The sequence below is a fragment of the Rissa tridactyla genome, chromosome 4, assembly GCF_028500815.1.
Source record: "Rissa tridactyla isolate bRisTri1 chromosome 4, bRisTri1.patW.cur.20221130, whole genome shotgun sequence".
NCBI lineage: Eukaryota > Metazoa > Chordata > Aves > Charadriiformes > Laridae > Rissa > Rissa tridactyla.
Genome location: NC_071469.1, coordinates 85426454 through 85498542, shown reverse-complemented (window position 1 = coordinate 85498542; position 72089 = coordinate 85426454).

Genomic DNA, 72089 nt, shown 5'->3' with positions numbered 1-72089 from the left:
GTGTACATATTAAGCATAACAACTGGCATAATTAACATTTAATGCAGAGGAAAATCCTTGCTGTCACTGCACAAGAAGGGCTGTATGTTTTTGTCTTAGGCTGTGATCAGTCTTCACCAGTACAACAGAAACCTCTTTACTATTCCAACCCAGCATTGTAGAATACTCATGATAATGTGATAATTTTACTGAAAGCTAGGGGGTGGGAGCAGAAACCCAAGCTTATTGTAGTATTTTCTGATCCAGAAGGCCTTTTTCTAAAGGTTACAGATAGAGCTAGGAAAGACATTTGATAGCAACTTTCTTGAAAACTGTAGCTTCAATGTATCAGAAATTTTCTATGTATTTGTGTCAGTTTCAATAAATTGTCTCCGTAAAAAGCTCTGAAAAAAAAAAATCTAAATACAAGATAGCAAAAAAAAAATCCTTTTTTATTAGCTTCAAGTTTGAAACAGATTGAAAACTAAATAAAATTAAAAAAATATTTAAAAATCAGATGCCCTAAACAGTTAGTTCAGCTAAATGTCCAACATGTTGATTCTTTTTTTTCCAGCTTACCATTGAACTGAAGGAAAAAGAATCAGGTATTTGCACAGTTAATTATTTTAGATAGTTTTAAATTTATACTAGAAGTCAAGGGAATTTTTCCAGCAGAATCCTTGATAACAGGAAAGGATGAAGCCACTAACCATGGAAGAAAACAAGCACAGAAAAAATAGAATGTATTACTTTTATATCTGTCTTTACATACCACAGGTGCTTTGTCTGGTCTAGTTCTAACATTTTAAGTCCCAGTAACTGGCGATAGTTTGAGTCCTCAGGTAGGGACTTAATGCTTTCTGTAAGACTATGCATATTTCTATCAAAGAAATAAAAAGGTATTTGGATGGATAAACTTTATTTTCACTACAGAATTAATAAGACGTGAACACTTCCATTTATATCACATTAAAGCTCTGGAAAGTGTACTCATTTGAAGCTACAAATTTGGAGCAGAATTCAGAATGAGAGATTCCCTGGATACGATGGGTAGCAGTACCAGGCCCTTAACTGGGGAGGGGGTATTTTCTTTCTTGTATGTGACTCTAGTTCTTCTGTAGATGTTTGAGTAAAATCAGATTGCTTTCATCAGCATTGCTTACAGATTTAAAGATTTTTGGCCTAGGCCGAACAGCAAGCTTGATCTAAGATATTTTTTTAGAGTGTTTCAAAATTCTCAGAACCTCAACTTTTAGATAGAAACTTAAAAGTGCCAAATGCCTGCCCAGTAAATATCTGAATTAAGCATTTAAGAATTAAGTCATCAAAAAATTACTGTGAAAAACTTACTTTTTATATGTTGCTTCCCAGCGTTTACCTAACGGCGCCACAGAGTCTCCAACTGCATGTACTGCCTCTGCTTATGGGATGTAGTTTTTTCATATATGAGTAAAACGCAATCTAAAAGTTGCAGGCACGCTTTTATCAAAATGTCATTGGTCTCATCTCTGAAAGTGATGCTCTCACTAAATGAAGCTATGCAGGTAACTTAAAATTCATCTCCAGAGATCAACAGTAAAAATACAGTTCCGTTGCTCTCTTGCACTCTGTTGAGAAGATAGGGTTCCCTAGCAGATATTCAATACCTTTTTTCCATAGTGGACAATAAGAGATATTTAAAAGTCAAGCCTATCTAAGCTGCTTAGGATAGGTTACACATGATATTTTTATGCTCTGTGTTGGCACGTTGGATAAGTCTGGTAAAAGTTATCTACAGAAGATACAGGGCTACGGTAAGAAATAAGCTTGAAGTAGTTGTCTTATTTTGGCTTCTAAAATAGAATAATTGGATTCATATAAGCTCTCTTAATGCAATGGTATAGTTTTAAATACTGCTATATATTACATATTTTTACAGTTGCTAAATCAAAAAAAAACAAGTCACATCACTGAAATTTGAGCAACAGAAGCGAGTCATAACTGATTTTCTATTTTTATGAAAGGGAGTAAGGGGGAAAAAGAGATCATTTGGACTTATTGAAATCAATACAGCGTATCTGTTGATACTAAAGATTAGGGCCAATAGAGCATTACCTCAAACATCTGGATTTTTGAGAATTTTATGGACTAAAAATAAATAATATTAAGCCTCTGAGGAAATTCATAGGCAATTAGGGGGATGACTTGATGCCAGAAAAATGAGAGAGTTCAGCTGAGGGTGAAATGTCTCTCTTTAATTCCCTTCTTTCTCCTGACTTTTGGCAGGTGAAATGTTTCATTGTTTAAAAACTGAAATAGGCAGAAACAATAGCTCCAGTATTATTTTCTTTAGCTAAATGTATATTATATTTCCAAACTATGCATAGCTTTTTGAGTCCTTCTAGTTGTCTGAATTTTGAGTAATTCTTATGATAAGATATAAAGTCAAGCTTTTTCAGCAGTTTTGGGTGCTTTTTTGGATTTTACTCCAGATGCACAGGGAGTCTGAAAGATGGTTTCATCAGTGCACTACACCTATTTGTAGTGTATCCTTTTGGTGCTGGGAGAATCCATGGCCTGAGTCAGCTACAGGTGTAGAGGTTCCTACTTTAAGGCTTTAATTTCAATTTTCATTGCTGATAAACCACTGCCATCCCCTCCTCTCTTTCAAGTAAAGCTGAGTGCCTGTAACCCTTCCCGGAGATAACAGCCTGTGAGGCGGGAGTGCAGGTTATCTATGGAAGCACACAGAAGACTGCAGTGCTGGCGGGATCCTCTAATGGATAAAGCTGGAAGGTTTCAGCCCCCCAGATGTCAGCCGTCACCTCACACTAGCGCTCAGTGCACTTCCAAAGTAAGTAAGTTGGGAAGAAAAAGGAGAATTGTCGCACCATATGTTTTTGGAACTGAATCAAAAGAAAAATATCAACTATAATAGGAAAAAAAAACAATGCTTTTTTTTGTTTTTGGAACTTAAGCAAAAGAAAAATATCAACTATAATAAGAAAAAAAAACAATGCTTTTTTTTTCCTAAGAAAAACAGTACAGTGTCTCAAAAATATGTAAGTGGTTGACGCGTTCCTGTGCCACCTGCTCTAAGAGGACCCTGCTCTGGCAGGGGGATTGGACTAGATGATCTCCAGAGGTCCCTTCCAACCCTATGATTCTGTGCTTCTATAAGTAAAAGTTTCTCCATAATTTGTTTTAAACACTTCTGTAGCAACAACTTCAGTGAAAATTGACAGCAATTCACTAATTGTCTTTACTTTCGCTTTCTTTCTTGCCTGGAAATGCAGGCCAAATTTTTTTATGAGTTTGCTGTTCAGAGTTATCCATTAAACAGTAAGTTCACCTGCTTAGCATTAGATGCGAATGGTAACAGTGTGATTTAACTGAAGGAAGTCAGCTGCCCTGTCTTAGCAGCGGAATTCTTAGTTTGATTCTTACATGGGCCTTCTCATTAAATTCATTAATCTTCAATAATGTCTCTGCAAAAGAGACAGATAATCCTTAATGAAAGGTTTTTTTCTTAGGATCAGTTAGTCTAAAGGTATTGAGCTTCCATTAAAAGAAAGTATCTGTTTTGAATTACTGTTATCTCCTGAGAAGGCTGATTTGATTTCCTTTTTTTGTTTCCCAAGCTAAATTTCACCTTTGCTTGCTCTTTGCTCCAAACATACACAAGATGTTAGTTCAGCTGCTTCTTCATATACAGGCCTAATCTCTTCAGTTTGCTACAATATTCACTTTACCAAGCTGGATTAAAACAAGTATGTGAAAAAAGAACCAAAAGAAGAATCCTTTTGACTCCTATGCAAAAGCACAGACAGGATGCTATGTGTTAAATCTGCACTGAAATCGAAGTCTTTTAATACATTTCACATAATTATATTTCTACCCTATAGCTTTTCAGCTTATTCTCCTGAATTAGTAGGCTAATATTCTAAGTATGAACAACACATTAATATTTGTTACTGTACAAAAGACAAATGCCCTGAATATTATAAAAAGCTATTAATCAACAAGTATGGGTGAGAACATAAAAAAGATTTCTTTTAACCCACTTGTGATAGTTCTGTACAGGATCAAGATGGAAACGCAGACAGCAAGTTATTTAGATAACTGGACTGTTGTTGCTCAAATATAAGTGCTAATGTTGCAGTTGCCTGATGGAATGATGATCAAGGCAATCAGTTCCTGTCGGTAAAATTCGGCTTAACGTTTACCATGGGAAATCCATTAAATTGCTCTAGATGGTACAACTGAACGTAATGTTCACAAAATTATTCTTAAAATTACTGGATATGATCCTGTTTTCACTGTAAGGAATGGAAATACCCTAAAGATTTCAGTAAGATAGAATTTACTCATTCCAGAACCAGGCATATCTTTTGATTAGTTGTCAATCTGCCTAAACTGGAGTTAAATAAGATTTAGGGTGAAAAAAATACATAAAGAAGTACGGGAACATGACTCTGTAAAGTTGCTGTAGCTCTGATTGAGTGTAAATATAATAATTTTATTTTTTTCTATTGAACCCTTAAGAGTTTTGGCTGGATAAACAAATACTGATTTAGCAGTTGCAAGGGAATTCAAATCCTGGATCTCAGTCACAATTTCCCCTTTATTTTATATCCATGCATCTATTACTGATAGACAATGGAAAGGATGAAGCTTGGGCTGGAGTAGGAATACCTGCTCTGAATGAATTGAAACTCTCTGCTAAAGCAAAGTTTCATGAAAGAAGTACCAATTTGTTGAGCCTATTGCTTTTAGAATATACAGGATATGACAAACTTCTACCAAACCACTGCAGATTTCCAAAGCAATTCTATTAAGCTACAACTATAAAAACAAAAACAAGTGTGCAAATCTATGCCTACCTGTACATCAAAGGGTCTGTTTGCTTCCACGACTCACTCTCATTAAGCTCTGTCTATAACTCTTCCTGACAGTGTCTCATTGTTCTGCTTGAGGCACATCCATATTGGCTAAATTACTTCTCTCTAGACTGGATGAAAACTAAGCACTAATGGAAATTATGGTGCAACTTCCTTAAGATTTGTTAGTTTCAAGTATTTTCAGTAGTAGTTTAAATTAATCGGTTTGATGTTTTTCCATGAACTGAACTATGACTTTTGGAGGTGGGTGGCAGCAGCAAAGCAGCCGTTAAGAACCAGAGCCCCCAGCTGAGAGGCAGCATTGATGATGAGACCTCCTCTTCCATTTCTGTGCAAAGCCAAGCAGGCCATTTTTGACACAAGTGGACTAAACTAACCTTCCAACTTTAACTTGAGAGAGACTAGAAGTGCCGACAAAGATACTTTTATACGAGGAGAGATTTTAAAGCTTTTCTCAGCTTTCCCATCTCCCTGCCAAGATGCAGGGCTGGGTGTTCTAGCCATTTCAAGACATAGCTGCAGAGTTTCACTAACCATCTTGAATGGTAGTTTAAGCTCACAGGCTGGACCATATCCAGAGACAAACTACAAATGATTACATAGATTCAAGGTGGATGAAACTATCAATACTCTCAACACATGCAAACAGAAAATATTAGAGGATTAAAGGCATGTTTGGTTACTATCCAAAAGATTTGTTCAATTGTATGTTCAGTTTAGGAAATCATCTTAGTTGTAAATGAAACAAAGAAATACAAACTATTCTGAGAAACTACTAACTGCCAATGAAAGAGATTCTTTCCATAGAAAGACAGTCTTTCAGCATTGAATCGAGTAGTTTATTAATTCTCCTTAATTTCAAAGTCAGTGCATGTTTCTATGTATTATTGCATTTCTCATCTCTCTACTAAATTTCAGTGTGACCTTTAATGTTCACATTGTGACTCTGTTGTAGTCATCTATACAGAATTAAATAAAATTCTTACCAAGAAGCAGCAGCCTTGCCTGCTTAGGAGACAGAACAGTTCTTGGCAAACAGCTAGTCCATGGCTAAATTCCATCCTCAAAATCCTATTATCTTAAAATTACTCTTTAAATGTAAATGAAGGCTTACAAGGCAGAAATGCGTTTCACTTTTGTGTTTGCCTGAAAGCAAATAATATAGTACAGCCTACTAAAAAGCCGGCATATTCATTACATATAAATGTTTCAAACATGGAGCAATAAAACCTCCGTCTAAAATTAGAAATAAATGGAGATTTTAACTTCAATTATATAGAATGTTTTGCCAACTTCTGAAAGAAATTTAGCAGAAATTCTTATGGATATGGAAAGGAAGAGATTTAAATATAAATTGATTCTAGGTAACTATTTAAAGGAATGATACAGCTGACAAATCATATGCTTCTTGGTATATAATTACATAAAACACTCCAGTCAAAGACTGAGGACAGTTTAAGAAGTTTAATTCTAAGTGTTCAAAGTTGAATAGTTGTGAAAAAATTAAAATCCAAGGTTTTGGGTATAAATTTTAAAGACTCTTGATACAAGGGTAGCAGCTGTCTGAGTTCGGCAGTAAATGTACTTCCATTTTCAGCCTGAATACTGTCTAGCATTAAATACTGGTCGAGAGTTCAACCCCAGTTTCTGCATAGCATTAGGCATAGGACCAGACGTACGTGTGGATCGAGAAAGGCTGGATTCCATCTGCCTGAAGACCAGCCTGGCACAGTCACTGTAAGCCACTCTGGAGCATGAAGGCTCTGCCTGAGGTCGCTCCGTCTGCCTTGCTCAGGCTCAAACTTGCCGGTCTGAGAAACTCAACCTTCTGAACAAGTTGCACAAGGTAAATCACAGCTTGGATGTGTTTGCTGGCATTTTGGTCCATTTGTGGTTTGTATTAACGTTCTGGCTTTGCACTGGGACAGAGCTCTCACGCAGGCAGCTGTACCTGAGACATACTGTGGATGTACAGAGAATGCCGCGGTTGTGAAGAGGTGAGAAATTCTGTGTACACCTAAAGCACAAATGAATATGAAGCAACAGGAGGCGAGTTATTTTTTCCAATAGTAATAAAAGCTCTTGCAGGAAAATGCTTAATATAAAGCAGTCAATAAAAATATATTCCTAATTTCTTTATTGAAGAACATCACAGTAATGATCACAGTAATTTCTTTTTCTGTACCATAATTACTTTTTTAAATTAAATGTTCCTACATGATGATTAAGTTTGATCAGAAGTAACTTTTCCTATTTCAGCCTTTTGGAACGAGAAGGCCACCTGTAATTTTTTGCTGTTTTGTAAGACTAGAAGCACATGATGTGAGTTTAATTTTTATCAGGCTATGGGTAACCTCTCCTTTGTACGTCAAAACGATTGAGTGAAGAAACCTGTCATAGAAAACCTGTTTCTGCTTCTCTGTTCATGTGAATTTAAAGTGTATCTGAAAGTGGAGGGAAAATGAAGAATCTATCATTCCTAACGTTCAAGTTGAGTGCCTGATGCTAAAACTCATGTGGATCATAATTTTTCTTATCTTTAACCAGATATTTACTGATTTTGGCAATCAAATCAGAAGAATATGATTATTTTTTTTTACTCTTGTTCTTGTCCTTTAATGACTGTTACAATGTATTATCTGAACAAGCCAATGAGGAGGAATAGAAAAATGGAGAGTGATCAGAGAAGCTAAAATGAGTTCTCTGTAACTAAATGACAGTAATTTACAAGAAGCAATTACTTATATCTGCAAAACAGCTTCACCATGAGTAGTGCTTGTACACAAGAGAACATAATTTGACAGTTCAGACATGGAATAGTGTCCTTTTTAATAATTTTTTTAACTATGAAAGGAAAGCACTTGTATATGGCTACTGTTTGCCCTAGAGTATTGCTGTAGTTGGTGGTCTGAAGAAATCAGACAAGATAAAAAAAGTGAATGTTACTATTTAGAACTTGCAGATGGTTTTCCATTGTCTGAGAAAGCTGGTCAAGTGAGGGTAAACCCACATCATTAAGAAACACCTGGAGAAAAAGCATAATATTTCAGTTGCCACTTGTGAGTAAAGGCAGATACACTCCCTGTTCCACAGTCCTCTGCTCCTTCTCTCTGCCCATGAGACCCAGACAATATGCTAGAAAACAATCTCAATTTCAAATAAATACCCAAGGAAAGGAAATATCTATCAAAGTGTCCTGTAAAGCCTCCACAAAGGTTACCTTTAAGATGATTACATTATGCCCACGGCTGTAGAGATGCAACAACTTGGTGTCAGAATGCATTGAAATCACTTTGTACCATACACAGTGCAGAAAATGCTTCACAAACACATCCCTGAAAGTGTAAGAGACACTGTCATAAAAACTTACTTGAAAGATGCGTTCGATGTAAAACTTTTGACCAGCAACATCTGGACTCGTTGTCAGTCATATCCCTTTATACTTCTAACACCCTGTGGGCTTGTGTATTCTTTTAAGTGAAGGCATGATATGAATGGAAGATCTGTGCATCTAGTTCTTCCAGTGCTTTTCCCATTTCATGAGCTAATTTGCTTAATTCTTTCCTTAACAGACAGTGAAACAAACCCTTTCCTCTCCTATAACTAAAATGTCTCAGCTTGACTCCAGCAAAGTAAATCAAAATAGTCAGCCGTTTACTGGACTATATTCAACATGTTTTGATTAAAGTTAAAAGATGGAGTTTATTATAACAGTAAATAACTTAAAAATAGTTCTAAAAGTATTCATTTATTATATCACAATTGGAGCAGCAGCAAGGAAGTGTGGATCATTTTGCAAGAGGGAAGAGAAAATACATGTTTATCTGTAAGGTGGTACAAAATCTTTGAATGCAAGAGGCTTAGAAAGTGCATAGTACTCAGTAAGTGGGAATACTAAATCTGATAGTTTTGCTTTACCATACATGAAATAAATCAACAAAAGAAAAAATGTTATCAAATAGTGATAAGTGAACCACATGTTCAGCTAGTTCCAAAAATAGAAGTTAATACTGTTGATTCGGAATATCTCATTTCCTTCAACATGATGATATCATTGAGTTCAGCTAGAAAGGAAAGTTTGCATAGCATGATGGTGTACTAAATAAGTCTATTGGAGCCAGATGTGTGGACAAAAAGCAGATGCATCCCAACTTTTGTTGTATCTAGCACATTTTTATTCACTTCTTATATCGTGAAAAAAACACATTGAAACTTAGACCCACTCATATCTCGACCCTGTACCAGCAGCTGTGGCAAGGAGGGTGTGCAGCCAAGCACCACTTTGAGAAAGAGTGTCCCATGGCTGCAGAGGTGGAAATTGTGCAGAGCTGCCACCTTGGACTTGCCCCCTTCCTCCCTAAGGGGGCAACCAGGGGACCAGGGCTTGACTCATTTTTCTGCCACCTTGGACTTGCCCTCCTCCTCCCTAACAGGGCAGCAGAGGGACAGGGACATGGGCATTCTTCTGCCAAGCAGCGGTGTTGCCCAGGCTCTGGTGTGCACAATGTTTTCAGCGGGAGGGAAACACTCCTCCATTCTGGGAGGAAAAGGGAATTGAAGGAAGCAGCTTGGTAACAGTGGAAGATGCTCTTGTTAGTGCAGAAGAGTAAGTCCTGACCTGACTTCACTCCCTGTCAGAGGCTTATAATGCTCCTATCAGCCACATCACCAAATGTGCGACGTAGCCTTAGCCCTTCAGTTGTGCCTGTTTCTGCCTCAGTGACCTGAATGCTGCTTTAGGCCCAATAAAGTGTATGAAATCTGTCTAATTACAAACACATTAGCAGCATCACTCATGTGCCTAATATTAAGCTCATTAAGTGAATGACTATATCACACTTTAAAGTGAAAAGCACAAGTCATTAATAAAAGTTGCAGAGAGATGTACTCTGAGCAACAGCGTTTTGTTACTCCTTCACTGTAGCCGACTTCTTTGACTTTTCATTGTAAAGCCTCTAGCTTTTGAGGAAATTAATAAAGAAGTGAGAAAATTGAAAGCTACCTTTAGGTACCTTTTCATTATTTGCTGCCGGCGTAAATAGAATTTAATCAAGAGATTGTTAACTCACAGAAAAACCGGTTTCTAGGTGTATCATTCTATAGATGATAACAATGAGTTTACAAATAGAATCTAGGGATTTAATTACAAGAATGATTAGCAAATTCGAGTAGCATGATAAATTATTTGGTGCTAGAAGTATTTTAACTAATTCAAAGTGCAAAAGAAAAACACTGCAGCTAGTTTTGAAAACTAGCATGAGGGAGAAAAGTCTGTGCAATAAACAAGTGACAGAGCATCTGCCTTGGTTGCTTTCACTTGTTGCATAGGTATAAAAGCCAGAGCTCTTACTAGCTAAGGAAGGTCAGCTCCTTGTTAATTTTATTTTGTATACTTTTTTTAATCTAAAATCAAATAGTAACCATAAGCATTTTTATATTCCAAATATGAGAGGCAAATACAGTAATTTTTTATGATCCGGACTTATTCTCTATATAATTTCTTGGAACTCTGCTTCATCTTCTAAAAAGGTACCACCCATAAGTAACATTATTTATATTATAGTAGCAGCTAGATTCCAAGTCATGAATCGGGATCCCATTTGTGCGCGGTACAGGATAGAATATCTGGGATATGTCCAATATCTGGGAAAAATATCTCCACTTGCAATAAAGCAAGTGTTCTCATACTTTGAAATGTTTATAGGTAAAAATAAGATCTTGTGTGTAGGAAATAGCTTTTCTACAACAATGATCTATTTCTTTTTCTCTAAAGAACCAAACCAATGGTGTTGTCCTTCAGCGATTAGCTTTTTTCTTACTGGAGTAAAGATTACCTTGTTTGTTAATAAGTGCCTCCTCGTGCTGTGAGTTTGTACTACATGAAAACATGTGCGTATGACTTTGCTGGCCAGCTGATGCCATCTGCTGGGGTCTGGCTAAAGAACTGAAGTGACTCATATTTTTCCAGGGGAGTTTCTCAATGTTAGTTGATCTTAAAGCTCATTTAAATGAAGATTTTTTTTTTTTCTCTGATTCTCAGTTTCTGGAGCAATGAGGTCGTGCAAGACAATAACCTTACTCATCTTTCTTGATGGATTGGCTTTGGGTTTTGGTGTTGAGTTGCTCATTTACCATATTTTCAGGTCCCTAAAATTGCAGACATCAGCAGCAGGGTCTGAAGTTTTTGAATACAAGTTCTAGTTACTGAAAGTTCTTTGACTTAAAGAAGCTTCACATTATACATTCAGTTTTAAATGTGCGGCTTGTATTTGTTACTATCGATAAAGTATTTCATACCTAGATGTATGTTAAGCATTTACTTAACTGGTATACTGGTGTGAGAGGTACAACTGAAGACACGGGAAACCGGCCACATGGTTAGGTGACTTGCTCCTGAGTTTCAATTTAAGTGTTTGTTTACTGTTTTGCTGTGTTGAGTGAGCAACTAGAGGGAAGTGTCTGGGCTCTGTTGGTTTGGAAGAAAAGGATCTTCATTTTAAGCAAAGTGGAGAAATTGTGGGGAGAGTCCTATATGGAAAGGAAGTAGAGCCCACTTGGAAAACTCATTGCCCCATGACTCCTCTAGGGCGGCAAATACCAGCTGAAAATGAGGAGCACAGAATGAGGCAGAGTGTGAAAGTGATGTTATCCAGAGGTTCCTATAAAGACTGCAGCAAAGATACCTTCCATGGGATGGATGTGATGGTTCTTTTTTAAGTCTGTCAGTTGTGGAGTTGTCTTTCCTAAACTAACTGTGCCGATACTGTAGCAAGGGTTAACATAAAAGCTGTCGTTAAAAAACAGAAAATAAGGAAGTGAGAAAGGATGCAAATTTTCCTTTGCAAAGTCAAGGAATTTCTGAAACAATAAGTACATGACTTTGCTTTGGATGAAGTATGACAGAAATGTACAGACTGAAGGAAAAAGGCTTAATATTTGCTAATGTTGCTACTTTTTCATGGGGTCATCTTTTGTTAATCACGCCGCTTGATAAGTTAGCACTTTGATGTATCATTTGTAGAGATGGAGGAGGGAGAAGAGTTGTAAAAATTTCTTTTAAATGTATTCAGTTATTTATTTAATGAGGGTCTGCATCTGCCAATGAGACATGGAATTACTACAGATGGAGCTAATGTATCGTGGAGGTCCAATAGGCAGCACTGCTAATAGTCCACACTCTGAACTGCAATATTTCAAATGATGACTGGTGGGCCTAAGGGCTGATACCAGTAGAGGAGGCACATTGCGTGTTCAGGACAGATGGAGAGAATAGCAGTCCACTTAAAAGAGTTAACCTGGTTTTGCTGTTGTTTAAACAAGGATCTGTTCCTTTTATAAATCTGCACACGTGATTTTTTTTTTTCAGATACTTGCCTTAAATAAGCCTTGACTAAGTCTGATGAGGCAATTGGAAACTCATGATCCCTACCCCAACCCTGTCCTCTTTGATAGCCTGCACTGATTAAAATTACTTAGATTAGTGCAATTTACTGAAACACTACCAGGGTGAAATTCCTGTAATGACTGCAACAAGAGACTCTTGCATGTGCTCTAGTGAAACCCTATGATTATTGTTAGATCTATGAAGCCCATCATGTAAATGATAAATCTGTATTGTCCTTCTGAATTCTACATCATGCAATAGCTATGTACTTTAAATGCCTTTAAGGGAAAAAAGGAATAATCACTGTGTGATTAATAATTCTTTTTTCAGACGTATTATGATCTTTGTCCTAAATCTTATGACCAGCAATTAATTCCTATTATCCATTACTGTTTTCATCATTCATGGGTTGCATTGAAATTACAAATGCCTCTCGTATTGTTACAGAAGTGTCCTTTGCACAGTTGTATTTCTGTCACATTCAAGCTCTCATACTGAAGCTTATTTCAAAGTATATTTTCTTAATGTTTGCAGTTTGCTGGCGACATCTTTTAAAATTCGATAGAAAAGTCAAGATACCTGTCTGGCCGCCTTGTGCTGAAAGAAGCAAATAACAAGTTTTGGGGATTTTTTTTCTACCAAACTTAGTATAGCTCTGATTGCTCTAGTTCTTTTGCCTGGTCTGAGAAAGCAATAGGATTGTGCACTCTCAAATATTTCACTGAAAAGTCTGCTTGGCTGTGCTATTTCAATAATATTTTTAGTGATATTTCATTCTTACTCTTTATTCTTAGACCTTTACAGCTTTATTAAACTATTGTGTGCAGAATTATGCCAGTAGAGCATCCGTATTCCATCTCTGTAATTTAGGAACATTCCTCCCATTAACTGAAAAGACGCTGAGACTACAATTGCAAATGTTTCCATAAAATTTATTTTCCCTGTCTTTACTCAATCCAGCAAGTCACCAAGGCATGTGAGAGAAAAAATACATCGCAAATACTTTTCAGTAACATAAAAAATCAAGAGCAAATATTGAAATTCATCTGTTACTTCTACTTTCAGTGATAAAAACAAGCTGCCCATGCACACCTCTAAAAGGATTTCCTTCCTCCTTTCAGTTGACTTGCAGAGGTGATACATCATTGACATAGAACTTCTAGGCTTGAGTATTTCAGTTTTCACACGTTTTGCATGATAATGCAGGTCTGGTTGTGGCACTTTATCTTCCTCATCTATAATTAACACCCACTTTGGCCCATATATAACAATACAACTAATGTGAAAATTGAAGTAGCTGGGTTGGAGATTCCTCTTGCAAGAATTACAGAAGTCTTATCTAGTTCTTTCTCATTGCGACTGTGTGAGCTGGACTTCTTCAGTCTGTAGTTATTCTTATTTGTCAGTAACTGTTTTTAACTGCTTCACAGGAGTTCAAAGAATTTTTTTTTTTTGTAAAAGCGAAAGTTGCAGGATATCATTAATTACATATTACCATATTTTCTTTATCTGAGATGCATAGGAAAATGCTGTAGATAAAGCAGGAAGATTTAGTCCTAATGACGGTACAATAGGTGATTTGGGCTTGCAGGAAAGTACAATTAAATGGTCATAAATTTCTTCATAAGGGAAAACCCACATTTCTTCTACTTCCAAGTAAAGGATGGCTGGTGGCAAGAAACTGTAAGCACAAAGCAGCCTGTAAGAATTTCATACACTAAAGTAGCAAGACAGTCTCCGGTTGTATTTTAGTTCTTTAGGCAGCAGGAGAAGATTTACTGCTGTGTAACAATAAAAGAAGCATCAGCTTTGCTTCTGGCCAATAGTCTAAGTTTAAAAAAAAAAGATAAAGAGGAAGCTATGTTTGTATTTATAATAAAATCCTGGTGTAGGAAGGACATAATAGATTTCAACATAAGGCCACCAAAAGGGTAAGAATGAACTTATCACTTGGGCTTATTATCAAATGACAGTTATCTTAGTCGGTAATATACCAGGCTGTGAAAGATGTGCAACTTCAAAGTTTAAGGAATGAGGAAAAACAAATTGTTAAGAGGAAATCATAAATTGTGTAGTGTGAATAAAACAAATCCAGCATTTCCATTAATTAGAGATAAGGTAAATCACTTCGTGATGTTTTAGTGGCCTACTTCCTCATAGTAACTTATTTCTTACCTACTTAACTGTGCTTATGATATTGCTATTTATGGTCTAACATATCATAACAATTTTTAAATAACTACTATTTTTTTTTTGTTAATGAAAAGTTGACCTATTTTTTTTATCCTGGAGGGTAAACTAAAGCTTTGTCTGTTACAACCCAATAATCAAACCACTCTAGATGAAATGACCTTTTCTGAACTGCGTGGTTAAGGGGAATTGCTAAAATGTGGCATGTATTAAGTCTTTACTTCATTTAACTCCCCTGCTTCTTCCTGTGGTTATGTTGTTGTTCTTATTTCGTGTTTGGATTGCAGTAGTACCGGAGGCTCAAATCAGAGTCAGAGCCCTACTGTGATAAACGCTTTGCAAATAAAAGCCATGAGATGGCATGGTTCCCGCTCCAGACAGCACTCCCCAGAGGCCAGGGACATAGGAAGGAGTATTGATCCTGCGGCAGTGTTGTGCCAGGATGGTGAGGTAGGACAGGATTCAGGCTTAGCAGAAAGGCTTCTCCACCCTGCGAGTACCCACAGGGCGTATCCAGCGCGATTTGTCCCTGCATTTACTTCTTGCATTTCTACATGGTGCTCAATTATTTCCAGCCTACACACTTGCAGAGCCTTGTTCTGACTGAAATGGTCAGTTGAACGAAGCCTCTGGTCATTCTGCACTTTTCCCACCTCCTTTGCTCTTCAGAGCAGAAGTAAAATTTGTCCATCGGCCAACTCACGGCTGCATGCCTGCATTTAGGCACCCAAATTGATGCAGAGGCTTTCAGGTTACTACTGCATTTAAAGAGCTTGCTTACTTTCTGCTTACTTGGTGTTCAGAGAGGTTAGATACTGCCAGGAAGTCATTTACCTGGAGGTAGTAGAAGTGTTTCAATCTCCCATTTTGTGGGGTAACTCTGGACCAATATTCAAATATATTAAGTGAAGTTTGGACAGATATGTCCCTGGGTACGTTTGCTCCACAATCTTGTTGCATTTTGTCCATATTTGTAACTATATTAATTTCCAAATTGATACTTCGTGTAATAATAATAATCATTCTGACTCTGTTGCAGCCTTCAGGCAAATACGGAACCTTTAAAACTAAACCAGAGAAGTCCTGCATCGCTACAGCTGTGAGAATAACTCCATACAGCCCTTGGTCAGGCTCCGGCAACCCACACCAGCCCAGCACGGACCGCGTCGTCCTCCCATTCATCTCCGTCTCTTGGGGCTGCACTGCATGGATTTCTAAGTGTGTAGGAAACAACCCAAGGCTCAGAGGAAAGGAGGAAAAACAAGTAAGAGCAGAGGTGATGGATTTAAAACAGAACAACTGTTTTGCATAGGTAGTTAGTGAACTTGGCTGATCGTATTTGATAAAAGGTTGCAGGTTAACAAGATGAAAACAAGCCGTTCCAGGATATACCTAAAACTGCCTCATTTTTAATTTAAAGATTCACATGGTAAAAGAAGCACTTAAAAGAGTAATATAATTTAGAATAAGTATCACGCTAAAGGGCATGTTTCTGCATGACTTCCTTTAATAACTACAGTCTACAGCCTAATTCAGCCTTTCAGATTATTGCAGTGTGAGCACTTTTATTTTTTATAGCTGTCCAGTGGGCTGTTTTATTCTTGCTATAGTAAAAACATGATTTTTGTTGTTGACTTTTTAAATGGTGATCACTTAATTGGAAACAGATGCTAATGTAAGATGAAAAACATTTTAATTAATACTTTTGAGCCGGAAAATTTCAGATACCTGAAGACCTGAAGCAGTTTTAAAACCAAAGGGTAGACTTTGTTGTCCATTATTTAAAACACAGATCAGTTTGTCATAGTATAACTAATCAAAAGTTAATGAGACCATTGGAAAGCTTGTAGTATTTAGTTTGTACATAAACTGTCTAACACTGAATAGAAGAAACAAGTGAAATAATCTTCAGTTTAAGATGATATTTTTTACTTGGATACAGTGGTGTTTACCTTGTTTAATTTGCCCTTCTTATTAAAAGGTCTGTTTTACCCTTGTACTTTTTGAAACGTACATTTCCTAATTACTGTAGGTATATTCCTAAACTAAATTAGTGTTTCAGTAAGAGTCTCTCAGGAAAGTAGGAAGTAAACTGGACTTGGTCAGGAATGCTCAAATGACTGTCCCCTGTGGCAGCGGCTCAGGAGCCAGCAGCCTTGGCGAGCTCTTGGCTTGCAAAAGCAGCTCTCGGGAGCTCGCTCTTTGTGGCCAGTGGCCAGTGTCTAGAATAAAGGCTTTTTGAGCTGATTGAGTGAAATAGTGAATTTTGTGTAGACACATGCATGAACCTCCAGTAGGCTATTGCATCCCAAATTAATTTAACTTTATTAAACAAAACAACCCCAAAAAAGGATTGTTTTGAGTTGGTTTTACCTTTTATGAACTTTCATAAGGCTCGTTTCTATCTGCCTTTTTTTTTTAAAATATTTATTTCTTACTCTGAACTTAGAGAAACAAAGAAAATCTTTTTGGTTTAACGTCAGCAGTACCTTAACTTCATACACTCTTCCATTAGGATATGATGCACTTTGGAAGTGATAACTGAATGGCAGTAAAAATCCTAAAACCCCAGGGTATTTTTATGAAAACTTGGACTTGAATGCAAATACAGCAACATATGAAACACTTGTCCGTTACCAGAGAGCGTTTGCTGACATGGCCAAGCCTCTGTTTAATTTTTGTTGAATAATATGGTGTGACTGACAACCTTTGATTAAAAGCAGCGACACTAAAATTGAATGTCTGTCATCTTCTAGTGCCACAGGTCAACCCCCAAGGGTAACGGAATATATGCTGCAAAATTTGGAGAAACACATTACTTATGACCACTTTCAGTGGACATTTGAGGCAACATTTCTAGTTACAGTTTTCTCCATTATCAGTATCTCTGGTACATTGTGATGGACTCGGCTGGTTTATAGTTTCACATTGGGGGAGTTTGAGTTCACACGGGTCAGTTTATGAGTGTAAAGAGATGGGGCTGGATAAAGTTACTTCTGATTTACTCCAGGAAGTCGTGTCTAAAAAGTATGACGCTGCTCTAGGTAAAGATATGAAAATGCACAAATCTCATTGTGTCCAATTTTTCCCACACATACATGTAAAAAGGGAGAAAACACGTTGCTCCCTGTGGTGGACTAAATGCATTAATTAACAAAATTAGCTAGCTCTGCAGCCCCTCCTCTCCTCTAACACATAGATTAGTGTTTATTTTTCTGTCAGATGTCACATGAGAAGAGCTGCAGTTATTGTGACCTCAAAAAAAAGAGAAGTAGTGGGAAACCTCAATGTGGTTTCAGACTAAAATTTCCATCCTTGATTATGACGTGGAAAATGAGGACCCGAAGCTGTGGTGTGCTTCCCACTTACCAGTAACACACCACTTCCTAGTAGAAGTCTGTAGTATTAGCGACATTGTGGAAGAAGTTAAATTATTATGTATTAACAAGTTGTGCGGTAGTACATATTGTGCTATATGTACTCTTACTATATACTTATTACTGTTACTGTATTATTATTCTGTACTCCTCTACAGTAGCTCTCTGGAGAAGCATTACTCTCTGTTGGCTTGAGCGCAGCTTGTGCCTCAGAGGAGATGCCTGTCCCCTCCAATGCTCCGACCCGAGAGGAAGCCTGTTCCCACTCTGGCACTGTCCCTGCACACCAGCGGGAATAGCCGAGAGCATCTGAAGTGATGTATAACGTTAGCCTGGAAAGAGGCATCTGAACTGCTCTTACAGCACTCCAGATAACTTTCATATTCTGATTTTTCACAAGTATGTCATACTTTTTTTTTTTAATTTTGCATTTTTGGGGGTTTTCTTGAGCAGTAAGAGAGCAAAAAATGAGGATTATGGGTTCTATTTCTATTGGTTCTATATCTAGACCTCTTTTAGAGAAAAACTTTGACTTCTGGAACAAAATAGATATTTTACAGGAAAATATGAAGTATGTAACTGCAGAATAATCAATGTTACTTCAACTATATTTATATCTCCTGTCTAGTCTGCTCTGAGTTTATATCCAAACGATGTGTGAAGTGAATTAACTTAAGTCACTCTAATGATTTCTGGGATACTTTTTTTGTTTTCTATACACTTTTAAATAATACCCAAACCCCAAAAGACTATGGACATAAATTACCTAGGAAATGGATGAAAATAATTATTTTATTAACGTGCTTTTGTGATTTGAACATCTATTCAAGGTATTTTAATAGCTTTTGAAATTCATAACATAGGTTTAAAATGCAGCTTATTTTGTATTCCTCTGTGGACAGCAGGCTGTACAAAATTACGTTTAATGTATTTGTAACAATTCCAGTGATTATAAATGATTAGGAATAAAAAAGTACTAATTTTATATTTGTGGGCAAGATAAGTGTTTTATATAAAAAGAACAGACAAGGTAGAAAAAAGACAAATGTCTAATTATGTTTTTAAGAGGGCATTTCATAAGGACCTAGTGGGTCATAGAGGAAATTTATTCATCCAAGCATTTTTATATCCTTTTTGAGAAGAATTAAGAAAAAAGTGTCATTCACGTTTTCTATCAAGGTGAGAAAAAGCATTTTTCCAACAAATTCCAAACAGTTCTAGATCTGAGAAAAAGAAAATACCTTTTGATTTTTGGAATCAAAGAGATACATCTCCACAAAATAGCAGGTAAGTCTGTAACTGCAGAACAGTTACTTCATCTGTTTATTTCCTGTCTCGGCTTCACTGAGATATAAATTCATGTAGTTGTGTGGACTCAGAGTAAGATGGGAAGTAATATTTCAAATCTGTTTAGCATTAGTGAGACCAGGCTGAAGTGATGTGTCCTGTCTGGGGCACAGCACTTCAAGAAGGACATGCACTTGTGGCCCAGTTGAAGCGAGCCACTAAGACAGCTTCAAAAGATATCAGAGAATATCTTTTGAATAAAAAATAAATGAATTAAGGTTGTTTAGTCTAAGGGAAAAAACACTAAAATCAGGACAGTTTTAGTTTTATTATTCAAAAACTGTTATTGTAAAAGAGGTATATGTTACTCAGTTTTGTCCATGATGGAGAGGATAAAAATAATGGTATTAATAAGCGTGGCTTGGGTTAGACATAATGAGAAAAAAATCCTCTAATGGCTGGGTAGGCTGTTGCTGGAATAGAATGCCTGAGGAGGTTATAGAGTCTCCAAATTTAGGAATAGTTAGGAGCAGAGTGGACAAGTAGCTACTGGGAATGACATAATTGTGGTTTATTTTGGGGGACAGAAGATGATTAGTATGTCTTGAGGTCCTATCCAGCCTCTTCTTCTTTCTCTTTTCTTTTCCCCCTTAATTCTACGAATTCTGATTTTGTTCCCAGCACTACTTAGCTCTTTTGACTGAAGAACTCAAAATGCCTTTTAGAGAAAGGAGGGATGAAATGGGAACCTAGCTTTATTTATTTAAAAGTTATATCCACCAATGTTACGGGACATATTTTACAAGTAGCCTGTTGGACTTCAACACAGGGTCAGCTTAAGTTTTCCATAATTGTCAGAATTATTATTATCATTATAATTACAGAAATCTGTTTTAAAAAAAGAAATTAAACTACTCTGGAGTCCTGTTGAAATTAATTTCATCATCTCTTAGGCTGTGTAGGAGCAAGTCTACAATTAACAAATAATCCAAGTGTGCTGTTTTAAATATTATGATCTTCAAAACTATTTACTGGTTAGTCAAGGTTTTTTTCATACATATATTACTGTTTTTGTATTTCACAAATAAGTTCTCAAGAGGTATGGGAAAAGTTCACACAGAATGAGGCAGTGGAGGGTCTGAGATATCACTGCAGCTGAGGTAATGTGACAGTTCCTTCTTTGGGCAAGAAAGCGCCTATTTGTTCATGATGTAATGAAAAAATAACATACTCTGTCATTCAAAACCCTAGACGAAATCCAGCTGAGAATTTTGGACAAGTCTTCCTGTGCCAAAGTGGGAATGTTTTCCTACACATTATTTAATTTTTGCGAACATCTGCAAGGTAACTGTATCACACCTAGTTTTAGGCAGAATGAAATCAAGTTTTATTAATGTGTATTTGTCTTCTAACAGTATGGAAGCATTTTTATACCATTCTTCAAGTATTGAAGAACCTGCTCCTTAGTTTTTCACTGTGGTGTGTGGAAAACTACGGTGTGCAGTTTCTAAACAGGAAATGTCATACTGAATTGAAGCGCACCTTGCATCCTTCTCTTGTTAGTATTTACAGCACTTGAAAATGAAGGTTTCACTGTCGTGACGCCATAATGATTTGGCAAAGTATTTCAGCAGATCTGATTTGAAATGTTGCAAGAACAGTCTGGCTAATCTATGGAAATGTCATGAAGAGCCAAATGGCAACAGTTCTTTATGCTGCCATTTTTTATACAGCAGGTATTTCCATTTGAGAAATGAGTTGACTACAAACTCACTTCTCATTCAAGGGACATGTGTTGAATCAGTTTCCTTGTATGACCATTGAGGTCAATGGGGAAACTTTTTCTCAGGAGGCATGAACTAAGTGAAAAGACAAAGATTTTATGAATTTTACATGAGCCAGCACTAAGAATTCCTCAGTGCTGCTCTACGTTGATACTGGACTGCACTACCCTCTAGCATCCTCTGTTCATAGGGCAGCTAGCGTCCCTAGTGTTTGATGTGGTACATTATGATATTAATATTGTTTTCCTGCATATTTTTTTACTGAGGGCATGGATTTTTTCGGAGTTAATGTTGTGAATGCCGAAAAAGTGAGGTATCATGGAAAATATAGTTAGAACAATTAATCTGTTTGAAGGCTCGGGAAGGAGAGGAGGGAGGGAATCCACAGCTGAATATCTGTGCAGCCAGAACAATAGAGATCCACACCCTGGCATAAAGCAGTGTAGGCTCTTAGCTACTGCTGCACCTGGAGCAAAATGAAAACTCATGGAGAGGGTCGCGGAGTTTCTACTGGGTTTAGATTTATAAAACACTTGACAATAAAAGATGCAGATTATAGTTATTTACCATTTTAATGAGCTAGACCATGATAGGCTCTCTGTTTGATTTCACCTTCTATTCTGGAGCATTCAGATGCTCAGTTTTGCTGCTCATGTGGGCAGAGACATCACAGTAAATTACTGTTTAATTCCCTAATATTTTGAGATTACAGTCCTGTGAGCCTGCTTTATTAAACTGGCATATTGTTTTTTATAATTTTTTTGGACAAATTGGCAATATATGTGCAATATACTATGCAAAGAGTTAATTATTCCACTAGGATTCTTATGGTAATTGTGGATAATGAGGTTTCTAGTTTAAAAGTTTATCACTGTAAACAAATCATTGAAATATACAGTTGTTTCTTGCTTTTAATTCAGCGATTTGCGGGGGAAGGGGGGCTCTTGCCATATTATGTATTCATCTAATAATCTGAATTTATAGCTATATACACATTTTTATGAACAATCAGAACCTGCTGCCTTTCTAATATAGCGAAGGAAATATTTGAAGCTTAATGTTACTCAGGAAGTATTGGATTTTAATTAATAACCATGTGAAACAGTTGTTCAGATAAGAATACTACTTTTTCTAATGAAATAAATAAAATAAAGTGCTTTGTGTGAATAATCACAAAGACTTCCTCCAGGACTATGCAAGATAAATATTCATTAAGTAAGATCAACAGTTGCAAGCAGAAGATAAGTATTTTCAATATGGGAGGCTCTTTGTGATAAACAAGAGTTGTATTGATGGCTCGATGTGACAACGTAAAGCACAGTCCTACTGTAAGGAATGACTCTGTAGCAGATCAGTTCCCCAGGTGGATTCAGCTCAATTTGCCTTTATTTGTCATGAAACTAAACAATTATCTTCCTGCAGAAGCCACACAGCTCGGGTAGACGGACCAAGAGTTCTCTTCCGACTTGTCTTGTTAATGTAATGGCTAATGAAGTTCCACTCGCAGAACTATTTTGTGCTCTCCCTTATTGCCTTGCAAACCCCTGGGATCGGTAAGGTTGCAGCGACATGACCGAAAATGTTTGTAGATAACTGTGGGATTATTTGGAAATAGCAGATGCAGAATTTGCCAAGGAAACAATACGAAGTAGACTTATTTATGAGTTGCGCTTACGGGACTAGAGGAGAAGTCTGGATGTGGATCTGAATCCTGGACTATGAACTTTTTTTCCCCCTAGATCTCAAGGTAAAGGAGTAATGATTATTTAGCTTTTAAACAATAGGTATAATATCAGAAAGGAGCAAAGTCTTTCCCTTCCAAGCTGTTACCCATATGGTCAGGCAGCAACAGGTGTGGGAGGTTACAATTGGGACCTTTTAATTTCACAGTTCTATACTGAAAGACAGAACGTGATCTGAATCTCACCTGCAGAGCCATACTACAGGATGAGCCAAGGACAGTAACTCCTCCTGACCCACTCTCAGAGAGATTAAGAATCTGAGGTACTGTTTCAGCGTTTAAGTGTATCTCATTAAACACAAGAGGAATTAACTATTGTACTGATCATTCATTCAAAAGAGGAAGCAAAAAGATAGCGTTATACTGTTCTTCATTTATATAAGGGTATCATATGTACTTTAGTGGGTAAATTTAGACTCCAAGTGATCAAAATATTATGTTGGTTAGGATATAAATTTCTCTACCAATTTAATTATTCGATATTTTTGACCTTAAGTGCAAATGGGAAGGAAGGCAGATGCCTCACATAATGTTCAAACTTGCCACGTTCCTTCACTAATAACATAATTTCAGGGTAACTACATCTCCTATTATTACATCTGTCTTTTATCTGGAATTTCTCATCATAGCATATCACTCTAGAAAAGTAATGCCACCTTGTTCCAAATAGTTTCTGCAGTGTATAGGGCAACTTAATTTGAAGTGATTTCTTTATCAAGAGTGTAAGCCATTTTATCTCAGTTCTGTCAATGCTTTGCTGAGTTCTATAAAATTGCTAAAAGGCCTCAAAGAATGAAGGTATGTTTATTTTATTTTATTTTATTTTATTTTATTTTTTTCAACTTTCCTTCACAATTTCTCACCTTTCTGATGGTATGGTGGAGCAGATGTCCCTGGAGGGATGGAAGGACTGTGATCTGTGGAAAAAGGATGGTGACAAGGGGCAGCTGCTGCAGTAAACTGCTGGTTGGGCCTTAAAAGGGATGGAAAGAGCCTCCTATGGACCAGACTGGTCCATTAAATTTGCTGCTGTTCAGATAGGATTTAATTGCAAGCATCCCTGGAGTCGATGACACACCTCCAAGGACACGGCAGGTGGGAAGAGTTACTCTTTGCTCTCTCTTCATTCTCTGTTTTGAATTATTTTAAAATATTCTGGTTTTCTCCTTTTTATTAAGCTGAGCATCCAGGTGTAAAAGCTTTGTAGTTTCTTTGGGGAGGAGTGGGTCAGGATGGGTCTAGAATACCTTTTTCAGTGCTCTGGTGACTCAGATGCCATCATGGTGTGTGAGACTTGCATTATTTTTATCTTTGATATTAAATTTTATTTTTTTACTGTTTGCAACATGTTAATATTGTCAAATTAGAAGTAAAGTAGGTACATCATTACAGTGTATTTTCCTGTTACTGGAGAGATTTCCCGTAAAAAGACTGTTAGGAAACTCAAAGCTGGGATCTCCATCAAATGCAATTTAAAAATTAGTTTTAAGCACACTTCACATCAGTTCACTCATGGTGAGAAATATTTAGTTGGTTTCACACTGCTGGAAAAAGCAAAATGGACAGGATTTTAATTTATGTGCCAAAAATTGTTGTGTATGTGATACAGGCTTAACCTGAAACTATGGTTGCATTTACCGTCAGTGCTTTTTAAAGTGTATTTTCCTTATTAGTTGGACATACAGACATTTAGCCTAGTTTTCCAGAAGACTAGAACAGTATGTGCAATGACAAAACCTTTCCCCACCTCCCTAAATTACCTTGGATCAGTAGAAGTCTTTGGCAGGTATTTCACCTTTTAAGCTCCTTTAAGATAATTATTTTTAGGGGAAGAAACTAATAAATATATTGTACGATTTGCATCATGCTCTTCTCAAACTGCTTCCTCTTGTCCACGTGGTGAAGAGGTGATTCTAGATGCTTGAGATTGTACGTTGTGTGGGTTATTCATATTGCCTGCCTTTAGTAAAATGCCTGTTTTAAAAGTATAGGCTCCCAGAAAGTCAGAAAGAAGTCATCTCCCCTAGACAGCAGATTATGGGTGCAGCTCTCCAATGGCAATTTATGTTCCTATTTTATGCACCTATGTTATATGCCCGGGATCAGATGATATGACTACTCTTCTTCAGAAACTATTTAGAAAGATTCTCCTGCAACTGAATTGGGAGGGGATGAGGGGCTGCAAAGGAAAACCTTGAATAAATTGCCTCAAGTTAATAAAGAAGGTTCTATTTTTATTTAAATTTTTTGATTGTCATCAAAACGTAGTGGAAGTTAAATATAGTCTCAAATACAAAATATTCATTTTGGGGGGAGGACCTCGGAATGAAACTTTGATAAACTTCCCTAGTTTCAGACAATGTTAATGTTTTTGTGGAAGAAGATTTTCATAAAAATATATGATAACTTCAAAGTTTTGTCAGCTAGGTCTGTTGAAAACATTGAATTACATGTGAGAAATTATCTCCGAATATAAATTTGGAGGACTTAGCAGAAAAAGAAAGTGAGAAAGATAAATAATTGAAAATAGTAACTAAATCATAATAAATAATTATTTAATATAAGATCGAAGTAAAAGCAAAGAAGGAACAAAGCCGAAATTATGTATTTAAAAAAAAAAAAAATTAAGTAGATTAGATACAGAATTAACTCTTTTTAAGGTGGGGAAACTGAGTGATAGAATTATAAAGGCAAGGACTGATGTAATTGAAAACTTTCAGAAGAATATGCAAAAGTTTTACAAGGTCAAGACTGCAATTTTTAAATTCTTATATAATTTCATTTATTTGTGATATAAATACATATGATGAGAATGATGGTGTTTGCTCTAAATTAACAAAATCTGTCATAAGAGTTGCTACTTTTAACTAAAGAGATATTTTAAAAGATGCGACGTTGAAAGCAAATGAAATAGAGCTATGGATTGGGATCAGGCACAGATAAAGCAAGGAGTTTGTTTGGGGGTTTTGCTTTTTTTTTTCAATCTCGTGACTGTCCACATTTCACAATTATGCTTCATTTACCCTAAACACAATTTCTCTTAAAGGGAAGCAAAAACGGAGTTTCTCATAAAAGATTACATCTAGTGGCTTCTGGTAAAAAAAAAAAAAAAAAAAAAAATCAGTGCTAAATGCTAAAAGGCTTTATTGAAATTCTAAAGAAAAAATCAGCAAAAGCTTGGTGCTTCAGGCTTGTTATCAGGTACCTGCATTTGGGCACCCTGACACTCTGTAATTGAAATTCATTGCTCAACCTTTGGTCTCTGCAAATGGGATGCTGTCATTAGCACTGACTGCTTGCTCTATTCTCTTGTTGCTCCTTCGGCCAGCTTAAACCATCTTGGATGAAATAGCCTATTTCATGCGAGACCCCTGCATTTGCCAGTGTTAAAGTAGCGGGTGAATGCGGTGTTTAGCAATGCGCTGAAGTATAATGGAATTGCTGGGAGAGAAGAGAAGTTTCCCTTACATATCTTCCTTTCCCTTTCTGATTTGGAAGTGGTTTTCAGGTTCTTCATTAAGAAACCTATGTCATTGCTAACATTTTTAAAATTAAATTTTAATTTAACCTTCTAATGTACCTAATGCACTTGAAGTAATTAGTTTTCTCCCCCACTCCCACTCCTACAGCAATAAGAGATGGCAGGATTATAATTCTTGGCACCTCCTGTACTAAAAAGAGGAGCAAAGGTGCCGTCACCTTGCCACGTTGGGATGGATCAGCAGATCTGTCTACGCTGACGTCTGAAAACTGGATTAAGGTTTTCTCCTAAAATACAGAGAGAATTGAACCCGCATTGAGGCAGCTCTCTTTCTTCCCTCATTGTCTCTGTCCTCTTCTTTTTACCTGCAGAGGAAAAACATTTTCACTCTGCACCAGCTTTTAATTGAGATGAAAGAAAGCACCTGAGCCATTAATGACAGAAAGCAGAGCAGGAGGATCTCCGCTGTGTGTATAGTCTCTTCAGCTACACTGAGATCATAGAAATTTAAAGGACTAACACACAAATAAATAAAAGACTTATAAACTGCATGTATTAGTTTTTCATCCTCAAATTTAACTCTGGCTGGGACCCTAAATCTAAGATTGTTTTACGGTCCATTTGCAAAAAGATAAGTTTGCAGAAATTGGCAGAATTTTGCGAGAATACCCAACTTCCCACAAGATTTCTGACATTCAATTTGAATGATGTATTACAAGATCAACTGCTTCCTAACTTCGTTTTTCCATTATTTGCAGCAGAAATGTTATTAGATATGGATTTAAGTAATGTGATTACCAGTGAGTGGTAATTTTGAAGTATCTGTGTGGGAACTGCTTGAGGAGTTATTGCACTGCTGAAATCAAACCATGATTCAGATTTAAACCTAATCTTACCCTAAGCTATCCTAAATATTATCAACACCTTTCCATCCCTTCTGAAAATAAATGGAGAGGTAAAATACTTTAAGTAATGATATGTTTCCTGTGTACCCTGTCAAACTAAAACAAGAGAATTAAAATTCATATAATTAGAAAAAAAGGAATCAAAACTTACTAGGCAATTTGAAGAAGTAGTATAAAAAAGGCTATTGATCAAAGTTTGGGAAGTATTCATGGTATAGTGGTCAGGTTTAAGTTAATATTCTGAGTAATACCTAACGAGTAATTCCTGTGGGAAGTATATATCAGCTTTGTATTCCTTGTGTCCATCCTCAGCGGTGGTGCAGCATCCTGTTGCTTTCTGAACTGCCGCTGTCCTGAGGTGATTGACTGAGCTGATGGGTTTAATGATTTGAGTTTTCTTTTAGTTGCTGTGCTAGCAATTTCTTCCATTTAACTGTGCCCTCTAATAGTTGCTAAACAACATTTTATTTAGGGTTCAATTGAGAAATTCACCCACAAGCTCCAAGTGAGTTAATCTGTAAGAACAGCGAACCCCCAGCAAGGCAAACCCTGGTGCACTTGTAGATCTTTCACTGACAGGCTGTAGAGAAGAGTTTCCAGACCACTGATCACTATGATCGCTGGTTGCTTTCTTGTCTGTTCTTAGTGGTTTGGGTTTTGCCTGGTTTATTACCTCAATTGTTCCTACCATGCCCGCAGCTGCCATCCTCTCTCTGTTACTGGCAGCAAGGGTTTGCGTTGTTATGTCTTTGGTGAGATTTGTGTCATGTCCAGGAGACCTAATATGTCTTCAGTTTTCTGTGGTACACAGCTGCCCAGCACCGGGGCGCACCAGGACTCTGTGTCCCTGCGCATGGTCCCCTGGTGTGTCACTAGCCCCGGGATAAGGGGACTAGGAGGAAGACCACGCTGTGAAATTTAAGTATTGAGTCTTCATTTCAGTCCCCTAGTGGAACAAATACTGTGTTTGCCTTCATTTATCTCTGTGGTCTGATCTTCTATTAGGACAAGAAATAATCCCCCAAGGATTGGAATCGGTGGTGGCGGCTGCTCCTCTTCCAGGGAATCTTGAAACTTGGTCTTGCAGAAGATTATCTCCTTCCTTCAATTCTTCCTCAGGTTGCTGTTGCTCACTGCGTTATTAGAAGTGGTCATTAAATGAGCCTTTTAGGGGGATAGATCTGTAATAGTTGGGCTTTTGTTTTTTCCTTTCTGTGGAAAATTCCCTTAGCTAAAGTCAGATTTTTGCTATATTTCCAAGTGGAGTCAGACATCCAGCTGACAGTAGAAAACTCCTATAACATCTGCATCAACACAGACGTCTCAAAAATAGTTGTTTCAACATTCAGTAGATTTATTTCAAATATAGAACAAATTGAAAGAGACAAAATTTCTGCAGTCATTTCTTTCTGAACAGAAACTTGAAAACCTTTATATTTCTGTTGCAACTTCTTACAAGGAAAAAAAATCATATTTAGCTTGTTCAGCTGACAGGCTTTGGAAGATAATGGCATTGTGTTAATGTTTCGGGTTTCCTGTTAATATACGTATATTTTAGTAGCAGTGATAATTTTTCGTTAGCTTGCTTCAGAGTCACATCTGGAGCCTTGAACACTGCCTGGTGATAAATGATAACAAGAGCAGATAACTGCATTTATAAATATGCTGCTGTACAAAGTATCTACTGGCTTTTTTTAACAACTTGGTAAGATAACGAATGAAATTATAAAAACATCTTGATTACTTGCATGTTTTGGGTGTTTTGTTTTTGTTTTGTTTTTTATTCTGTAGCTTGAAAAATAGTTTTGAAAGAACACAATGGGGGACGGGTGTTTGACCATGGGTATATATTTGCTCTATCTAATAGCCTTAACAGCATTGTAACTGTTTATTTCAAGTTTCATCCTGATCTGCAGAACAGTAGAGAAAAGCCCTGATTTATGCCATTCCGGAATGATCTGTAAAGGTTGGTTGTTACTGTCTTTTGTGGGGTTTTGATTGTTTTGGGCTTTGTTAGCTTCTTTATTTGAATATAGGAGTTCTTTCTACGATACTAGATTCTGATTTGCTACTTGCTGGAATCCCTTGACAAACTGTAAAGGTCTTACATAAATGGTAAAAAACCACACTGATGGAAAAAAATTATTTGGATGCTTTGTAAGATGGGAATGGATGTGATACGTTTGCTGTGATTCATGAGCTGAGAACATGTGGGTCTGATCTTTTCTCTGAGATAATTTGGGTGGAGAAGATTATCATTAGCTGTCAGCTGGGATGGGAAGACTTGCAGTTCAGGTGACACTCCCGAACAATCTGCCACAATCTGTCAAATCCGGAGTCATTCCTGGAAAAAAATATTCCAAATTTGGTGTAGTTCTTGAGCAAGGCAGTCTTTAAAAATTGGAATCTTAGCCTTTCTGTGCTTCGGCTACACTCCATACGTGGGGATAGCAGCACTACCCTCATGGGTGAGATCATTTTAAATTGTAAGAATTATAAATATTGTCTTAACATGAGCCCTTGAGACACCTTGAGCTAGAAGTATTAAAATTACAAAAATGCAAAAATATTAAAGAATATGATGTGATGTAGATCTGTACAATGAGACGAGTGTTATTCCCAACACTCGTGTAAACCTACATGGGAAGGATACAGTCTATAATGCTGCAGGAAGGGGGACAGTATGGAAATCTGCTGTTAAATAAAAAAGTTTAATATCAAAAGGCATATTTTTAAATAGTAACAGCTCCTGTGTTATCTTGGGCATCCATTTACTACTGTTGGCAGTCAAAGTCCTGAGGGTGAGCTTTTAATTTCATGCTTTACATTAAAGAGCTATTCTCTTATAGCGCATTTGCCTTCTAGCCTCTGCAAATAAATAACAAGTGTGCCATACATCACGGTCAAGTGAGTTCCACTGCCAAATGGATAAAACCACCTAGACCATTTTTTGTAGTACTGAAATAGGAAACATTTATTACACCCATTATAGACAGCAAAGTGATTTAAGAGCCAAAGAGGTGTCATTTATATAATGTTACAATTCTTCTTAGCTCTGAGAAATAAAATAAGTGACGGTCCAAACAGGCTCCACGTCTATAGTGCTACCCCACAAAATTGGACATCGCTATAAACCTAGATGGTCATCTGGAGCTGAATTTTACAGCTAGACATTGCATCTTGTTGCCTGACTTCAATATCCTCAAACTTCATGCTGTTTGAAGCACAAATATAGAAAAAAATTCTTCTCTTGCACCTTCCTTTCTTTAGAAATTAGAAAAACTTTGACAGTTGTGGAAAACTGTTCACTGTGTCACTGCAAAATTGTTTGTTTCAGAAATGATAATACTGATAACTGACGCTGCTGCTTCAGTGAGCATTTGTCATTGTATCACAACGTTGCACCCATGCTGCTTTCTGTCCATGTATCTAATGTTTCTATCTAACATATAAGCAAAGATGTATTACTAGTAGTACTCATTTTTCTGTTGTCATAGCATCAGTGTGATCTGCTCATTCAACTGGGCTCTGTAGAGAGAAAGCCACAGATATTTAACTTTAAAACAAGAGATAACACAGAGAAATAAATGTTCCAAATGGTAGAGTATGTTCTGATAAGCACTTGGGAGACCAGTCTTAGGAGGAGACTGGAACAGAGATTAGACTGAGAAGAATGGGAAATAATTGCTAAAGGCGTTGGTGTATTTTCTGAATGTACTCGTACGTCATCAGAATTATAGGAAAATTGCTTGAATCGCATGTCTTGCAGACGTTTGGCAGAAATCACCAAGAGACGTGGGGGTGTTACATCTGTTCCTGGCTAAGGATGGTCTTCAGAAGTACATTTTTACTTGCTTTCTCAAAGTCATTTAGAGTGATACCTGCTTCTCTGCAAGGTATAGAGTCAGAAATCTTACCACAAACTGCTTCATGGTTAGTAACGTTGTTGAGTTTTCACTTTGAATTTCACTGTAGGATTAGAAAATTACATCCTATTCTTTGTGTGCTCTGTACAGGGACCTGTTAAGTCTCTGAACACAAGAAACTTGCCGAATTTCCCTGGGGCTGGTGATCTTATTACTTGCTATTCGTTGAATTAATCCTCCTGGGAAGCATTTAATTTTTTTAGCCCTTAAAACTTTCGGAGCTTCATACTATTATGAAAGGTTTAACTGAAGTAAAGTTGTTAGGACAGGGCTTAATTTTGCAGACCCCATCTTTTCTGCCTCATGAGGCCACCTGTGTTTGCCCTCCAGTGCACAAAATTTGGGAATCTGAAATGTCTACCTGCCAAGAGCCCACTTTTTCAAATCTGAGGGGAAAATTGAATCAGTGTATCAGAATATTCAGATGTGTCAGTTAACACCTCTCCCTCCTTACACATTGCATTATCTCTTCCCAGACCCCTTTCAAAGGACCCCAGGACCTGCTGCCTTAACTGTACCCCTCAGCGATGGTTGTATTCCACTTCTCAGCAGTAATTTCCTCACTCTTTGTCCTGCAGCTTGAGCAGGATTGTTTTCCACTTGTGGATGCATTCCTGGGAGGAAATTATTTTTTCCCATTGCCAAGTGGGGTCTCACATCCACAGCTTGCAGCTCTTCTGCTTCATCAAGATGGAGAGTCTTTATTGTGAGGGAGGGATTGGGTTTAATCCCCCTTGCCCTACCACAATGACTCCTCTTCTCCATTGCAACAGGGATGCCTGTGTGGCAGCACAGCACCTACAGCATAAATGGACGGTGCTCGGAGGGCATTCCTTCACGGCTAGTTAGGGTCGCTCTAGAGATATTTTGCACAAAGCTGCCTCTAAGCAGGGAAGAATCTGGGCTATTTGGTGGGCGCTGGGTGCATTAGTAGTAATGCCAAGGTGTAAATCAGATTGGGACAATTGACTTCAGTGGGAGTTTTCATAGAGTGAAGAATGAAAGCTCAGGCTCTAAATAAAAGAACCTGTGTCTGCTTGTTTGAGTATTCTGAACTTTATCTCAAAATGTACCCATTCTGACACTGAATTTTAGTGTAAGATAGATAATTTATCTCTGCCACATTAGAATTCTATTTCTAATATTGACTTGGAATGTAGATTAATAACATATTCTGTATAAATTTTTCTATATGTGTATTACGCATCTCTTCATTCTCATTTCTACAGTAACAGAAATTTCTCCCATAATTCTGGCTCAAGGGAGCTGACAGGACTCAGAAAAGCTGACCTTCTGAGTGCTCCACTTGCAAAGCATTCCTCCTTTCTAAGACCAAACCCAAGAACAACAAAAAATGCCAAAGGAATAATGTACATCCTTTTTACTATGCAAAATTTTCAGGGACAGCATTTGTCATTCAGTTGTGATCTCTAATCACTCAGTGAATATGCTTGTCCTGAAAATGCTCTTGTAAATTATGCCTGAACCTTAGCAGGACTCTGAGAAATATTCCCAGTAAAGAGCATAATGGATCACATTAGTTACTAGACTGCAATCACTTTTGATTTTCAAAATATATAGACAGTCTGTTACCTTGGCCCATTTGTGTGGTCTTGCTTTTTTCAGTCATAGTTTTAACTCAAGAATTCAGGTTTTTAAAATTGGGTGCATGATGTCTCAAGATAATAAAGCGGGCAATGCTCGTTAGATCATCTGCCACCCTGCGAATGTAAACTTTCCCTTTATTGTATCTCTGCTGTTGTTTCTTTGATCTACTTTAAAATACAAAAAACAACTCTCCTGAGAAGATGCTTCAGAGCTAAATACTTTCTTCTTTGTGAGCTTTTCTTTTTTAATGTTGAAACCAGTGTGACTTATGTAGAGTTTTGTGGGTGATCCCAATGGATCAGTGGAGATGGATCAGCTGGGGTTGCTGAAGCCCATTCGTGGTGTTGCATTGAAGCCCGGTGGTTGCCTTTGTAGACATCAGCCCACTGCGTGCTCTTGTCATCAGCTCTCTGAAGCCGGTAAGATGCCGAGTGGAATTTTAGCATGTGGCTGGCAGAGTTATGATTTCATACTGTCATTGCAAAGTCTTGTGATCTCAAAGGCCCAGATCTGTCTGCTCTGGTGTGTTGTCTTCAACTTAAAACTCTTTAAAAAGGAATTTTTTGGCTGTGGAAATTGTTAGAAAATGCATCACTGTAAGTCGTACAATATAAGTTTTGGTAGGTTTGATCTGGGGTACTATAATCATTATTTGCTAGTCAACAAAGAATTGACTTCTGTCATTCATTTAGGTAAAATACTGTTTTTCTGGCTTATTCTAAAGCTATTGATAATCTGTCTTTAAATATGAGAAGAAAAGCTATAGACTATCCAAAATACAGCTTCTGGTTTAAAGCAGATAAAAGGAACTACCTTTTCCACAACATGTAGTTAAGTTGAAAAATTTATTGCCATGAGAGACTGTAGAGACTGAAAGAGTAAATGGGTTGCAAAAAGGGTTTAGCTAAATCTGTTCGTTGCAGCTAAACACAATGATCTACAAGCAAGCGGCAGCTGAGAGAGCTCCTAAACTTGACATGGGAGCTGAGGAATATGCTGTGGGAGGACTGGGTTCTTGGGGTGGTAAGGAGGAAAGTGTCTTCCCATACACAGGTGGACATTCCATAAACGGGTCTTGTGTAGTGGGTTTTACCTGGGTATGGCAAGAACGCACAAAACTCAGTATGTGGTGGTAGTGTGGCACTAGTAGTAGAGCCCTGTTCCTAAGGTAGTCCCATGGAAAGTGAAACCAATTCATTTTTACCAAAGGCATTTTACAAAAGTTTGCTTTTTTATGAGTAATGGCAATAGCACATTAGGAGAACTCATCGTAAGGGGAGTTGTTTCCTACATGATATGACTGAGTACAGCCATATCATGAGGCAGATAGAGGTCAAGGGATAAGTATTACTCACTATGGCACATTTTTGCAAACGGAATCAATATCTCTATTGATTAACAGCAATTGTATTAATTGTTGTTCAGCTAGAGAGGGGCAATATTGCGCAGTTTACAGGACAGCTGGGAAAAGTGTGAGACAAATGTTACCTGCTGCTGGTGAAAACCATTTTCTGCATCTTGACTGCTTTAGAGGCTTTAAATTTCGCCCAAACAGGACTTCTAGGTAGAAAAGGAGAAGAAAACCCAGATTTTTGGTAGCTCTTAGAGAGAGGAACTGTATAAATCACAAGCACTGCTGGGGACTGTGAGAGGCTGCTGGGGAGCTGACATTGTCCCTGTTATCCCTGAGGCAGTGAGAAACGGTTGCTGGGACTAAAAGAAGATAATTCTGGTCTTTATAAAAGGATAAAGTGAACTCTCAATAATTTTTAATCAGATGGCAAACAGCAGTATCATATTAGCTTAAAAATTCACCAAGAATTTAGGGAATTTAATCCATTAATCTTAAATCTCTTCATAGACAGGAAGTCATTGAGATAATGAGTCACCTGAGGCAATAAGATTCAGTAGAAATCAAGCAGCTAATTTTTGTCTGTGCCTGTGAATATTTCTTTCAGGACTCCTAACTCTTTCTCTTGAGAGAAGTATTATTAGCACCTTCTGCGCTCCTTTCGTGCTAGAATGCTTGAGGAACCACACCTAGGGCTGGGACTCAGTGCTCTTGCAGGCATTCATGTCTGGTGTTTGATGGTGAGTAATTCATGAAGAGCATTTGCTAATCGAAACGTGTCAAACATTCAGTCTAAATTTGGCTATTTGTTTTAACATGTAAAATGTTTCAACAATTTGAAGCGTGTTTCTGTCTGCATTTGTAAACTGTGGACTTGCAACATATTTTATTGTTAAGTAATTCTTTGTTCAGAGGACTTTTTACCCCACGTGCTTCACTAGTCCTGTTCCCAGGTTGTTGTTGAGTAATTTTGCAGAGGGTTTCTTTATCTTCTTCCAGTAATGCTTTTCCCACTGGAAGAAACACCTATTTTTTCTCATTTTTTCAGTCTAGGCTTCAAATAATTGCACCAAATACAGCTTCTTTTTCTCTTATCGTATTTGGGTTTTGAATTTTCAGGTTCTACACAATAACTTAGAATCAAATGACTAAAAGATGGTGTGTCAGAGTGTGCGTGTGTACCTGCAGTGGGGTGATGTGGTGGAATTCAGGTACACCAGCAGGGAAAAATCAATGTTTATCATGATCTTTTCTCAGTGTGAAATGGACTGAGAAAGGATGTTATGTAGCATGAAATCATGTAGAATGACCTTGAAAGAATTTAGAAGGTAATCATGAGCATTCTGTCTGAGCCTGCAGATTTATTATAGCACAAAGATGCTGTGAGTTCACCTATTATACTACTAAGCAAACAGAGGATTTATAATGGACATCTGTGTGATTAAAAGCTCAATCCCCTGAGAGTGGTGAACACCTCATAATTTACAAATAGAAAAACCATGACTGAGATGTTAAAGACATTTCTCATGCTTGGAATTAATTTCATATTAAGGGAGTTTAGAATGTGGCCTCTTTCTCAATGATTTAGGGAATGATTAAATCCGTGTTAAATCTATTGTCTGTTTTTATTTTTACTTTCCACTTCTGAGTTTTCGTATCTGATTATTCTGGAAGCTTTGCATGCAAAAGAGACTTAGTAAGGAATCCTGCCATTTCACAGTGCCTATGTTGTTGTTATGAATTTGTTCTCTGCCCAACCACCACAGGACAAATGTTTATCACTTCAGTTATCCTCATTCTGGCCACAATTCCTACATCTCCTTAAATTCCATCCTATACCTCTGTCCAAGAAAGATAATATTTCTTAAAGATTAAACGGGAAAATAACATGCATCATTGCTAAATAAACTCAGGGTGGGCACGTAGGATGTTCACATGTGGATGAAATTAATTTTGAAAAATGTTCTTGTAATTAGCTGGCTGTGTTCACAGTGATCGTACAGAGCAGTATGTCAAAATTCATTCCATTCTGGAATATTTTCAGATGTCTTGGAAGACTGCAGTTGACTGATACACCTGATGTTTTTAAAATATATGAACATCCTACACACAAGGTTCTTCTGTATTTGAAAGAACCATAAAATCAGTTTTTGCTCTCTTCATTAGTTAAAATAGTTAGTTGAAATTGGCTTTAGAAGCACTTCTGCTGCTGGAGGTTCATTTCCCTGTCACTTTTTTTTTAGTTATATTTTTATTACCCAGTGTTAGTCTGATGCTTTTCAGCTGCCACATGCTCTCCTCACGCCCACATACTCTGCAAGTCTTTACTCAATGGTAATTTTTTGCATGATTCTTAATGTCCTCTACGTATCAAAAATCAATTGCTAAATGGACTAATTAGTGTGACACGGTGATGCACAAGTTTCCAACGTTTTCATAGTGCTCATAGATGGTAATTAACCCACAGTTGTCTCAAGGAATGCTAATTACGTCATGTAGCATTTTTGTCTGTATTTTCATAACCAAACACCGCCTCAAAATTCTTTCTTGCCATCATTCACCACTGACTCTCAGATACCACAGGCTATTGTATGAGTTGGAGCAGCTTTGGAGTAGAGAGCTGTTTCTTTTCAACACAAACATACTAGAAGTACTTAATGTATTTGGAAAATCTTCTGATAAATATAAAGAACTCTTTCAAGGTACACACTTAAAATTGAAGCATTAAGAACATCAGGTGGCAATGGTAAATCTTGGTGGCATATAGATTCTTCTTTTTCTCTGTCAGCTGTAATGATGTTATACATGTGTATTAGGGAAAGTACATTATTTTATGTTGAATTGTGTGAGTCAGAACAGATTTCTCTCTTTTCTTACTAAAGAATATTTTGACTAATTTTCTTAGGCAATATTGTACTATTAAGGCTGTGGAAAAGATTTAGGTTTGTACTTTTTTCCCCACACTAGGAAACTTTAAAATTAATTTTTTTTATTTTTTAAGCTGAGTGCTTTACCTGCACTACATATGCTACTACTACATATACTACTACTTCTGCACCTAGTGCAGAAAAGTGTAAGAATGTAATTTCATTCCTTTCACCTGTGATAGAGGAACATTTTTGTTTGTGCTACAGTGCAGTAAGAGGAAAAAATAGTGCCTTCTATTTATCTGTAAGATGACAATCTTTCAGGCCCAGATTGAGTCATCCAGACCACTTTTTCATAATCGTATGCCTTGATGAACTGCGTTTAAAAGTATTTCATAAAGTAGCCTGAAGTGGTAAGGATCAAAATTATTGGACATTTCTGAAAATGTATGCCTAAACATCCACCCCAGTGTCTGAGAAGGATCACGCACGGCAGTCTCCTGTAGAGAGTGTGTAAATGGCAGGTGAGCTAACTGTGCGCTGCGTCAGAGCAGGGCGTGTAGTTCACAACCAGGAGCCGCCCCTGAGCAAAAGTCATCTACTCAAGCCATTGCTTTTCCTATCCTTAGATTAACTATGGAACCATTCAATTTTAGGACTAAATGCAAATACCTCTCCTTTGCTTCTGTCGTGACACACTGTGATTCACACCTTTTGTCTGGCTGCATGTTTTCTCCTTTTCATTCTGGCTGTTCTGCATGGCAGAATTATGACGTTTCCATTATATTACCAATCTCGCTCGGCCCCATGATTTCAGTTTAAGTGATTTAGTTTTTTATGTCATAAAGATATAGCACTGTGCAGCTTTTATGCAGATGAAATTTGCATTACCCATAAGCATCTCCAGATAAAATTCCTCATAAAGTACACATTTCAATTAATGTTTCTGATTCCTGATCATAAGAATGTAAAAAAGTTTTATATTCTGAACTTGCATGGAATACCCGACAAGTAATTCTACTACAGCTCCATTATATTTTTAAAAATTACCTGCCCTCTGTTGTGACACAACTCCCACAGAACGGCAGCATAGACATATAAATAACTATCTTCTAAACTTTCTATCGACGAATATTGTTTTCTGTCATCACAATTGCACCATGAAATATGAAAGTTCAATTTCCTCTTCATTTCCTTTTAATAAAACTTCTGTTCATTTCATTTTTGAAAAGAGATTGGATCTAAATTACTTTGACTTCTTCTGGCCTAACTTTGGTGAATGTTTCGAGAGAGAATCTGAAACCCTTTTAAAACCCACCAAGGAGATTAAGGACTGGATTCTCAGGGTTTTGTACTTACATTCTCATCTCTCTTTCAATACAAGTCTTTTGCATTTAGAAATGACTGTATTGATTCCAGGACATTGTTACAAGCAGCATAAATATTGTGCCCACTGCCATACCTGCTGTTTAAAACTTAACATTTCCAAACGGCAGTTTTTTGTTCAAACAGTAGGCAAGGGAGTTAACTGCAGAAGTAAATTTGCCAGATTATTTTTCAGCAAAAGCTGTTGTACTTTATGGTACTTATGCAGCCTTTCCCAATTTGCATAGATAGCATTCCGAAGGATGGGAACTGTATGATCTTCACCATTGTACCTACCATTGGCCTATTAATGGTCAAGTTAATGGAATTAAACCAAGGGAAAAAAATAAATTGGCTAAAGCAAATGCAGATTTCACAGGCTGGCTCTCCGTACGAGTTGTATCTTTTTTCGTTCGGTATTCTTGGATATAGCGTGGAAGCTTTTTTCCTAAAATTACAGCAGTGACTGAGAGTAAGCTCAGTTTATATATTAATAGCTTAGGCTTGTGGGTCATTGACTGTGTCTGTCCACTGACATTAGAGGTTTCTGTGCTGAATAACATTTTCCAACACAACAGGTTGGACGCCCAGCCATTCTCATGACATTGAATGTTTCATATTGTCAGCTCACTTCGGCTAACAGTAAAGTGCATGCTGGATGCTGTGGAATTGATGGAATTTCTGCTTAAGCTCCCCTGGCAGAAGTATAGTATTTCCAAGTATTTTAGCAAATGTATTGTGACTGTTAGAGGCATAAATACTAGCAGTTGTTTCAGTGTGCATAACTTCATGCACATGTGCATCTGCATTAGTGATGGAACATACATACTCAGAAAAGATGATTTTTTTCAGCCTTTGTTGTGAGATCAAGAAACAGTGTGATGCCAGCACTGAACGTCCCTGCTGTTCTGGAAGTGATCTTTCATCAGCTGGGATTACATGGTACAGCTGACAATGATTTTCTGTTCATAATTGCTCTTTGGGCAAATCAGAGCTCTCTAATTTTTTGTGATGCATAAATCCAGGCAGGAGAAGTGGTTTTGTTGGTACAGAAGCTCAGTATCCGCAGAGCCAGCTTTTGTGTGTGCATCAAGGAGCGCTCTCACCGGAGACCACAGATTCTTTTGAATTGCTTCAGAATGTGGAGCTGAGACTGATACATCGTGGATGAACCCACCTCTGTGTGCCAGCGAGGCTGCATCTGAAAGCGATACCAAAAAAGTCTTTACTGCAGTCAATCCATCTACGTTTTCAATGGTCCACTGCATAACAGTTTAGAATTAATATTCCAATGTGGAGATGCGAACATAAGATTTTGACAAAGGTTGTTTCCCGTTCCCTCCATTAAATTGATACTGAGTTTGAATTCTGAAGAAATCATGTAAGACAATATGTTGGCTCCACAGTGATGTAATTATAGCTGTGTTAAGCTATTCCAACAACTCTCTTGTGCACGTGAAATCAAATGAGTTTGGAACAATATTTCATCTAATTTCCAATGTGTAATTGAGAAATGTGCTCTTAATTTTCTTTGTTCTTTGTTGGCAAAATATTATAAAAAACCCTTCATCTGACAGTCTTGGGTTGGTTGGGGTAAAAAAGAAAAGAGAAGCAAGACCTCAGACCTCAATTTCACTTATTATAATAAATCAATTTCATACTCATTTGTGTTTAATCTCCATTGGAAATTTACATTATCCAATCGGAACTGAACAAGTCCCTCAGGGGAGATCAAGTGTCACATAAAAATTCAACAGGAAATTCATGCAATACATGAGTATAAGTACAACTCATATATGGAGATTTTAAACCCATCTAAATTCTATTAAAGACCTCTAAATCCTATTTTAGACAGAACAAGAAGGAAGACTGGGAACTGTAACATCCCTAAGAGGCCCCTCAAAGTGCACATACTAATATTTAATCATTTATATTTTTTGTATGTCCAAATGAAATAGTTTAACAGAAGTGAGTATAGCTTTCATTTATGCTTTTTCTTATGACAAGGATTAGTTTATAAGGACAACATTATATCATCATAATCTTCAAATATTTAGCTGGTTAAAAATATATTCTCTACATTGTAGGCAACCTTTTAGCCAATTGAGTTAAAATTTGAAGTATATGTGATAGGAGAAGGGATGGTGTGATTTACAGTGGATCTGGTCATTACCTCATGAGATTTGAGCATGTGTATATATCCTTTTTGAAAAACAGAGAAGAAGCAGGAGGAATGAAAAAGGAGGAAGCAGACAAATGACAATGGAAAAAGCAAAAAGCATCTGCGGTGGATGAATTAATAAATTCAAAGTGATGGGCTCTACGTTTTCTACCTTGAAATGAGGAAAAAGCTGTGAAGCAATGGTGGATTGCTTCATATTCAGCAGCAGTCAAAAAGGAAGACAGAGCATTAAAAACAGCTAGGTCTGGTATGTTTATAAAGTGAAGAGTTCATGAAGAAGCAGGAAGCAGTGAGGGATCTGTAGTCCTATCCGGCTCCAAGTCAGAGGGACAACTGCTCTGAAACCACTCACTCCCCTCACTGCTGCTTTTTATCTTCTGGACTTCTAGGATGTTTCTTATTTGGTGAAAGAAATCGCACTGAAACAAAAGACAGAAGCCTGGAATATTTGTTTAATATAAACAAGTAATGCAGTAAAAACTGGAATGAGAAAATGGTCTCCTGGGACATTTGCACTGCTGTGTGTGCTTCACATTTACAGTCTTGGTCCGAGTTCAAGACAGCTTCCCCTCCTTCAACCAATATATCTGTGGTTGGCGTCCGTGAGAAAGCCATTCTTTAAAGCTCTAGCTACGGTGTAGAAACAAGGTAGGAGAATAAACCAGAAATGCATTGCATCAAAATGATTGCATGTTCAAATACCTTGGCTTAAAAAATTATTTAAAAACTCCAAATATTTATGTATTTCAGAAAGTGAGAGCTAAACTGTAGACATATATTAAAAGAAACATTGCAGTTAAAACACTTCGTTTGGACTAATTTGAACTAGTTCTGTTTGAAGGACAAGACTGCAAGTATAATTAACCTCTTGGTCTCTGCATATTTGTATCCCTGAGTTTAAAAAACTTGTGAATGAGTTTAATTTTCACTTGGAAAGAAGTTGTTACAAGGAAGGCTCGTTATAACTGACACATTGCTCTTGCCCACGTTTCTCTGTTATTTCCTCAAAATATGAATCGCACATAATCAGAATAGTCAGGGTGTCTTTATTACCTTTGGATTGTTTTAGGGAAAGCAACAGATGGTGATATTTGAGTGGTCCAGATATAGAAAATACGAGTTTGCACCATCAGTCTGTCTTTGTATCTTGCTTGCCTTTTTACAGACATAATCCAAAATAATTAGGCAATATTTAAGTTCCTGCTTAAGTACAAAAGTGGATCAATAATATGTGCTTGAATTTATTAATCTGGTTGGAGGCTTCCTGAAATCAATACCTATGGGGGTAAACCCTTGCAGTTTTGACATAAGATAAAACTCTGTTTTCTGCATCTATTTAAATCCTTAAGCGTTTAGCAACAGACAGGACTAACACTTCACTTATTTAAGGAAGGAAATTTAACCTTTTGAAAGTTCTACCCTGAGGAAATAAGAGCTGTCTAGTTCTCATTTATACACTTTGCATTTCCTTTCTTCTCCCATTATTGCTCTTACTTCCTCTTAAAATTGTTACGTTTCTCAGAAAAAAAAAACCAGATACTCTTTCTTGTGAGAACAGGAAAACCTGTGCTGAATCAAGAATTCTTGTTCTCAGGAAATCTGCAATTCTTGGCTGATACAGGGGTCTTGCATTAATCAGATCTATTATACAGCACGGGGGTGTAGAGGCATGTAGAAATTAGATCTAAATTCTACTTTATTTTTATGTAGATGAATTGGAGGAAAACAGAAATTGCAAAGGAATACAAATTAATACTTCTTTTCTTATTGTATCATCTTTTAAACAAACTGAGTTGACAGATCAGAATAGCACAATTCAGATTTATTTACAGTCTACTCATTTTTTAACTTGGCAATAGAATAAATAGAATTAGGGGAGTGAGTTAGTATAAACCACAGTGTGAAACACTTACAATATAGGTCCTTTTTTTCTTATCTCGTGCTGTGAATGAAAGTCTGCCAACAGTGATAAGAAAGTTCTGTTCTTTCAGATCTGATCTGAATCTGTTGACACAGTGTTTTAAAAAGTATAGCAGCTGAATAAGAGTCCTGGGCGTTTCGGTTCAGTGCCGACTATATTTCATACAAATAAATAATCTGTAACGGTGTTTTGGCATTAATAAAATATTCATTTCTTAATAAAAATACTTCTTAACCTAGAAAAAAATATGTTTGGTATGTACGTATAGATTTGTACTGGGAGAAAATAGAAAATGCACAGCTCACTAAGAAAGAATGCTGGTGTAATACCTTTTCAATGCTTGTTGGCTTTATAAGTCCTCTAATAAATTATAAACTAATTTAATCATACTCCGTAATTACATACTCTTGAAGGAATAAGACTTTAGATTCAGAGTGTATCATACTTAAAATACAATGATGTTGTGTATCACATAGACCCATAAAACTACACTCTAGCAGTAAATCAGTGGCCCTAAGGCTGCCAGGCAGTAATAAATAAAGAGTAGATGCTTATGACCAAATACGCTTTTCATTAGAAACTGAGAAATGTGATTTGACTCCGGCACACAGAAAAGTTAAATGGCAATTTTTTTTTTTTCTGACTGGTTGAAATAAACTTGTTTTGAAATTTTGTTATCATCACAAATATCAGCTAATTTGGGATTGACTGTTTAATTCCAGTTGAATAAGAGCAGTAAAATTAAATGTTCTAAGTCTCGATGCTTCAAGATAATTCTTCTGGGCTTTGAGGATATTGTGGAGTGTTATGGTGGAGTGGTTATTTGTATGGCCCTAACGGCTCGGAGCCCTGGTTTTGCGCCTGGTTAGCAGTGTAGCGTATGCTTATTAATACGATGCATTAAGCCAAGCAGAGCAATGATCAGAACTGCTATTTGTTTGTTTGAATTACAAGGACTGCAGATGAACAATTTTCTTTTAATTTGCAACAGATGTGCTTACTCTTTAGAATCATTAACAGGCGTTCTGCTGTGAAATACTTGATCGGGGTTGGATCTTTTTCTATAGCCATTTGTTTTCCCCAGTGATAAGTTTTCTATTATGGTATTATATCATTCCTAGGGGATAGTTTTCTTTTTAGTCACTGACTGCATATGTTTATATTGCTTTAAAAGAATGCATTAAATTACTTGAGCCCCAGATTTGGTTATATGGTGTGACTTTTTTATAAAGGCAAAAAAAGGCACACTGCTACAAGATAATTGCTATATATGGAGTCCAAATTTTCTTCTTTGCAAGCACACTTCCTATTTTAGAGTATACATAAAACACGGGGGACAATAAGTCATTGTATTACATGAATGAAATCCTATTAGCAGAAGTTCACTGTCATTTTACTCATGTAAAAATATTAGATCATCCTGTATTCATTTTAATTTTGAAAAGTGACTTCTTGCAGGAGACTATGTAGCTGAGAAAATTTCTAAAATAATCAATTATTATTGTCTTAAAAGGAGTCTTAAAAGCTCCTCTCAACTAGACTACTATATTTCCTTATCAATGTTGAACCCTTACATTTCTTTAAGGCCAAGAGCCATCTTGTAGATTTGTTATTTTTCAACCACCTGAGCTAGAAGAAGTTAAAAGTAAATAAAGTTTTTAGTGAGACATTACCTTAACGTTGGCCATTTTTTCATCTAAGGCAGCAAGGCATAATTCCACCTTTCCAAGTGTTTTCAGATTGATTCATTAGAAGGACAGGGTTTAATTAATTTACAAAATGTATTCCATATTTGCTTGGTTATTATCCTGGATATTCTGAAGGGTGTTGGAAAATGCCCACTTAAATCTAAAATTAGTTTACATCACTCTTTGTTCCATCTGTGTTCTATTTTACTGCCAGAATGGGGGGAAAAAATAGAGGTAGAAGGTTAACACGGAAAGTACTTATAAAAAGCAGTAATTATTAACCTTGGAGGTATGTCAACAGGATGTTCAGCTGCTACTGAGAAGAACCAAATGTTTGGAAAGGACTTCAATCCACCTACTGTCACAGACTCTTCATATCTGACAGCTTTCTGACTGATCCAAGCTATGCTGTTCAGGCATCAGGTTGGTGATGGCAGTGTGAGCACCTCAGCAGAGTGAAAGCAGTGTTCCTTCAAATATTATTTAATTGTGCTGCCTCTGAGAAGTCCTTTTGTGCCTGTTTTGCAGACAGCGCTGTGTCTGAAGTGATCTCCAGTGGGAGTACAGGTCTTGACATGCCTTATTCTTTGAGCTTCTTGAAAGCAGCTATGGGACCTTGAATGTCTGATAAACTATAGTTTAGCTCATGCTGCCAGTGCTTGTTACGTGGTTTGAAGGTCGGGCTGTTGGCCATGTCTCCAGACCAGCTCTTCCATCCATTCTGTGCTGTGAGCAGATGTACCGTCTATGTACACCACTGCTCGGGGGGCCCTGCTGCACACAGAACTTATCCTTGCCACAATAGTGACAAATTTTTCTTCAACAAAAAAGAAAGACTTTATAAAATGACTTTGTTTTTCTTTATAGGTATAGCTCATTAGTTTACCTAATTGCATTCAAATTGGCATTAATTTTGTCTTGCGCTCTAAAGGAAATATAATTGATTAAGGCCAGCCTCCTTTAATGCTGTTTCTTGTTTAAGCTGGAATTTGCTTCGCAGGATATAGAATGATGTATTTATATTATATTTTAATATTCTTGAAGTTGGAGTCGAGCTAACTTTATTTTCAGTCTTAATGGTTTTGGTGTTATACCTTAGATCTAAGATGTATTCCTCTTACTGATCAGCTTTGATTTCATATAGTTAAAGTCCAACATAGTTCAGGCTCGGAAGAACTGTCTGCTGTGATATTAATGTTGATTTCTTTAACAAGCCTGACCTACACAAAATCTCCGTCTCCCCTCTGTGTCATACTATGTAAATTTGGTTGACTACAGAACACTTCAAAGTTGTTTCCAGGTAGTCTTAATTGTATTTTCCACAGCATCACATTGTGTTTCATTTCTTAGCAGTAGGAAGAGGTGGTGCTAAAGCAATCCATGCTTCGCTTGTTCCTTGGGACTACTGTTCTCCTAGAAATGAAGTTTATACAGTTTTACATTTTTTTCTGTTTTTCTGTTTTTCTATTTTTCACAGGAATAAGGAAAAGGTTTCATTTGGAAACTGGCATTGGACATGGTTGGGCTGCTGGTGGAAGAGCTGTGGCTGGATCTGCAATCCCAGTAAGTTGGAGGGGAAAAGGTGTTCCTCTTACCCAAATTATCAGGGAGGCTGCGTTGCCACAAGGCATCTACGTGTGCTTTTACAGTCAACAGATGAGGGGTTTAGGGTGCCTTTAAGCTATAAAGATGCCAAGATTCACTGATTCAGGGAAGGAGCAAGGCCATCAGCATGTTAAAGGTTTCTTCTGCTTTGTTGATTCCTACACATTCCTCACGCCACCATTTATCACAGAAAGTGGCTTCATTTCACATTGACTTTCCAAGTCTTGAAAAATATATTTATATTTAGAGTGTTCATTATATACATTATATGTCAATATACATTATATTCTTTTTTATTTGGGAATAAAGCAGGAAAGCATCCTGCCTTGCTTTTCTTGGCTTGGGACCATAAAAATGCTGTAAAAGCTAATCTAAGGATTGCTCATTTTTTTCCAATTCACATCAACGAGTATAATTGGAGAAAACAGGTTAAAGATAAATATAGCATTCTCAAGGAAATCATTATGTTAAGCCTCTCTAGAAAATGTATTACTTTGCTCTCATTTTCGATGAATATAAGAGCATATTAAAGACATTATTCATATGCATTCTTAGTGCATATGAAATTTATGTTTCTCCATTATGTTGCATTCTGCTTCATTTTTTTACCTCAAGAGTCTCTGCTATAAAGGTGTAGTTAATTTCTAACATTGGTAATTTCAGTTGGTTTGATAATCTAGCACATTATATCATAAAACTTCTATGATCTCTGATGCCTATTAAATATGAACCTGGGTGAGTGAAGAAAAGCTCTCAGATGACATCGTTATCAAGGTACATACCAGCTGCACTGATATAAAATATAACATATTCATTGTGGAAAATGTCAAACAAATAGCTGTGGGCTGGAAAACTTCTCCTTACCATTTCTGAGACTTGTAAAGAAATACCAAGTGCAGGACCAATGCATGAAAATATTTGAAGGGCCATAGTTTTTTATTACTTTTTTTTCTTAGGTGGCATATTATAATACCAAGCCTACATGGTGGGTTTTGCCCAAAATTACAGCCTGATATCTTAAATTATATGCCAAATTACATGTCAGATGAAATTCAAACAATGCCATGCCTTTTACATTAAATATTCCACTACCCGAAGCTGGAAAGCTTTACAGATTTAACCTCCATAAAACTTGTGTTCGCCTTTAAAATATGCTAAAACTGTACATTACTACACTCCAAGTGTTACGAGTTATTCATGTCTTAAGTTGAAATGTGCACTTACGCTTTGTTTAGGTGCAGGTGAAATTAAAGTACTTGATCGCTTTTCTTTTTGGTTCCTTGCGTGATTTCACTGCGTATGTAATTCCTGTGCCACAATGAAGCATTACAATCAGATTCAGTTGATAGTAAAGAAAATATATATGGAAGGGAAAAAATCAAGCAGGAAAACAGACTGGATGGTGAGCAATGCAAAAGAAGAAGGTGGAAGAGCAATGTGGGATAGTTTTTTTTTCCATTCCAACTGTTGAATGCTCCTCGTAAGTATTGCAACTTCTGTCTTTGCCCCTGGGGTACTATTTTGCAATCTAACTCTGCTTTCAAAAAGATATATTTCTCCCTATGAAGCTTTTTCCCTATGGAACTTTTAATACTCTAGTAAAAAACCCTTTTGAAAGTTGTCTTAAGATGAAGCTGATCAAAATGCCTCTTCTGCTCATGGCTGTCAAAATAATACTTCAATAAGAATTTCCTTAAGACTCTCAAAGTAATTACAGTAACAATTTAAGTAAGAAAGTATTTTATAAAAAGCTGAAAAAGTGAAAAATTTCTGAAAAATATAATTTTGAAATGTCTCATTTCAAAGAAGATTTTCTTAAATACATATTTTGTTTTAATTTGTAATTCTTTTGTATTCATAACGTAAGTATAAAATTGTTTCATAGCAACACAAAGAAAAAGTAATTTTGATATAGAAAACTAGATTTAGAAAGTAAAAACTTCACTGATTTTTGTAAAACCATTTAAAAAACCCTAATCTATTGTGGCTATGATGGTACTGACATTTTGATATAAAATTTAGTATGAATGGATCTTCCTCACTGATTATATTTACAAAAGATTGATGCATATGTCAGGGTTGATGAACTTTTATATTTTTTTTTACAAAACATCAAAACTTCTCTCAAAATGCAAAACTTTTACTTTAATCAACCTTTTTCTTCAATAGTCTCTCAACAGTATATTATTATTTTGGTAGTCCTTTTAATTTCATTCAACATCTTCACTTTATGGGTAGGATAATTTAGTGATTAAGGCTTTTGAGTGTGACCTCAATCCAGTTCTTGACTGAATTAGAGTCTGGCATTGAAAACGTCTGATAAACAACCCTTATTCTGTAATCATCATCCCTATTTACTGAGTCGGTTGAAAGTATAAACCGTTCATTAATAAGTTATTCACATAGTGTCAGCAGTATAAATATCTTTCCAGATATAAATTTGGAAGTAAAGGTATAAAATACAAATACAAGGAAATATATTGTGCGTAAACTTACATTTTTATTTAGGCAACCATTCTCTCGGCTGCCAGAGTGGTCTTGGTTTTAAGAGTTCTGAGCTTGTTCAGCGCTCGGGGAAGTTTGAGATAGCAGTATATACATGGAAGTGCCTACTTTTTGTGAAAAATATAGGCTCTAGGAATCTTATGTCTGTTAAGCATCGTTTAGTATGTCAAGCTTAATCAGTGTTGCTGCTGGCATAACCCAGAACTTCTTCACACATCCTGGGAAATTGGAAGGGAAAAGGAGAAGGGAATGCAGTTGCTTTTTACCCAAACTTCCTGTCAATGTATTTTTGTCATTTCCTAATGGCAGGAGGTTGTTGCCCCAGTAAGTCCCCAGTTCAGGAGCCTCTTGTGCACGACCAGAAGGTGTTTCCCTCTTGAGTGGAGCTGTGGCGGTGGTGATGGTGGTGCCAGGCAATGCAGGGAGCTGGAGCCAGGGCTCCACGGAAATCTATTTGCTGTCTGTCCCCCAAATCAACCTTCTTAATGTTGTGTGGTAGGCTCCAGAAGAAAAAAGCTGCATAAAAGGAAGCCCTCATTAAAATAGAAGAAAAAAGGGTGGAGAACAGAGGAAAAAATAGTCCTGGACACATGTGGACATGCATATTTGTCGAAATAGCTTCCTTTCTAGTTCATTCCAGAGGTAATGTACAAATTTTTTTTACTAGATATCATTTGTGGAAAAATGTGGCCTGAATTAGATGCATTCTGTGAAGGTGGTACAGGGTCTGCTTGTTTTCAGAACAGAAGGATCTTCTCTGTTTATAGTGTAGTTCCCTCAGGGCTTCAGCCCAGTAACACTTATGGGCCTTAACTGAGATCATGGATTCTCTGTGCTAAGCAATGTACAAACTCTTAGCAAAAAGAAAAAAACCACAAACAATGCAGATCCCAAAAAACTGACAAAAAAGATCTTCAAGCATACAAAGTCAGAAGGGCTCAAAACCATTTTGTAGAGGTGGCCAGCAGGGTAGGTCAGCTGGAACGCGCCCCAGGCGCCTCCTCCCCACACTGGCAGCATCTGCACCATGCTCTCTTGAAGAGCTTCCCTCTGAACATAGATAAAAATAGATAGATTTCTTATATATATATATATTTTTTAATATATATATATTAAAAAAATCTATATGTTAAAAGTCAAACTCTACAAGGGGGCATGAGACAGGTTTGACTGTTTTTTTTTAAAATATCAGATTATAGAAACTAAAAATGTCAGGGAAAAGAATTTCAGGGGAAGTGAATGAAAATAACAAGAGATCAAACAGAGAAAGCTGTTGGACAAGCAAGATACAGTGGAAGGAAATGAACACAGGCCTGGAAAATATCTGTACGGTCAGCCCAGTTTCCAGCGCTCATGGGGGAGCTGAGATTAAAATGTCTAAAACAGAAACAGAATTTTCAGTTTATGATACAGAAAACCACAGACTGCAGCAATCAGACCGGAACGCATCTTTTGTAAGTTAAATTCAAGGCACAGCTCCCAAGCATTCCAGGAGAGCCTGTAGGTTCCTATAACAGTAACAGGTTTTTAATAGCTGTTTTGACAATGCATGAGGGATTGAAGGAATAGGCTTGCAACCAAAACCTTTTTTAAAAGATTCTTAGCAAGCCAGGAAAAGTTTTGGAAGGTTTAACTCTTCAGTAGTTCGGATGCTAGGGGTGATAAATAAATGATATCAGCAAGCACCTGGACATACAGAGTATATGCTAATAAAATGTACCATGATATTCAGGCAAATGTAGTTTGGGTGTACTGTAACGACTGCTGAAATTATGAGGTAATGCCAAACCTGAGGTTTCATACCTGCTGAAGGCTGCCTGTGGAAGGAGATGTTCATCTTTGATGTTCAATTGACCAATGAGAAGGTTGAAAATTGTGGTTGAAAGCTGACTAAAATGTTTAGATTTATAATATTACACATAATTCTGTGTCTGAAATACATGCAAAAACCCAGAAGTAACGGCCTATAAAGCTGTATATCGTAACTTAACACAGAAGGTAAAGATCTTCATAAGACAGAAAGGGTTTTGAATGTCTTTCTGTTTGTATTTGAGACTAGCTGTGAAAAAATCTGAATGTCTAAGAGCTAAAAGGTCCACCTGATGAGGTCTTTTGAGATGTCTCAAAATTAAACGTACAGAAGTTAGACTGCTATTAAATCAGTCATGAATTACACACATCCTTAAAACCTATCTTGGGCAAACTCTGATTTCTTCTTAACGATTCTTATGTTCAGTGATGCAGCCACTGCTCGCCAGGTATTGGCACGAGGCAAAACATTTATTTTTCTGTTGACATAATCAGTATTTATTTGAACTCCTGTCTCCAAAGATACGACTAATAGTTGTATGCTTGGAGTCCTCAAAAGGCTTTTTCTTGAAAATAAAGGCAGGTGATGATAGGGCAAGTATTTGAAAAAGCCAGATCCGTGCTGGTAGGTAACTGGAGGTAAAGGTGACTAGGGCACAGGCTTGGGATTGTATTTTTCCATCTACTATGCCCTGCACTGAGAGGTTTCCTTTTTTTTTCCTTAAAAGTCTCTGTGTTTTGTAATGTTAAACAACAAATGGATTCCTGGTGTTTTTCCTGTATTTGAATTCAGTAGAGTCATATGTAAGATAAAATGAAGGTGCTGATACCTGTTCATCCTCGTAATGCATTTAAACTATATGTAAAAGGTAAAACTCCCTTCTATGTACTGACAGCACATTTGGGTTAATATATTCACATCTTAACTTGTAGCCAGATCTGCTGTTTTAAATGATTAAATGTTAAATCTGGTATTTACTCTTGGACTGTGCAAAAGTCAAAGGGAACAATTTGTCAGCTCATTCATATTTTGCTTCTGAAGCCAGTTAACTAATCAGTCTAACAGAAAAAGAAGTAAGATAAATGGAGGCCATTCTGTTACGTAGAAAAGTGTACATGAAGATAAATTTTTCACATTTTGCTTCATTTCGTCTGCAGTTATCACTGTCATAATTGCTTCTGAACACTCAAGGTGCTCTTCATATTGCTTTTATGATATGAATGGTTTAAGCTATTTTGGTAGACTAGTAAGCTTGCAGCACTGAAATTTTCTGTATTCTTTTTTCTGTATTCTAATTTAGAAAAAATCCTCTGCCTTTTTATATAAAAGTGAATTTGCCAAATAAACAAGGAAGGGTCAAGAGCGGTGTAAGCTATCAGTTTCTGCCAGAAACTAGCTTGTGTGTAGGAAATCCTGAGCAAGTAAAATCTTGTTACCATTGCTACTACGGTTCCCGTTAGTTTATACTAAAAATACGTGATAATCTAGGCTCAAATAGCTTGCAGTAATTTCTTTTCCTGCCATGGCTTCTATTGATTTAAGAAACAACGGGATCATCTCCTTTGCCTCATCTAAAACCTGCAAGAGGGCAACCACCATTCTCAGTTTGTGATGGTCATCAGGTTTTTCTCATTGCAACTTCATGAACTAAATGATGATATGAAACCCCCTAAAACCTATAGGGTACTGTGTTAAAAATGTAATTATTTTTAAAAGGGAATAAAGAAAAGTCTGTGCAAATTAGGATCTGGACCGTTTTTATATTGCTGCATCGTAGTATGTTTCTTTATTGAGAACTCCTTAGTGCCTAAGGAAAATGCCAGGATTTATAAAAGAGTCTTTTCCTCTGTTAACACATAATGGTTTTCTGACTAAATTAATTATAATGGCATAGTTAGCCACATATGCAGAATTCTCATCAGGGTTCGTAAATCTGATTCTGTGCAGTGTGATTTTATGATGGATAAGCAGCCAAACAAATAAGTAGGCCCAGGGTAGCTGTATGAAAATTGCTGTAAAAGGAATACTAGTTTTCTCAGTTAACTCGATTTCTGCGGTGGTAGACTGAGAGGTTCTTAAATAGGCACACTCATTTTGGCACCCTGTGCGCTTTTAAAAGAATCTCATTATAAAAACCCCTCAGCTTTGTGCCAAAGAAGTACAGGAGTGGGACTGGATTTCTTTCTTTTACGGTTTGTCAGAAATTTGATGTAGTTTTAGTGCATTAAATTTTCAACTGCTCCAGCTGCTGTAGGAAATATATAGCTAAACAATAAGCTCCGAAAGGTAAATGCATGCATGATGTTCTTAAAATACTAATGCAAACTGGTCTTAGTTCAGAATTTCCAAACCCATATAATTTTTGGTTTTTAAGGCTCTGCAGGCCTTTTAAAAAACACCTATGAGTTTAAATGAATATATTCTACTAGCAGTAGAGTTCATGTTATTAGCCAAAAATGTGTGAGGGTCATCAAATACTTTTATAGCCACATAGTGAATTTAATTAATCATTTATTATAAACAAAACATTTTCTATCTTAAATAAAAAACGTAATTCAATTACCAGGAGTTTCACTCCTCTTTTCCTGCAGTAACTTTCAGTTTACTCTCAAGTGTTGGGTTTGGGTTTTTTTCAAGAAAACCAACTTGGATTCTGCAATCTCATCCTTTCTACTAATCTGATTACAGTATTCAGTCAAGTTACAAAAGTATTCTTCTGGAAAATTTGACAAGATGAGGAGAGCAGTTTCCATGGAAAATATTCTGTGATTTGAAGTCCTTGCTCCTGGACAGTCACATGCTCCACTACATTGGTGTAAGTATCTCCACTGGTGTCTAATCATAGAATCCTAGGGTTGGAAGGGACCTCTGGAGATCATCTAGTCCAACCCCCAATGGAAGGGCACAATTGACAAAGTGTTCCTGGATTCAAGCTTTACTTTTCTTCCAGGTTTTTTCACTGTTTTACCACAACATTCTTTTGCTTATTCATACTAAAGAAAAAAAAAGGGAAAAAAATTAGCTTTTCCTACCCATAGTTCATTTTGTGGGAGTGTTGCTCCTTTTGCTTGCCTCAATGGCAAACAGAAATCAATGCATTTCTAACATTAATTCTGAAATTAGTAGGCATTTCTGCTGAAGACTTTTAGAAGATTAAGAATATCGCATATGCAGTAGCAATCAGAAGAATCTTTATAACTGATTTGACCCTATGAATTATATCAAACTGATCTTCTGTCTTTTGCATATTAAATATTTATAGAGAATATACAGCACGCTTTCAAAAGCAGTTTGCTTTCTGGACTGACGCCTTAGTCTTGCAAAACCTATCCCGATGTTCCTGATGCACTTGGACTCGTGTCCACTTAGGATGTGGCTATTTCTGGACCCCAAATGTCAACAACTGGTCTGGTGAATTGCCATTTATTGCCCGAGTTCAACAAATGTAATAGTGCGTGAATGCAGAGAAACTGTGCTAACTTTTCAGTATCACACTGCTTTGTCCGTGCAAAGCACTATTACCAGGCTGGTGAGGGGTCTGGAGACCAGGTCATATGAGGAGAGGCTGAGGGAGCTGGGCATGTTTAGCTTGGAGAAGAGGAGACTGAGGGGAGACCTCCCTGCCCGCTACAACTACCTGAAAGGAGGTTGGAGAGAGGTGGGTGTTGGCCTCTTCTCCCAGGTGAATAATGACAAGACCAGAGGAAATGGTCTGAAGTTGCGGCAGGGGAGGTTTAGATTAGATATTAGGAAGAATTACTTTACTGAAAGAGTGGTCAGGCACTGGAACGGCCTGCCCAGGGAGGTGGTTGAGTCACCATCCCTGGAGGTATTTAAGAAACGTGTAGATGTGGCACTTCAGGGCGTGCTCTAGTGGCAGAGATTGTAGGGGGTTTTTGTTTGGTTGGGTTTTTTTGTGTGTATGTGTATGGTTGGACTCTTTGATCTCAAAGGTCCTTTCCAACCATGAAGATTCTATGATTCTACGTTAATTGCAGTTCACAAGTATGTATCACTTCTACGAAAAAGAAAAAAAAAAACTTAAAGAGGGGAATTTGCTTTTCTTGAAGTTGAGAAATGCAGGCAAATATGGTCTGCTTTTTGTTTCCCAAGAAATATGGTCCTTTTCAAATAAGTTACATTTTTCCTTTGTGTCCTTTAGCCTACCCCAAGAGGCTTGCAGTATTTATCAACTTTAATCAACGTGACTGACAGGAAACCTGATAATAGAGAATAGCTGTCTGCACTGGTGGGGCAAAATCTTTTGAAATGTCAGTAGTGAATACACTGTATTTACATTTCTTTGGGACTCTCGCTTTTAAAAGATTTTCATCTTTTACACTGGAGGGATGAAAGTAAAGGTTATTTAACTGTACATCAGAAATTGTATCTGATGACAGTGTGACAAAATATTCCTGCTTTCAGAGCGCAGAACGCCTGCGTCTCAGCTCTGGTGCTGTTTCAGTGGCGTAGCAAGTTCATAGCTGCTGTTTGTCCTGTAATATTGGAAGCTGTTCATTATCCAATTAATGACGGTCCTGGAGCTTTCTTTTGGAAATCTATTTTGAGTTTGGCCAACATATTAGTCCTTTACAGAGATTTATAGTATATTAAATACAAATGATTAAAATTAATAATAAATTGCTTCTGGACTGTCCTGAGACACGTTGCTTTGGCCATAGGCAGGGCTCTGAGTTGGAAAAAGGGGAAAAAAGGGGAAAAGGCTGAGTTGTCTGGTTGTTCTAGATTATGCAGAGGCTTGGCCAGATGTGTGCTTAGAGCAAACCCATGTTACAGCCGTGCTGATCCCACTCGGTTTCAGTCTGTCAGGTTTGAAAGTCTGGAGAACTTTGGCTCAGTGTTGTCCGTAGCGATCAGTGGATTCCCTGGGGCTGTAGCGGAGTCACACAACTCCATAGTGGCTCCTCTCCTCTGTCTCCTCTGCTCTGAGTGTGGGGCTGCTAAACGTGGGGCTGGTGCTTTGGCTACTTGCGGCCGTTGCTGTCTCTTCTGGACGTCCCCTCTCCCTGGGCATCGCCCTGGGACAGACCTCCTGATGCTCTGGCGCTGGGTGTTCACAATTTTACGCTGGATTTCGCATGGTGCAACTGCTCGGATTGGGAAAGCTTATCTCCCAAATGCAAGAACTTCTAGTTTCATCATATTAAAGAATGGAGGAGAGTACCTAGGGAGCTTGCAAAAAATAAGACTAATTTCTGTTATTTTCTACCTCTGCGCTTCTTTTGTGTTCTACTTTGTATTTTCTATGCATTAAAATTTTCTATGCTTTTAGATATTAAGAAATGTCAGACTTTCAGCTGTAATGGTGCTAGTCTCAGAAGGTTTTAGAAGAAGAAAAGCCTGCATAAAGAAAAACTGAAACCAAGAGGAATAGTTGGAAGTAGCTTGTGTCTCAGTGAGAGGAGGTTTCCTGATCCCTGTAGAAATCTCTTTGATGACTCCATTGTCCTATAGAACTATTGATTTCCTTGTGGGAACATTTCTGCTAGCAGTTCATAATTCAGAGACTGTTTTTCATTTTAAACCCAAAATACAGCCGGTTTTCCTTTTGACTACAAATGTTAGGAATATTGGTAAAGGAAAGATTTTAAAATTATTTTGGAAAAGATCTGTAAAAATATTTCAGAAAAAAGTAATGAAAAATTATATTTAAATGTTAAAAATGTGCCTTTTTAAAAAATATGCAAACTTTCCACAATATTTCTCAAGCAGAAAGTTAATTTTCTTTGGCTTTCTTTGAGCTTCAAACATCATAACTTTTTAATGAAGAAAAATCACAGTAACTTTAGCAGGAGAGTAATTAGGCTGTAGAGTCCCATCAAGGCAAACCCACTTTTATGTCCATGAAGCAGCTAGAAATACCACAGTGTACCTACGGCTCACCAATAATGTATTTTTTTTCTTCTTGTCCTCCATCCAGTATATTAGTTTCAGATGGATGTCCTGTGCCCAGTGCTGTGCCCAGAAGCGAAATTACCAATGCTGAGACATCCATCTGCTGCCACCCCCATCAGTGCCTGGGGGCAGCGGGCGCAGAGACACGAAGCAGCTTCCACTTGCTGCTGGGAACGTCCCACTGGCAGCATGGGACAGCTGAGAGGTGACACCGAGGGTCTGCAGGGATGGACCCCAACCTCATCCCGTAAGTGACAGCTACCGCAAGGGCTCAGACTGGAGGGGGAACCAAGGTAGGGAATGGCTTTCACCGAAAGCACTTCTCTGGGTTTGTTGTGACAAATGCCTTTGTGCCTTTTAAGTACCAGAAGTCCATCTCTTACTTCCTTGGGTACTGTAACACTTTCACTTTCTTTAAGATGAACTGTTTCCAACCAGCCCCCCGGCATTTGTCTGGAAAGCCCCCCATGTCCAGGGTCTGCTCTGCCTTTTAAAACATATATAGCCGGCCCTTGAACAAAAAGTAATGAGGGATGATTCATCAGGGCAAGGAAAGGAATGTGCGTTTGCAGCATGGCAAAAAAAGACTGTGACCCCCTCGGCTGCTCTGCAGAAAGCAATTTGGAGTCTTGCAGTGGAGGGGAATCGCTGCCCTGGTTGTGTAAACCAGCACCAAGAAGATTTAGCATCTCCAGAGTTGCTGCACAAAGCCAGCTCTATTCCATTTAATCTTCATCAGTGCATCTGTTTTCCTCTGTATCTTCCAACGCATTCAACAAACCCCCCCCACCCCTGCACATAAGCAAGTAATCCTTAAGATTTTTTTTTTTATTATTATTATGAAGCAGGCTCTCTACTGAGAGCATTTTAAACTAGAGCATTCAGGTATGCTGGAATTACTGTATTTTCACATGTGCTACTCACACCTCCAAAAGCTGTCACCATCTAAAAGTACTGGTACTCCAAAATAAGTACCTAGCTGACCTCCACACAATAAAAAGCAGAAAAGGGCTATTACTATAATTAAAAAAATTGGAACAAGGAGGCAGGCTCTTGCTAATACCTACATGAATGTGTAGCCTGTGCTGCTGCTGAATCGCATTTTACCAATAACCCAGGGATTAGACACACGTAAATACAGTAAATGGGGAGTGCTGCCAAGTTGCTGCAGTGCATTATCTAACTGTGGCTGCATGTACTTTCTCACTGAGCTGTCAGAACTGCTCACGGTTGCAGCTCTGGTATTTTTTTCTTTTAAGCCTGCACTCTGTATAAGGGCACACTATAAGGGCTACCGCTGCCTGCAGTAAGAGAGATGTCTTGCCAGGCACCCAGCGGGGCAGCGACCAGCCATTTCAGCCTTCCCTCTGGGGCTGGGAAGTGCGTGCTGGCCAGGCTTTCTGATGTGGGCAACATCCTTCTGCAGCACCCATCGCCTGTGTGCAGCGGGGCACGCAGCCGGGGCTGTCTGTGTGTCAGCCAAGTGTCACACTGTCACTCGCCAGGAATAACAAAAGAGGGGCCACTGGTTTCCCCTTAAGAACAAACTTTGGTAGCGAGAATAATCCTCATTAGAGCGCTCCTTCCGTCTTGCTTACCTGACATGCAGGTGCGTAGGAAAGCTCAAAAATAAGACAGTACGTATTGACTGATTGGAAGCTTCTGTGCCAACAAGCTGTGTGGCACAATAGAGGATTCCTTCTTAAAAACAGCCTGGACAGCCTGGATGTTTCGGATTATGGCAGTTCAAGGATCTCTTACAAGGAGTCTGAGCAAAAGAAAAAAAAAAAGTGATGCTAATTGGTGGTTGCAACTCTCCCCATACTCAGCAGAGTACACGGAATGGAAGAAGTAAAGATTAAAAATCCTTTTTGGAAACTGCACACCTGGTCCTCTTAGGGGTATTTGCTCAAAAAACTTAGTGCATTCAGTGCTAACTCTCATATTAGAAGGCAGAATTAAGAACAGCGCTATAGATAAGAGATCATTCTGAACTGAAAACAAAATTAATGTTAATTTAGAACAAGAATTTTGATGTGTTTTGAGAGCTGCACTAGAAATATAATTACATAATAGTCTGGATATTTGAAAATACCAGAGAATTTCACAAAGAGTGTTCTGAAACATGTCACAGCAAGTCAAATGACAGCATCTGTCTGCTGGCTCGCTACGTATCACCTAGGGGAGAATGTTTTATTTAAGAAGGAGCAAGCCAGGGGATATTGATGACCAAAAAATGAAAACGAGAATGTATTGAGCAATCAGGAGCCAAAAAAATGTTAACAAACGCGTTTGAAGGTTGAAGACTATAGGGACTGTGCTTCTGCATGGCATGTTAACCATGTCTGCAGAACCTTGCAAGTGCTCAGCAACAAATAATCCTCAGAATGGTGAATTCCTCTCCCGGGAGAGTGTCAAGGGAGGTTAAGTGATTTGCCCAGACCAAAAAGAGACCTGTGTTGGAGTTCGGCTTGGGATATTGCATCTGGGACTACTGGCTTTTGTCTTTCTTCTGAAGAATATGACAATGCATATGCGGGTGGTGAAAAAGAGAGACGTGGTGCTTATTTTAAAGTAGATTTCAGGAGATGTGTTTGATCTAGAAATAAGGCAAGCATTCTCTTACACAGGGGCATATGAAATCCCATGGAATTACTTTTCATTGAAGGAGCAAATATTATAAATAAAAAAAATAGTTCAGGAAGGAGTTAAAGGGAATGTCAGAAAGCACAGCATTAGGGCCACTTTTGTTTATACTTTACTGACCTAAATTTGCCAATGACATAGAATGGGGAAAGGAGGATAAAGTAAATACAGAGGAACAGAACAAATAAATTCAAAACGATCTGGATAGATTCAGCTTAGAGGCTGGGTAAGTAGCTTATTCATCTCAGTTGTACAGAAGTGTGAAGTAATAAGATTAAGAACTAAAAATAATCAAAGAGGATAGAGCCAAAAAGAAAATACAACAAATAACACAATCCCAGAAGAAGAGTAGACTCAGTACTTTTCCCTGATTATGGGGGCAGGAGGCACAGCTTGCTGTGGGGCTGGGTGGAGGGGACGCTGCCAGCCCCGGCGCGGGCACAGGGATCTGCGCAGGGATGGGACTGGCAGGACCGTGGGGATGCGGGAGAGGGATGGCACCCTGGGAGCAGCGCATCGCTCTGCGGGACTGGGATCCGGGCGGAGAGGGAACAGACAAACTGCAGGTCGATTGCATTTAATTATTTAATATACATCTGGCACCAATACCAGTTGGTGAACTGGGACTCGCCGTGCGGGGCACGTGTAACAGCTCAGGCAGTCCCTACCCCGAGCTGTTTTCAATTGACATAGTGGTTTTATTCTCATTTCAGTTCAACTGTGTGCTGCTCTGCTTTTTTGTTTTTCCCTCCACGCCATATTTTGATGCCTAAAGCACTGTGATCAGTGTAAACAAATAAAAGTTTAAGAGTTATCTATTAACCAGATTTTTGGTAATTGGCCATTTTACATCAGGGAATTAAAAATAACTGTTCTTGAGGACATAGAGACTTGAGGAAGACAATGCTAAACTTTTTTTTTTTTTTAAATGCAGACTTTTTTTCATCTTCATATAGTTAGAAAACCAAACCAATAAAACTACAAGTAGATTTTATTGAAGAATAACACAGTCTTAGATATCTTTTCTTTAAATCACAAATGATCCTTTACCAAATAGTTAAGGACACCATTAGCAGCTGCCTTCTCTTCAAAAACAGGTTACTGCGTTTTCTTTAAGAGGTACTTTTATTGTGTTGGAGAAATTACACTCTGTGTTCTTTGTCTAAAGTAGCAAAATAACTCCATAATTGGATTTGTTCAGAGTAATGACAACAAAATTTAAAACACAGTAGCAACACAGGAAAACTTAGTGTAAAAAGAGTATTCTATGTCTTCAGCTGTCAACTAAAAGTAGATTGAATTTTGCAGAGCAAATTCAAATAAAAGTGTTGAGATTAAAAGTGATAAAGCAGCAACAGTGAGATCAGAATCCCTCCAAAAATTAGATTAAATCCTCCTCAGGACCATAAAAACCTTATTATCTTGACATGACTAGATCAATCATTGCAAGACAATTATCTTAACAAGTTAAAGTTGCTTTGATACGGGAATTTTAGATGGTTTTTTTTCTACTCCTTGGTATGAAAATAGACTGTGTATGGTCCAGGCATGCCTGGGCAGAAACTGAGACAGACACATCTAGGCTCTCATGGTGACAAATAAGCCATAAAGTCTATCTGTAAACATCAATAAAGTCCTTCTTTAAGCAACAAAAGCTTACATGATATTGAACTGTGAAATGGACAACACGAACTCTTGTCATTATATAGTTTATTGACTTTAGTATGAACTTACTTAACGCTGGTTTTGTCTCTTCACTTCTTTAACTCCAAAGTTGTTCTTGTAGCAGAACCGCTGTGTCGGATTTCCACTCTGCCTAGTAGAAAGCTCATCTGCCTTACCCGGGAAATTAGTGCTCATCCCATAGCTCTGAAGATGAGCAGTGGTATTACTGATTACTGGAGAACTGAAGAATGGTGTGAGAATGGTCACAAAATAGAGCCAGAGCCAAAAAGAGGGGATCCCAAACTTTTTAGCCTCACTAAGGATGGAAGCAGGACTTCAGCTTGGTCAGGAATTCTGTCGGTGTTCAAAGAGAAACCCCAGGCAGACGATCAAACAGTTTTTTCAGTCTTCTTTGAACCTTTTTGTTTCCATTTTTAATTGGGAATTTCAAGTGCCTGGACTGTTTCTGCTGGACTATGTGAAGTGTATTTTGTCCACATTTCATTACTGTGCGATACTTTTGTGGGCATTCTTGTTACTTGGGAGTGTCGTTGACCTGGCTTCGGATTGAGAACTTGCTCCCTGCCTACAGATCTAACTCTAAGACAAATCAATAGGGTTCTGTGGCAAAGAATGTGGCAAACACGGCTTTTATTTCAGATCGCGAAAGACCCTTGGTGTAAGCTTAAAAGGTGGGTGCTTTAAATTCTTTCCACATAAAAACAGTCATTTGTCTTTTACATGTTCTGAAAGCTATATTAAATCAAGATTTACTTTTTAAAAGATTTATTTGCTTGTTAGTTTTAGAAATAATTTCCTACTGAATGCACTTTTACTAGGAAGTGCCTCTAAAAAATGATGGTATAGTATGGAACCAGTACACAAAGTGGTTATAAATACTTCTTACAATATAGAAACTAATTACGACTCTAAATGAACAAAGCAATTCCTTTGCAGTATAAATGAGTTATCTACAGGTGAGCACTAAGACAAAGAGGTTATTTTATTAAAGTTACAGCATAATGCAAATGAAGACCAGGTCATTTTTAATGAAAACAAAATATTCTATCAAATACAATAGAAAAAGTATACCTAATTTGTGATAATACCTTTAAAAATATTTTTATCTGCAAGAGTTCATAATAAAAATTATACGTTCCAAAAAATTGGAGTTTCACACATTTGAACTAGTTAACAATGCTGGTACAAGAGACAATACAGAAATAAATGGCTTCACAGACCCATGAAGGACAGCTGGTATCAGATAGCCTTACATAAATAGTAAGTTTAACATTCCAGACTGGTTTAATTCCCACACAGTTTTTCAAGTTTTATTAACCCAGACAACTGATAATAATTATGATAAACAGACATTGTCATCAAAAATCAGCAGAAATTTGATAAGATTAAGTACAATGCAATACATCTTCCTTGCTCACAGAGTCTGTATAATAAATTACTCCTAGGCTTCAGAATGAGGCATTGTATAATTGAGCAAAACAGATCAATTTTTAAGGATGCTTATTTAAATGCAAAACAGACTTTTTGAGAATGGTAAACTTGATTAAAATCCTTCTTTAAGTGCAAATCACAAACAACAATATCTAATATTCACAGGCCATAACCATCCTATTAATAATACAATTTATTGTTTAGATATAATTGTAAGGTCTTAACGACGTGGCAGCTGTAATCTACTTTAAAAATTAGAAACGATGAACTCCACAGTCTTCTAATGTGGCTGAAATACGCACAACGGCTGAGCGGCTTGCATTCGGTTACTGAAATACATTGCAGCAGATTAAATGATCAGGGTTTGGGTGTTTGTCACACATCACTTTCCCCATCTTTAATGGTGTGTTCCGTAAATTGTACTATTTCTGCTGTTGTGTAAATATTAAAATCAGATCCAGAAATGACTGAATAGGAATTCAGCCATCTCAGTCCTGAATGCTTTTAAAATTGCTTCAACCTTCACATGCTGGCAGTACTGTATTGTTTTATTTTTCGTAAATTTTCCTGGATAGGTGCAGTTGTGCTTTTGCACAGCAAGAGAGTTACAGACTGGAGACGCCGGGACAGGCTGTGACTATCTCCTGCTGTGAGTAAAGCTGAATTAAGACAACCTAGTCATTCCAACTTAACTTTCAATAAGGGACTGATTCAAATAGGAATTTTTGGCAATCACGTGCCATAGTTCTGTAAGACAGAGCTCTTCCTGTCATCACTGACAGCTGGTGCTTTCTTTAAAGGCATGGGAGAGGCTGTGGCTCCTTCTCTCGCACCTAAAGTTTCTAAAGTCCATGATAGATTTGGGAAAGTAAAACTTCAGTAAATGTGCAGCTGAAACTTGTGTGCTCTTCTTTTTTAATATCGCTTTCAGAGAGTCACAGAATTGGACGACAGAAGAATAACTTCCCAAAGAGAAAGAAGGGAAAGCTCTTTACTTTCAGTTACAGGTTTGCAGTCAGCATCCCAGATACTGTTTTCCTTCACCATTGTGTCAAACTCCAACAACAACAAAGTTCTGCTCAGAGAAGAAGCAGAACTTCCCACCAAAATCCCTTTATGCTGTAACCGCAGACTGAAGAATGGGACATCTGATGTTTGAAACGGTCTTAAACTTTGGTGAGACATAAGCATTGTAAGTAGCATATTTATTGCTTTAATAACATCTATTACTGCAATGTTAATAGCCAGTTTTTAATGACCAATAAACTATTTATTAGCAGCTCTATGACTGCAGTGGAATTAAGAAAGAATAAGCTTTGAGTTAGGGATTTTAGTGTAGTTCATATTCCTGCACATGAAAACCAGGTTTGAGAGTGGAGGTGTTTTCACCCTAAAGTCTTGAAAATAGTCAAACATTTGTTACAGTCTTTGCAGCACCAAATAAGACCCCCTGTGTGTTTTAAATGTTTCCGAGGCGTTGGAGTCTGTTTCCCTGCAAGTGAGTGGACTTCAGGAGCTGGGACCGATCCTCACGCGCGGTGCTGGCTGACCGGCAGGGAGTGGCCGTGGCCTCCAGCTCCTGCGGGGCTGCTCTGCTGCTCGCCCCGCACCGCTGCGGGGCTGCTGCCGGCTGGCCCCCACCGCCCGCCCCCACTCTACTTCAGCAAAAATAGATACTCAGCCGCTGGCTATTGCTGTAAAAGTGGATTGACACATTCAGCAAGCCAAGTGGTCCGACAAATTCTGATTTGCAGCTCTGTTAGGGGATTGGTAACCTCACCTGGGGATGGGACACTGTGAGAAAAGCGTAATAGTTTAGCAAATTGCTAGTTTAGCAAATCACAGTATTAGTAACTCTTTAGCCTTATGGTTAAATTATTGTACATCATTGCACAAAAGCTTTTCTTGTGTGCTGGAAGTGCGGCCTTTGACTTGCCTCCCCATCTTCCTCACCATCTCTCATCTCCCCTTGCCACGTGTCCTCCTTCACTCTGCGTAGTGTTGGGCAGCGATGGCCATAAGGAAAGGCACCTATATATATTAGCTCACCTAAGTCAAGATGAACACAGACTGTGTATCAAACACTGCTGAAGAAACAAGGGGCTAGATTTTAAAACAGAAGTCATTAAGCTCTCTGCTTCATATTTTGCTTCCACAGTCCATGTATTTTCATACATTAAAGCTGATCACTACAAAGAAATGTCAGCTAGCTGGGTTATTAATAGGTAAATCAATTCTATCTACACCACAATATTGCTTCCTCTCCAGCAATCCCATGGAGCTAGGAGTGCGTGTCCCTGAAAGTGCTCTAAATGGCCTGCTGGTTCCTATCCTAGAGGAATGTGAATCAGAGACTGTTATCCTGTAATGCCACACGCGGCGTTCCTCAGCGCCTCTCATACGAGGAGAGCCAACTGTGCTTTCCTAAGGAGGAGAAGTCTGTGCGCATGCATGTGCACCTGCAATATACTGCATTTTATATGGGTTTTCAGTGTTTGTCCTGGTATGTCTTCACCCTGATGGAGAGCTTTGAAAAGTCATTTTGCTCTAAGTGTTTGCTGAATCAATGAATCATTTTGTTTTACAGTAGCACCTAAAATGTGTTTGGCAACATCCAATAAATCCTGATGTTTGCAGTCTAGAAATAAAAGGAGAGGAGCAGAATAAAATGTCACCTATATTTCAATGTTTTTTATATTGGCCATATCGGAGAGAAACTTAGAGGAACAGAAATTAACCAATTTCATGCAGCTGACTCAGTGTACCAAGAAGTTATACAAAGGAAAAAATAAATGAGAGGAGCTGAAGCTGGGAGCAGATCTGATTTTGAAATTAGAAAAGGCAGAAAAAAAAAGTAGCAAGGTGCAAATTTATGAAGATTGCCGAGGAAAGAACTGTAATTTTGACTTTGATAAGGTAGAAAGGAGATATCCAACATCGCGGGTGACACAGTCAGGTAATGTGCAATTTAGCAACCATGGTTTTTCTACGAGACAAAGATAAATGCGAGTATGCTGGAAAAGCTAGAGAAAAGGAAGTTAAAGCCTTCAATGTGTGAGATCCCTGATGAAAGATTTTGGTTAAAATTTCATTAAAAAGAAATTTAATTTCATGCAGATCAGAGGATTGCTTTCTAATTTGGGAAGTAGCAGCATCGCATGCTGGAGTGTATAGTCCACTGCTCTGAGCCTGTAAGCTGCTATTAACAGAGCAAGTAATTAAAATATTTAGATTAGTGTCAGACAGGGATTACAATAGGAAACTTTAAACTAGGACTAACTTTGACAGTTAAGTGAAGGCTTATTGATTATTTTTTTTTTGGAACTTGAGGCTGACTTCAGTTTCCAGTATGGTCTGTCTCATATAAGGTTCAAGGTGGAATTTAAAATGAGTGGTGTTATCACTCAGTGTATTAATATACAACGAAAGTTTGCACCCAGGTGTGAAACCACAAAGAAAAGCAAAACCAGAAAACTCTTGATGATATGTTTGCAGTTAATTTCTAGTGTCTGTGTGTTTTATGTAATACTTGATGCTGAGTCTGGCCAACCCGACTGTCTGTCATAGCTTACGTTAGTCTAAACACTTGCCAAGCCACTTCTGGCCCTGGCTGTTTAGGATGTTACATTTGTGATTTTAACCCATTTTCTCTAAAATGTCCTTTATGGCGCTCGCTATATGCAAAACATCAATATCAAAACATAATCTAAGCAAAATTTTTCTTTCTAGTTTATTTTATTTCTAAAGTAAATAGTATTTCTAATTTTATTCTCACTATTTTAGTGAGAAATACTCAATGCAACAGCTTGTTCTTAAAACACTATAGGAAAAATAAATATACTTGTGCAGTCTTTGATGAATCACGTTGTGAAGGAAATGCAACATCAAAAGCTACATTTAAGTAATATGCCTCATTAAGCTTTTTCTAAAAAGAGAGACATGAATATTCAAAATTAATGCAGAAAATCCATATAAGGAAAGAATGACTTGTCAGATTTAGTATAGATTTTTTTTAGGCCGTTCTCTGAATTAGAACTTTAATATCTGGCATAGAATATGTGGCTTGTATTTCGTTCCATTTGTAATTTCCATTAATGTGTGTAATTCGGTTTAGAAATATCTCTGTGGATCATGGATATACATACTTGGGATTGGCAAAGTGTATCCTGAGTTTTCCTAGGTTTACAAATTACAGGCTTAGAGACATTGTTAGTATGTGAATGGTATGTATTACCTATTCCTTCTGATGATACATGAGCATAACTCTAAACAGAATATTTTCCTTGTGCACGGTATGTTAAATAACACGTTATGTAAAGTAAATATTGAGGTTTACTAATTTGAAGTAGTGTAGTTTTGCTGCGTATATTTTTATCATGAAAGTACTGTTATGATTAGATGGATTATGTTCTCTGTTCTCACGGTTTAACGGTTCATGAGTAGTAGATCAAATCTAACCGTGTATAAGGGAGATTGCAGATCTCTCTTTTATTGATCTAGCCTCAAAACACACGTTGGATGACTGTGACAGGATGAAACATATCCGTTCTCCTCCAGTGTTAGCCGGGGCTTGTCTTTATGAGACCCTTGGCTGGCTAACCAGCAAGTGGGATGGAGATACCTCTAGAAATAAAACCTGCTTTAAAATACAACCCTAAATTTTGCTTAGGAGGAGGGCTATGAAGCCGGTGCTGGGCAGCCCTTCCCCACGCCACTGGGGCCGGCTGGAGCATCCCTGCAGCGTCCCCGTCCCAGGGGTCACCAGGGAGCCTGCGTGAGGTGGCTCAGCCACACACTCCTGCTGCTTCTCCATAACCGTCTCGTGAGACTTCTCTGGAGGAAAACAAATGAAGCTGAAATTCAGACTAGCATACCGGAGGGAACTGCACGTCCCGAAAATTCTTGCTGGATTTCATATCACTGTTTATAAAAAATGAAGGTTTCTTGTCAAAGTATTGACAACTGTGAGGCCTGCTGTGGATGATTAATTTCTAACACCTAATTTGTTTTTAAAAGAAAAAGGTGCTGCCTCATTAAACCATGTGAACTGAAGGGAGGAAAAAAGGCCGGTGGCATGGAAATGTGATATCCGCAAAAAGTGCCTAATTACAAGCAGGTTGGCCAGAGAAATGGCCAAGCTAAACAACTATACGTATTGTTGGAGTTGCCTGAGGGCTGTGCTGGCAGCAGCTCCATTTGAAGTAGTGTAGTATTAGGGGAGCTGTTAGCATCCTCCTGCCTTTGTTACATCAGCTGCTTTGCTGGGTTTGTCCCTACTTTGTCCTTTTTTTTTTTTTTTAAATGTACTGAACATTATCTATGCATTTCCCTTTCCATTTTCTATAGGAAGGTAAGTGGATAAAAAGCCTTTGTGGGCTCCTTGAAACCCAGAGGTTTCTAGAAGATGACTTTCTTTGGTATTTGGAGTGTGAGATAGGAGACTGTCAGTAATCTGCTTTTGATAGACACAAGAAATGCTGGCAAGAGGCACCTAAATAAATGAAGTGGATACAAAACAGACCGTGACATCAGTGAATTGGCAAAATAGTCATTTAGAAGGCAACCTTGGGGCTTTTGGGTTGATGATCTCAGGCTGGACAGAGCATAGATGAGGGTGGACGCTCCAGCTTTCACACCCCCTTTTGCTGCAAGTCCTGCTGAGCGGCGACTTCTGCCTCAGGCTTGGTGGTTCCCTCAGCACCACCTGGATGTTACGGCTGGGGCTGGGGCAGACCTCAAGCAGGGAATGATTATCGCAGTTTTAGGGTAGACACTGGTTTCATTCTTGTCACCTCCTTAGAAGCAGATACGGGGAAGAAAAGCTTGTGAACTAATACTTGAGAAAATCAGGACCCCGCTCCCTTCAAAACCCTGCAGTTATTCACTGTCGAGCTGTGGTTGACTGGTATCTGCTCCCTACTGATGTCAGTGGGTTTGCTTCTCATTTATTTAGCAAAACAAATTACAGTTTCACCATGATGTATCTTTCTATAGACTCTCACAAGAAAGAAGTTGTCACCACAACGCAGGGAAAAGCAAGCGCTGCTTCTGCCCAGTATCCCTCATGGGAGGGGATCCCCACCAGCCAGAAACCAGCACAGCCTCCAGTCCAGCACCCACTTCTGCAGTTCTCCTGTGTAGTGTGCACAGATGGCACAGATGTTGTGGAACTGTAAGTGTTGGAATAAACTGACCAAATTCACTCTTGGCTGATCTGCTGAGCTTCCTTATTTTTCTCGTAACTTATGGAATGTCTCAATAAGAAATAGTTACATTGACCACCCATAAAATCCTGCTTTTTGCTTTCCATAAAACGCCCCTGTAGTATAGAGAATACTGAAAATACTGTGGTATTCTCTTATTTCAGTCTGCTACATTCTGTGGAGTTTGAAGAACGTTCACTCCTACAGTAGTTATTCTATACTATGTACCTATGCACGCAATGATGGTATTGGTGTTACATTCGTGTACTACCTTGAATGATTCATTATCCTTATTTTCTTGTTTTTTTGTAGTAACAGCAGACTGCATAATAACACTGCTAACATAGCACTTGATCCCACTTCTGCTTACTTCAGAGTCCTCTAATTTTTGCACTTTTCTGAAAGTGTAAAAATACAATTGCTAAGCATTCACTTAGCACATAGACAGCTAACTAATAGTCTTTAAATTTATCAAAGTCACAAATTATGAATTTCATGTATTATAGTTTTCTGTATAATAATTTTGCAATTTATATGACAATCGTTGAAAATGAAAAAAAAATCTCTGAAGGTGCTACTTGAAAATGAGCAAGAGAGAAATCAGGTTCTCCTCCCTCATCAGCTGAAACCTAGTTTAATGTTCTCACATTATGAGTATTTTAGAAACTCACTTTTGTTTCAGCCATCCTGCACACAAACCATTGCTGATGCCCCTTCAGTGAGTTGGTTTTCCAGCATGTTGCCCAAATCTCATTTCGTTTGGACAGAGTTGTGTTAATCATGGATGGTCATAGTGTCTCTTTTTACTTATTTTTAAGGTCACTGCTGATGATCTTGAAAACTTTTTAGTATTGACATCATGAGACGATCACTTGCATATCCCATAATTGCTGTCAGTTGCTTTTCTGCTTTAACTCGTGGCAAAAATGTTCTATGTGAAGGGGACTGATAAGAACACGGACACAGTGTTTATTAATTATAATTGTAATTGGTAATTATTCACTTTCTCAGGTTACTTTTCTCTGGTATCCTGGAAATGTAGTGACTGCTTGAAACAAGACATCATCTTGGCAGTTGTAGCCCATTAGACAACTTGTCTATTAGCCATGTCATCTTCAAAACTTTGGAGATGAATTTATGTACTAGTGGGTTTTAATTAGGTGGTATGATTTTCATGAAAAGTCATTAAAACTCAACTCTAGGCATAACTGTTGCCAACCACCGTATTTTTTAAACAAGCAATTGGTAGTAAATCCTAGAATCCCTATTATAGATGAGACTTGCCTTCTATTGGATACACAAATGCTCCAACTACTGTAGGAGAAAACAAAAAGCCACCGATTAATCGTTCAAAAGATAGGACCTTGATCTTTTATGCTTTTATCTTATCTGAATACTAGTGAGTAAAGCAAATCAGATTAAAGGAGGAATGTTTGTCTCTTATCCCTTAGACTTGGTGAAATCTGGGCTTATCTGCCAAGCGTCGGCTATATTTGTGCTTCAAAATCCAAACATCTGTTTTCAGGCAGTGTTTTCTTTTTTTATTAACCTCCATCACAGCCCGGCATCTGTGCAGTAATTCTGTATCAAAATTCTAAGGATTTTAAACATACAACATGCAGTAGAGATCAATCTAATGGCAAGGTTGCGTGATCACCTCTGAATATGAAGGGGAAAACCAGATAAAGCAAGAATGGCTTAGTCTAAAATTCGGTTCTATTCCCTTTTATTTCCCTGCAGGCTCTTTCGTTTCTAGTGGAAACTTGTCCTTCTGACATCTTCGTGAGAAATCGTGGATACATTGTCATGGTACCATGGACGTTCAGACCATTTTTATTGAAAAACAGTAAGTCACAGTCATTCAGGTGAACATGAAATGGTAAACGGAGTCTTATACTCCAGTATTCCACAGGGGCAAATCCTAACAGTAAAAACAAACTTATTTTTTGTAATATTTATTTCAGAAGGAGAAAACAGAGGTGTCCAAAACATAAACCAAAGTAGACAGTGTTGTTTACCTGAATTAACTGGATTTGAAAGACAACCAGCATTGAAGCTGAAGTACAGTTTGTAAGTTTATCCTCTATGGCAGTAACACATAGAATAAATGCTTGTTTTGTTTAATTGCTTATTATTTTGCTCAACGATTTTAGCGTATCTTTCTGCTGATTAATTATGAGCAATTAATAATTAATTTTTAAAATTTTTTTGAGGAAATTTTGTTTCAAGTTAGAATAATGAACGCATTTATGAGCTCTTCCTTCTTAGTATTTTTAAAAATCTATTTTAAAAACCATCATGATATTATGCAAACTATCTGATTTAATTGCTGTAGTCTTTGGGATGCCCTTTGCATGTTTTATACCTGTTACAACGTTAGTAAAATTAAGCTCAATATTTTGCAGCTGTTGAAGTAGTGGTTATAAATGGCTTCACAGTATGATGGCAGTATTTGCAGTGTGGGTTTCCAGTTCAGAGAAAACATAAGTTTCTTTTCAAAACTTCATGTGTGTCCCTGACTTCTGTGGTCGGATCCATATTTAGGGAACCAGTGTAAATGGTCCGTACACTGAAATGTTAATCACAAAGAGCTCTCATGGATTTAAGTGCCAGACCTCTTTGACTACTGAATGCTGCTTGTAGTGAAAAGCTATCTTTTTAATGATAAGTTATAAAGTCAAAATATTATTCCTGGACATTCTATTTGTTATCTGAGTATATGGAAGAAAGAAACTAAACCACAAACTAAACTGAGCAAAATCTGGAATTTAGAGGTATTTAATTCAGCTGTGAAAAAACCCAGCCACCTCTTTAACTGATTTGTTAGGCTTCTTCATTGTCTTGTGTGTGCTAGACCAGAAAAATCTCCAACTGACGTCCCTTGGTGACTCACGGCCATTTAACTTATTGAATGCTATTGGCCAGTTCCCTTGTTTCAGGGTATTAAATCAAAGTAAGACTGTGGGGCATTCGTGTTCTTTGGAATTCTGCATAAGTAAAAAAAAAAAAGACAAAAAGGTATTTTATACTCTAGAACTATATGGTGCTAACATGCAAAACGCCATCCATTTTGTTGATGCTTTTTGAAATAATGTAATTAAGGCAAAGAATCTTCCTATTGAAATTTTATATAAAAGTTTTACATAACGACCATACAATCCTATAATAGATTTCAGAGACTTTTATGCAGGTTCATTTGCTTGATATGGTTTAGCAAACAACCTGCAGATATAATGAAATCCCGTTAGCACCATTAATGTTGTTTCCCTGTCCATGATTTGTAGCAATGATGAAACACTTGTGGTGGGATCAGGGTGCTTTTCAGATGCTTAATCATTACCTGTAAATCAATAAAGTGCATCCCTAAATTCTTAACTGCTTTAAAGGTTGCCCCGTATCTCTGGAAATGCTTGAAGAATGCAAGCAAAAATGGCTACTGGGATCACTGCAGCTCTAGGCAGCTTTATACTGCAATTTGAAAAATCATCCAAGTAGTAAGTACTTCGTTTCTAATGAACGTCTTGTCATATAATACACCTGAATGAAGGCAATATTTTGCTACAGTTTGACATGATTTGGTGAGGAGACTAATTGTGACACAGAATTTTAAGAAGCCTTTCTCTCCTAAGCGTCTCCTCTACACCAGGAGCCGTGGGACTCTCTCACTTGCTGCATTAGCAGATATTGTGTTTATTGCTCGTGCAACTCTGGCCCAAACAAGCTGCCGCTCCAGTCCTTTTGGGAACGCAAACTTTCTTATTGCTTCATCTGGGGGATGGATGTGCCAGTGGTGCCTCTGCTGCTGTCAGTGATCCTCTTTGGAAGAGGATTTATTTTGGTCGCTTGTGCCAGTGGGCATGAAAACGCTTCAGGATGAAGCAGCTGAGGATAATCTCTCCAAAAGGGATGCGGCTGCTCAGCCAGCAGACACAAACACCCAGGTGCCAGATCGCTGCAGCTGTGGTCAAGATGGACTGAAGTGTTGCGCACACTGTACCATAGTTCAGTGATTTTAATAGAGCAGTAAAGGAAAAGAGAATAAAATATCAGCTTTCTTTTTCTTTACATGTTGCCTAATTTTTTTCTACTTGCTTTTCATTATTTTGCTCCCATTCTACTAAAAATGGGTGAGATAATGAGTGGTGTCACTCCACCCAGCACTTTAGTAATATTTTGGGTCCATCAGTAGCAGAATAAAGTTACCTGGTACATGAGATAGTGCAGTTATAACGTGCACCAGCACATGAAGTTTATGTGTGCAAGTCTTTGCTTTGAATTCATTCACAAAAAACATTCAACATTATAATCTTGGCTTCTTTGTCTGGCAAAATTTTGCCTCAGTGATAATGAATATCCATAAAACGGCTCTTC